At 39.9% G+C, this 61649-nt stretch overlaps 5 protein-coding genes across 18 annotated transcripts in view; 3 read left to right on the forward strand and 2 right to left on the reverse strand.

Moving 5' to 3' along the window:
• The window catches only part of bag5 (BCL2 associated athanogene 5), a 12278-nt gene extending 6528 nt beyond the window's left edge, over positions 1 to 5750 (reverse strand). Inside the window, exons 1-4 of one of the 2 annotated variants that reach the window (XM_026944048.3) lie at positions 5635 to 5750; positions 1427 to 1709; positions 308 to 736; positions 1 to 161 (exon numbers count right to left, since the gene is read on the reverse strand). The exon at positions 1 to 161 is cut by the window's left edge and continues 63 nt beyond it. In XM_026944048.3, coding sequence (XP_026799849.1) covers positions 1 to 161; positions 308 to 736; positions 1427 to 1709; positions 5635 to 5657 — 896 coding nt within the window. In that variant the 5' untranslated portion in view covers positions 5658 to 5750. The other variant, XM_026944039.3, reaches the window with a different exon arrangement.
• A 1213-nt stretch (positions 5751 to 6963) lies between these two features.
• Positions 6964 to 10975, forward strand: LOC113543388 (cytochrome c oxidase assembly factor 8). The gene is made up of 5 exons (XM_026941529.3): positions 6964 to 7197; positions 8913 to 9110; positions 9314 to 9377; positions 10422 to 10512; positions 10654 to 10975. Exons 1-5 carry the CDS (start codon positions 7084 to 7086, stop codon positions 10775 to 10777), a joined length of 591 nt encoding a protein of 196 aa, XP_026797330.3. The 5' UTR covers positions 6964 to 7083; the 3' UTR covers positions 10778 to 10975.
• A 4531-nt stretch (positions 10976 to 15506) lies between these two features.
• On the forward strand, positions 15507 to 44164 carry klc1a (kinesin light chain 1a). 13 transcript variants are annotated; one of them, XM_034302573.2, is made up of 18 exons: positions 15507 to 15747; positions 22100 to 22376; positions 22514 to 22579; positions 22731 to 22895; positions 22978 to 23056; positions 25225 to 25450; positions 25865 to 25952; positions 26530 to 26631; positions 29028 to 29201; positions 30732 to 30831; positions 31027 to 31079; positions 31168 to 31235; positions 31542 to 31650; positions 31889 to 32050; positions 35967 to 36014; positions 36609 to 36739; positions 39815 to 39911; positions 42571 to 44164. In XM_034302573.2, exons 2-18 carry the CDS (start codon positions 22101 to 22103, stop codon positions 42634 to 42636), a joined length of 2010 nt encoding a protein of 669 aa, XP_034158464.1. In that variant the 5' UTR covers positions 15507 to 15747; position 22100; the 3' UTR covers positions 42637 to 44164. The 13 variants fall into 13 exon arrangements, with proteins under 13 accessions (XP_034158464.1, XP_053088251.1, XP_053088255.1 ...); XM_053232276.1 differs by having other exon boundaries at positions 31889 to 32023; positions 35964 to 36014; XM_053232280.1 differs by having other exon boundaries at positions 31889 to 32023; positions 35964 to 36014; positions 39842 to 39911.
• Positions 44165 to 44678: 514 nt separating this feature from the next.
• ttl (tubulin tyrosine ligase) lies at positions 44679 to 52146 on the reverse strand. The gene is made up of 7 exons (XM_026944510.3): positions 51355 to 52146; positions 50256 to 50334; positions 49779 to 50011; positions 49247 to 49382; positions 48863 to 49132; positions 48238 to 48381; positions 44679 to 47319 (listed from the first exon to the last, which is right to left on the reverse strand). The coding sequence occupies exons 1-7, from the start codon at positions 51527 to 51529 to the stop codon at positions 47136 to 47138; spliced, it is 1221 nt and encodes a 406-aa protein (XP_026800311.3). The 5' UTR covers positions 51530 to 52146; the 3' UTR covers positions 44679 to 47135.
• Positions 52147 to 53372: 1226 nt separating this feature from the next.
• On the forward strand, positions 53373 to 56414 carry fignl1 (fidgetin-like 1). Its single transcript, XM_026934040.3, has 2 exons — positions 53373 to 53499; positions 54123 to 56414. Exon 2 carries the CDS (start codon positions 54140 to 54142, stop codon positions 56138 to 56140), a length of 2001 nt encoding a protein of 666 aa, XP_026789841.2. The 5' UTR covers positions 53373 to 53499; positions 54123 to 54139; the 3' UTR covers positions 56141 to 56414.
• The last annotated feature ends 5235 nt before the right edge of the window (positions 56415 to 61649 follow it).

Genomic DNA, 61649 nt, shown 5'->3' on the forward strand with positions numbered 1-61649 from the left:
ACCACCTGCTTCCTGTAGTTCCTGACGGCTGAGTTACTGGACACGTCCAGTGCATCCAGCTCCACTAACAGCTCAGTGAGGACACGTGCTAGGTGGGCACAGCTGTCCCGCCCACTCAACCCCATCAGCAGAGCAACCAGCTGGCAGCGGGCACCACTCACCTGCAAATACATTCATCAGTCAGTCCCTGCATCGGCTGTCTAGTGCCCCTAAACTAGTAAAAAAGCCTAATAAGTAAAGAAAGCACAAAAAATTTGTCGTGAACCAGATTTAATCAGTTAAACCTGGTGTTTTTCATATTGCTAACCTGCACCATCACATGATTGATGCGCTGCACGGCCTCATGGGTCTCATCAGACAGAGGCAACGCAAGTGTGTGCGTGCGAACGCGGCCCTCCAGCACATCCTGTACAGCGCAGACGCGGGTAAGAGCGCGGTAACGGGCCTTCCTGAGCGGCACACTTCCGCCTGTCTTGATCTGGGCCAGGCGCATTGCCACATCCTGCACAGCTTCCACAAGGTCCTCACCAGTCTCCGCTGCATCCTGAGCCTGTCCTTGCCGAAATGGAGCCACCACCCCTGCCAGCAGGAGCCTCTGTGCCTCCTGGCTCAGCTCTTCTATAGCTATTCGAGATGGGTGAGTAGCATTACCCTCCAGGTAGCGCAACAACCCCTCCACCTCCCCTGCTGCCCGCTTCCGAGCCTGCTGCAGCTCCATCCGTCCCTCTGTCTCCACCTTGGAGGTAAGACACACATATATAATCATCAACTGGGTGTAAAGTACAATAATATATAATACCTACAAGTCATCATACAGACTAGAAGTTTAGCTTCCATTATATCTGACAGTAAGTTAAATACGTTTTTACTATTCTCTACTATTTTAATAATAATGAAGACATTAACAGTATTCCTGATGAAGGTTTGCACATTCTTGGGATCTTCTCAACCAGCTTCATGCAAAAGGCTTTTCTTAAAGTTTACAAACAGGCCAAGCGTTTTTTCACTGCTTCTATAGGTTCTAAATGAAAACTATTTGTTGGGAAACAATTTCATTAATTTCACTATTGGCATTTCTCTTAGAATAAATTTCAAGAAATAAGCTTTATCAAAATGTTACTAAGACATCGAAAAATTAGTGTTAAATCTAGCATGTTCAGACATTTGACTCATTTACAATTTGTATATAATAACACCTAAAAACATTCCACATACATAGCCTGTTGCTGAATAAAGCCAAGTTCCTGACACATTTTAGAGAAGACAGAATCCCAGGATCATGTACCAAACTCATAACACGTTCCTGACACATGACATTATTCAAGTGGCGCAAGATTCTCTATGTAAAGTTTAGCATCCCTCATATTTCACCCATGTATTCACAAGACACGTGACCTATATGAACAAGACCACCCCAGCTCCTGACCTGATCCACCTCCAGCTGGAGTCGTGCCAGCTCCCTCTCGAGTCGTTTGTACTCTCTGTCACTCTGCAGGCCACTGAAGGAACACACTTGCTGTCCTAATGTCACCGCTTCCCTTTGCAGCTCATCCAGGCGCACCAGGGTGGGGTGGGGCCCAGGGTATGGACCCTGAGGGCCCATGTATGCCTGGAATGGCCCTGCCATGTACTGGGTCTGTGGTTGCTGTTGCTGTTGGTTGCCATGATCCATTGTCCTCTTCCCACCATCAAAGGGCTTCCCAAACAGGCTGAGAGAGAAAGCAAGAGAGAGGGCGAGAGAGTTAGAGACAGTGAGAGAGAGAGAGAGAGAGAGAGAGAGAGAGAGAGTGGGTGTGTGTAGGAGAAAAATGAAGAGAGAGATAACGAAGGAAGAAAACAACAGGGAATGAAACGGAGCAAGACATTTGTAGAGCAAGAGAAAACCATTATGTGGAAATTCTGGAGTAAAAAATCTGAAAATTCTGATGGTAATGATTCACGTTTGTTCAAAAAACATCTACTAGAGACAAACCATAAAAGCAAACATTAATTAACTCTTAGTCTCCAGCAACAAACACCCACAACATAGATGCCAGGTTCTGATGTTTCTGGATGAACAGTGTCAGCTCAGCCTCTTTTCTTACATCCAGGTCCTCCAACCATCGGGACCAGTCATGAAAGAATAAAGCAAACAAATTTACTGAAACATCTTGAATACTGACAAGGTCCCACAAGCCGTGGTAGTTTACCCACTCTTGTGTAATTAAAGGGCCTTTGGGAACGTAACATGTTGACAAGAGCTGCAACCAAACCGGGAGTAATAATTACAAAATGAAGAAGGCTCGATATCCATCTTACTTTCACGTGATGGCCCTCTGAGAACCTGACTTTGGCCATAAATTTAATTAATGGAGTTAATGTATTAATAGAGGTAATTTTGTGCGATATCTGACTACAACAGTCTGGTCGTAACAGAAAAAAAAGCAAATACTTGCTTACCTGAGCATAGCCATATCATTCAAAGAAACATTTCCCTTAGGAAGGCATGTTAGCTAGGTGAGGTTTAATTTATTGCCTGAAATTAGTCCACAGTGTGATACTGACAGCATTAGAGCAGTACTACTTACAAGCTCTGCTCCAGAGGGGATATCCAATGAGAAGTAAATGCTCTTAAGAACCAGCAAAGAAAACACACAAGCAAGCCTCAGTCCCTGCACTCTCCACAGATTTAAAGAGTGTGGAATGCATTTTATTGGCAGGCGAGAGCCGCTGCTGTTATTCCACAGAGATGCCTGCGACGTCACTGTCGCAGGTCACAGTCTTGGCTGTTAAAGCAACAGAATCTGTTTTCACCACGACTTGAAGAAAGGTTGATATCATGTGTTTAAATTAAGACATTCATTTCACGTGGTTCTGAACTTCTTTCTGAACTTTAGTTCTCCCTTAAGCTTCCCCAACCAGCAATTCTAACAGATATGTTATTACTGTTATGGCCACTGCTATTAAAGTGTCTCTTGCCACTGGAAAGGAGGAATCCTTAACTCTGTTGGTATGAAGATGCTCAATGAAGCGATGAGCCAATCTTTTCTTCCCCAGTGTATAACTGATCACATCTCTTTCAGGAGGATACACTTTCAGTGGAATACAACATTTAAAAAGAATAAATAAGAAGCTGAAGCTCTTTAGGTGTGCCTGGAGCAATACAAAAAAAAATGCCATCAATGTAACTGAGACAGCACAGGTACATGGCCTCTAAAGAACCTATTTTTGGGCCTATGCTTGCGCCTCTTATCTGAGAGTAACAATTAAACTAAAAAATAAAGCCGGTTAATGTTAACACACATTCTGACAATCTTACAAGATTATCAGTGGGTGGCTTTTTCCAGTTATGCATCAAGGATATGTTTTAAACACTATTAAAAAAAACAAGCAGAAAGAAGTGTGTGTTAAAGATAAATGAATGTATATAGAAAAGTCAAGAGCTGTCATATTGTTCTTTGACAAGTTCAAAGAGTTGTAGAAAATGGGAAGAGACTTTTAGAACTATAGGTACTAAACAATAGCTTGAAAATGTTATCTAGAAACTTGGATATTATTTGCATAGGACAAAAGGAATCAGATGCAATAGAGTAGCATGTAAGGATTATTTGCACTTAGGTTCTGTGCAAAATCAGGAATATGTCCTGCTGAAATTAACTTGTTAATAGGAAGGACTGACTGATGAGTGAGGTCACCATCTATCTGCTTATAACTGCTGGTACTGGTAAGTGAAACAGTATGTCTCTGCTTCTTTCACAGGCACTAAATCCAGCGCTTTCAATTCCCCATGTTGTAGCTGTCCAGGATTATTTGGTAAATCTGTATTTAGAAAAATCAATAAGGTTCGCACTGACACCAGGAAGTGTGGATAGTGCATCTTAGACATTTGTTTTTGTGTGACAGCCGTCTTAGAAAAGGACCGTAGGGAAAGTAGTCTACTTGTCTTATGTGATTATATAAGCAGATAAAGACAAATCAATTCATGTGGAACAATGTAGCTTATCCCACTGTCATTCACTGCATAACTGACATTGTCCATGATCCAGGATAATTCACACTGACTTAATAACACAGTCTATGTGGGTCATAACCAATTTCACCTCTAAGATCTGTTAAATGGTCTATTAGACATGTTTAGCTCCACAATGTACTTTCATGTAGCCTTTTTTTAAATCTGTACATGTCGGACATGGCCTCCTGCTATTTTGCTTCCGTTTCAACATGAACATGACATCATGCATTTAAAAAAAAGGGTGGCATTCGATAATAAAACTCTGCAGGCTTTTTTCTGAAGGTCTGAACAAAAAAAATATATGAAATGACAGCATGTGCTGAACACTGTGTGTATGCGTGGGGTCAGGAAGGTTGATCCACCTGCTCTACGGCTATGCTTGCACGCTTCTCTAGCAGAAGATGCTCTGATTATACCCTGGCATGGGTCTGCTACAGGTTTCTGATTCCCTAGTGAGGATGGGCACAGCATGACAGCTTTGGATGATGTGCTAGCTAGGGTGGGGTGAGGCAATCCAAATTCCCCAACCTATTATTATCAGGAGAACACGTATATGTAGGATGATGCACATAAGGTCAACACCCAGGATATTAGTACAGCTCCTTGCTTGATGCATGATCCAGTAGCTGACCAGAATATTGGCACCACGTAAAGCGACCATTATTTATAACAGAAATTCTCACTCACATGTGGACTACGATGCCAAAGGCAGTGCCTATTCCTACACACATGCCTCAGTGGTATTACACCGCCCTGCATTCAGCATGCACGTCTGGGCAGAAAAGACCATTTGCCAGCTCACCGTCAGACAATTAACCGAGAAAGGCAAATGTCACACCACCTTCAGAGACACGCAGGCTATTTCTCACCTTTTCAACATGCCGAAGACGTTCGCACACATTTCTGCGGAGGTCCGTTTCCATAAGCTAGACTGACCAAATATTTAGCGTTGTACTACTTCATTAGCGCGCCGCGGACGCTGCGGCTGGTGCGACTACAAGCGATTTTGGGCAGCTGATTCAGGCTGAGCTGCATCAGTGCCCCGCCTATCACCCGGACGAAACCAACTCACTGAGCAGGAGGGGGGGCGAAGCCAGGTTTTGGTCACTCCAGTAAAACACAATGCCACTAATGAGGGAACATAACCACATAATCTCCACAACTTAGCATTTCATACCAAAATGCTACATACAGCAATAACACACACCCTGTCCTTAAATTTTAAAACAAATTCAGCGAGTGAGTAATGCTGCCATTCCTGAAAAGAGAGTGGGATAACCTCTTCTGTACAGCAGCTAGCTTATCCTGCTGTCAGGCACTTAGCTGTAGAGCTAGTCAGGAAGCTATCTTCTTAACGGGTTGAATAGTCACGGTCGAGCATTTATTTTAAATAAACAAGCCATCAATATTGCCGCTTAGGTGTGGGATTTCTTATGATTTTGCCAGCTAGTGTGTTTCCACTTCAAAAACACAGTAATCAGCAGGATGTATATAAGTTACCTTTGACAGCGCAGAACAAAAACTAAAACCAAGCCAAACCAGACCGTGTAGCAATTCAGCAGTTAGTCATTTAATAAATCCTTCATTCAGACTAATATCTAACACTCTACACTTCACCTAGAGCTTTTCTATCAGCTACCCACCTGCATAACCAGCGCACAGCCATCAGCACCTGTGTTGTGTAGTGGACAGCAGCACAGCCTAACTACAGCCCATTACCACCTGTGACCGCTGGGGACACACACTCACACACACTCACTCACACATACATAAACACACACACACACACACATACACACTCTCTCACACACATTTTCACATACACTCACACACAGGGCTGGTAAACACAGCACACTGTAGGGTTTAACCTCATGAAGAGTTTCCAAAAGGAATAGAGCGGGCTGTTAATCTGCTTCATAAACGCAATAACACTAATGTGTTATTATTATTACTATTATTATTATTATTATTATTATTATTATTATTATTATTATCATCATTATTATTATTATTATTATTATGTCTGCTTAACTTTTTGAGACTTGGCCACTCAGTGGAAGCCTGGTCAGGAAACACCTCTCAACTCTTTTCTCCTCAGTACTCACCCTGTACCCTGATTTGATTGTTTAATAATGATCTTCACATCATGGCTTAATGCAGTGCTTTAGTGTAAAACCATGAAATGTTTTGGTCAACCTTTTCAAACACAACAGGAAGTGGAATAAACCGTTCTCCATAGAAACGGGAGAAACCGGAAGTGCGAAGCTGAGATTTACAGTTTTAAGAAAAGGCATGTAAACAGTTTTCAAATTAAATGACATTTTGTTAAGCATTATCATAATACTATAATAGCACAGTAAGGCCTGATTGTGCACACTCTGTTTCATATTTGCACATCTTTCTGTAACCTTATACAATGAAAACCAAAGCGGGATGAAGATTAATATTACAATACACTCCACATACAATTTCCCACCAAAAAGTTTAACATCACTCTCTTAATATTTGAAGATTGCTGCATGTTTATGTGCCCAGTAGGAGATTACTGCTCTGCCCTGTAGTTGGACTTTAATGTAACAAACCTGTTTCAGCTATGTACATTCTTCTGAGGATATACTGTATATGTATATAGAGAGACAAAGTCCAAAATGTTTTCCTCTGAACAGCCTGCATGCAAATGTACAAATTTATTGCAGTTCTGAATTAAAAAATAATTGAGCCCACCCTGCTCCAACCCTACACTCCTAAACCCCACAATCAGATCCTTCAGAAGCCTAAACAGGGATTAGAACAGTGCAGTGTTCATGAATAATTTCACAAGAAAGCCTTTCTGTAAATTGCATAATGAACAAATGTAGATATAGTAGTCTCTGTGTATTAATTTTATGTCTGCTCCAAAAGCTTTCAGCTTAATAATTAGCATACAAATTACAAATCGCAAATGACTTTTATTTTAAAAGCAACCCAAAAAGTAACCACGTGACACGAAGGCGACAAAAGCCAGCTTCGTGGTACATGAGGTGATATATAAGCGCTAGCTTGGTAGCTAGAAGTTTGTGAAGGATGTTAGTTTGGTGGTAATGTGATTTGAAATGAATGTCAGAAGAGTAGGGTGCTTATTCTTTCGGTCTCAGTGTTTAATACCTCGTGGTGTCCTGACGAGTGTTCGACACAGCACTGAGCAAACACCGCCGGACATAACAGAGGTGTGTAGCTCCCGGGCTAATCACTAATCACTTATCACCTTGCAGCTGGCAAAGACCGCGGGGTTGAATCCCATAATATCACTAGTCACTATTTCACATCGTGTGTACTGAACGTATTGCATGTTTTTTGGGGACTAAGATGCTATTAGCAAGTTGAATATATCTAAAATCACTTTCATTGTCATAAACAACACATTTAGAACTATTTAGAGCAACACATTAAACGGTTTCTGTTTATATATTTGCCCCAAGGGCTGTTAATTTACAGTTTAAACTATGACATTTCTTCCTAACAGGATATATTCCCAGATTTATAATGTGCCTTTAGTGTCAGAGTTGGATGACAATTACTATTTATAACGAACTGATTTCCTTTCAGAACATAAACTGAATAATAGTTTATTTTCCACTTTCCTGTTTTTGTGTGTGATTTATCCATATTTGCCATATTTCTAACCAGGGAGGTTACCTGCTTTTCTATGTGTATATACCCTCACTGAGCACTTTATTAGGAACACTGTGCTAATACTGCGTAGGGCCTCCTTTTCCTCTCAGAATAGCCTCAAGTCTTCTTGGCATGGATTCCACAAGATGTTAGAAACACTCCTTTGAGATTCTGGTCTGTGTTGACATGATTGCATCTCGTAATTCCTGCAGATTTTTCAGGTGCACTTTCATGCTGCTTATCTCTCGTTCTACCACATCCCAAATATTTTCCGTTTGATTCAGATCCGGTGACTGGAAAGGCCACTGAAGAACACTGAACTCGTTGTTATGTTCATGAAACCAGTTTGAGGTGACTTGCTTTGTGACATGGTACATTGTTATGCTGGAAGTAGCCATTAGAAGATGGGTCAACTGTGGCCATGAAGGGATGCACATGATCAGCAACAATACTCAAATAGGCATTCAAGAAATGATTGATTGGTATTAACGGGCTCAAATTGTGGCAAGAAAACATTCCCCACACCATCACACCACCTCCAGCACCACAAGACTGGCTGATTAGATATTTGCATGAATGAGTAGTTGTACAGTATATGGATATATATATACGTATGTACGTATATGTAGTCGAAAAGTCTGAGCCCGCTTCTATTTTGCATTCTTTTCTAATTTAATATTACAATTTTCATTACAAATTATATTATTGACAACTTGAGTGAAAAGTTTGAAATCTTTGAAATATTTACATGAATTTCAGAAATTCTTTGGTATTTGCTATGTCCTTTTTTTACTTTAATGACAGTGTGCACTCAAGCTGGCATGGACTCCACAAGTTTGTGCAAAACCTAATGATCCATTTTAGATCAAATCCAATCAAATGTCATCTGAACACATGCTTCACTGTAGGAGATTAGGCATGAGGAAAATCTGACTTTCTGTACAAAGCAGTAAAAAGTTAATATCACAAATCTGCTTAGATTTAAATAGGGACCTAGAAATAGTGCAGAATCTTATATGTTCAATATATTGAATATTCATTTTACTTTCTTTGTTTTAAATATTTCAGAATTCTATTTCTAGTTTTAAATGTAAAAAATAATTCCTGTGTGTGCATGATCATTCATTGATCACAATATTGTTTAATTTGTTTGGTCATGGAGCACCCAAATAATACACACCTTCCAGTGTTCTATAGTTATTCGCTCTGAGTCTCAATATTATGTCCACTATCCTGGCTTACTGTTGTTTTGTTATTTTATTTGCTTAAGAAAACCAGATTTAGCCCAGCACCAGCATCTAAATATGATTGGATTGGGCCACCAGACAGACTGTCAAACCTGCGGCCGATCATATACCACATCCCTGAGAAGGAGACCCAGCTGGAGAGGAAACTGAGACATCTGAGGCAGGAAACAGAGGACTGGAACCATGAGTTCTGGACAGGACAGAATGTCACCTTTAGCAAGGTGAAGAAAGACAGCAGTTCTGTTGAATTTCAGTAACCTTTATTTCTAACCACTAGAGAGCAATGTTTCATTATGAATTGTGTGCATGTGTGGGTACATTTTTTAAACTCATCATTAATTTAAGTGATGTTTGTTGACTTGGTGGACTCTGAAATTATTCTGAGGGTAACTTAATTTATAATAGCTAACTAATATATTTATAGGAAAAAGAGGAATACATACAGTCACAGCTGAAGGCAAAAGGACTGACAGAAAGAGATGAGAATGGTAAGTGGTTCAACAGTCATGCATTTCATTTTAGGTGTTTATGTATTTGCATTAGGGGTGGGCAATATGGCAGAAATATATCACAAGTCATCCACAAATACACAAAATATATAATTTTGTTGACTTTTTGGCAAAAAAGGCTACTATGGTTTCAGTGAAAAATGAGATGTCACAAAGAAAACTAGAGAAAATGTGGATTTCTCTAGAGAAAATTTGGTGCAAAAATATTTTTTGATTCAGTTAGTTACTTCTTACACTGAGTATTAAAGATAAGCACACTGACAATTGATTATAATGACCATACTTAGAAAAGTGTATCATGATGTTATGTCACACTACCCCCTGTATACAACTTGTATACAATTTTACAGTACAATAATCAGTTTCTTGCATGAAGTGAGTTATTAGGAGTGAAAATTTGTGACTATTCAACTACTGCACGTAGTATCTATGGCAACAGAAAACTGGCACTGGAAAACTTGGCCACCGGTTGCTGATTGGTTATGCTTGTCTCAGAAGACTGCACATTTTTGTGGTTGAAAATGGAGGTGTGGAACAACTAGGACAGGGATTTCCAATCTTGTACATAAAAGCACATGTGTGGCTGCAGATGTTAATTACAGCAAAATAGGAGCCACTTTAATCAGTTGAAGTTTGTCTTCAAGCGATGATTAGATATGTCACCTATCTAGCTGGAATGAAAGCTTGCAGCTCTCCAGGCCTTTGCAGATAAGATTGGTGATTCCTGAGTTAGGAGAAGTCCATTTTATCTCAGTCAACACAGGCTTGTTTAGTGAACAGCCAGTACAGTTTAGTGTTAATCTGAGCATTTCTTCCATGTTGTGCGTAACAGTAACAACTGCACAGTATGATGATATGCACCTAAATGATGATGCAGTCTCTCTTAGTGTTGTGACTATGACTTGCTTTTATTTAGTAAATGAACTGGCTAAGCTTTTCCATATTTAAAGTGAAAGATAAAGAGAGAGATTTATTCTGTTTAAGGCATGTTTTGCTACTGTGATTTCTTGTTCTACATTGCAGGAAGAAAAAGGAATTTAACTAGTGAGGAAATGGCAGCCTTCTACAAACACTTCTTAGACAAAAACTGTATGAAACATGCAGCCTATAACAAGTAAGTATACACATCTTATTACATCTGTTTAAATCATGAGCAACTAGCTCAAATAGACTCACAAATTGTGATTAAGATGAACAGTTATATCAACAGTGTGCCACTACTGCTTATCATAACCCTAAACACTTTATTTTATAGAGAATGGTACAGACGGAACTTCACCATTACAGCACTGATGGCCAGAGTAACTCTGTGTAATTTCTGGAGGACAGTAACTGGTCAAGCGAGGAGTAAAGGCAAACCCACAACAATGTCCAAATAAAGACTCTGTCAATCATTTTCTAGTGTCCATGCTGTTCAGCTGAACATCATGACATTCCACAAAGATTTCAGTAATGATGATCACAGTGGCAATCTGTCAAAATGTAAATCTAAAAATGCATTATAGTACTCCTATGGTATATTCATTTAACTATGTAACAAGTTCAGATGTATAAAGAGTTGTATTCTGAATGTGTAACAGGTTTTGTGTTTGTTTCATCACGACTAGATGTTATTGAATTTTACATGACCCGGGTTACTTCCGTGTTAACAAATATATAACATATATTCCGATACTAACCAAAACATGGAAATGAAGAATGCCGGCACAAGTTAAAAACATGATGTAATCTAGTTACAAAATATGATCACAAGTGGTCATGGGAGATGCAATAGAGACATGAAAATGCCGCACATAAACCACTACCTGTCTGTCCACCTGTTATTGGCTCAGTCGTTGATGGTTAGGAACATGACACTGATCCCTTTCCTATACAGCATTTTGAGGCAAACAAATGTTTACTCAGTTCATATTAATACTATTCAGCTATTTTTTTATTTGAAATGTCAGCTCAACAATCCACATGTGTCCCAAAATGTTGCACTCTTGTTAGTTACACTTGATTAAGGTACAGTGATTATTCACCTGTCTTGCCTTAATAGGGACTTATATATATATATATTATATATATATACACACACACACACAAGTAATAGCTATCACAGCCTTTGCTTTGGTAAGATGATCACTTTACTGATGTTCCAAGTATTTTTATTTTTTATATTTTTTTTTTTTGGAACCTTTTCGAAAATGTACATTTGTTCGTAAATGCAAGTGAGACTTCATTTAATTAACTACACCTAGATTTGCATAATTAATAAAACCAAAAGGCTGGTCTTTTTTATTCATTTTACTATGAACACACTCTTAAGAGATAGAATACATGTTTTAAATATTATTTCTTTCTTGTTTAATCAAATAATGTACTGCCACAAAAAATTATGACTTTTTCAGCATAAAATTTAAATCCAGCAGTAATCGGCATTTCTGGAACTTCCGTTGTTATATTCTTGTAATTAGGGGTAGGAGTGAACAGGTAAAATTTCATTAAGGCAGGCTTCATCTAGAAACAGAAGTTTTTGGTTCTGACTAAACAAACAAAAAAAAAACTGATTTTCAGACTAGATGTAAAATATAATGTGGTAATGTGTTTCCAGTTTAGTTAGTGGGGTTTATAAGGTTTATAAAGGAAACAAGCTTTCCAGGGATATATGACATTATGTAGTTACGACAAGTGGGCAGAGCTTAAAGCCTTCTCCTTTGAGCTTTCAAATTAAGATATTATTATTTTGGGGAAGGGGACAAATTCATGTTTAGCTCAGACATGTGGTTACTGGTTCTAGTTTTCTACTAAGTCTGAACAGGAATAGAAGGGAGTGAGGGATAGTGACAGGGGGTAAGAGAGGGAGGGAATGAGTGAGTGTTGGAGTAAGGGAGTCAGGGAGGGAGTGAGGGAGGTAGTGTCTGAGTGAGGGAAGGAATGAGGGAGGGAGTGAGTGAGTGGAGGAGGGAGTGGAGGAGGGAGTGAGTGAGTGGAGGAGGCAGTGAGTGAGTGAAGGAGGGAGTGAGTGAATGAGTAAGTGATTGAGTGAGTGAAGGAGGGAGGGAGTGATTGAGTGAAGGAGAGAGTGGAGGAGGCAGTGATTGAGTGAAGGAGGGAGTGGAGGAGGTAGTGAGTGAGTGAAGGAGGGAGGGAGTGATTGAGTGAAGGAGAGAGTGGAGGAGGCAGTGATTGAGTGAAGGAGGGAGTGAGTGAGTGAAGGAGGGAGTGGAGGAGGTAGTGAGTGAGTGAAGGAGTGAGTGGAGGAGGGAGTGAGTGAGTAAGTGAGTGAGTGAAGGAGGGAGTGGAGGAGGGAGTGGAGGAGGCAGTGATTGAGTGAAGGAGGGAGGGAGTGAATGAGTGAAGGAGGGAGTGCAGGAGGCAGTGATTGAGTGGAGGAGGGAGGGAGTGAAGGAGGGAGTGGAGGAGGGAGTGACTGAGTGAAGGAGTGAGTGGAGGAGGCAGTGATTGAGTGAAGGAGGGAGGGAGTGAGTGAAGGAGTGAGTGATTGAGTGGAGGAGGGAGTGGAGGAGGCAGTAATTGAGTGAAGGAGTGAGTGAGTGAAGGAGGGAGTGGAGGAGGCAGTGATTGAGTAAAGGAGGGAGTGAGTGAGTGAAGGAGGGAGTGGAGGAGGGAGTGGAGGAGGCAGTAATTGAGTGAAGGAGTGAGTGAGTGAAGGAGGGAGTGGAGGAGGCAGTGATTGAGTAAAGGAGGGAGTGAGTGAGTGAAGGAGGGAGTGGAGGAGGGAGTGAGTGAGTGAGTGAAGGCGTGAGTGGAGGAGGGAGTGGAGGAGGCAGTGATTGAGTGAAGGAGGGAGTGAGGGAGTGGAGGAGGGAGTGGAGGAGGGAGTGATTGAGTGAAGGAGTGAGGGAGTGAGTGAGTGAGTGAAGGAGTGAGTGGAGGAGGGAGTGGAGGAGGCAGTGATTGAGTGAAGGAGGGAGGGAGTGAGGGAGTGAGTGAGTGAGTGAAGGAGTGAGTGGAGGAGGGAGTGGAGGAGGGAGTGAGTGAGTGGAGGAGGGAGTGACTGAGTGAAGGAGTGAGTGAAGGAGGCAGTGATTGAGTGAAGGAGGGAGGGAGTGAGTGAAGGAGTGAGTGAGTGATTGAGTGGAGGAGGGAGTGGAGGAGGCAGTAATTGAGTGAAGGAGGGAGTGGAGGAGGCAGTAATTGAGTGAAGGAGTGAGTGAGTGAAGGAGGGAGTGGAGGAGGCAGTGATTGAGTAAAGGAGGGAGTGAGTGAGTGAAGGAGGGAGTGGAGGAGGGAGTGAGTGAGTGAAGGAGTGAGTGAAGGAGGCAGTGATTGAGTGAAGGAGGGAGGGAGTGAGTGAAGGAGTGAGTGATTGAGTGGAGGAGGGAGTGGAGGAGGCAGTAATTGAGTGAAGGAGTGAGTGAGTGAAGGAGGGAGTGGAGGAGGCAGTGATTGAGTAAAGGAGGGAGTGAGTGAGTGAAGGAGGGAGTGGAGGAGGGAGTGAGTGAGTGAAGGAGTGAGTGAAGGAGGCAGTGATTGAGTGAAGGAGGGAGGGAGTGAGTGAAGGAGTGAGTGATTGAGTGGAGGAGGGAGTGGAGGAGGCAGTAATTGAGTGAAGGAGTGAGTGAGTGAAGGAGGGAGTGGAGGAGGGAGTGACTGAATGAAGGAGTGAGTGGAGGAGGCAGTGATTGAGTGAAGGAGGGAGGGAGTGAGTGAAGGAGTGAGTGATTGAGTGGAGGAGGGAGTGGAGGAGGCAGTGATTGAGTGAAGGAGTGAGTGAGTGAAGGAGGGAGTGGAGGAGGCAGTGATTGAGTAAAGGAGGGAGTGAGTGAGTGAAGGAGGGAGTGGAGGAGGGAGTGAGTGAGTGAGTGGAGGAGGGAGTGGAGGAGGCAGTGATTGAGTGGAGGAGGCAGTGATTGAGTGAGGGAGTGGAGGAGGGAGTGGAGGAGGCAGTGATTGAGTGAAGGAGGGAGTGAGGGAGTGGAGGAGGGAGTGGAGGAGGCAGTGATTGAGTGAAGGAGGGAGTGAAGGAGGGAGTGGAGGAGGCAGTGATTGAGTGAAGGAGGGAGTGAAGGAGGGAGTGAGTGAGTGAGTGAAGGAGGGAGGGAGTGAGTGAGTGAGTGAAGGAGTGAGTGAGTGAGTGAGTGAAGGAGTGAGTGAAGGAGGGAGTGTAGGAGGTAGTGATTGAGTGAAGGAGGGAGTGAATGAGTGAAGGAGGGAGTGGAGGAGGCAGTGATTGAGTGAAGGAGGGAGGGAGTGAGTGAGTGAGTGAAGGAGGGAGTGGAGGAGGCAGTGATTGAGTGAAGGAGGGAGTGAGTGAAGGAGTGAGGGAGTGAGTGAGTGAGTGAAGGAGGGAGTGGAGGAGGCAGTGATTGAGTGAAGGAGGGAGGGAGTGAGTGAGTGAGTGAGTGAAGGAGGGAGTGGAGGAGGCAGTGATTGAGTGAAGGAGGGAGGGAGTGAGTGAGTGAGTGAGTGAAGGAGGGAGTGGAGGAGGCAGTGATTGAGTGAAGGAGGGAGTGAGTGAGTGAGTGAGTGAAGGAGGGAGTGGAGGAGGCAGTGATTGAGTGAAGGAGGGAGTGAGTGAGTGAGTGAGTGAAGGAGGGAGTGGAGGAGGCAGTGATTGAGTGAAGGAGGGAGGGAGTGAGTGAGTGAGTGAAGGAGGGAGTGAGTGAGTGAGTGAAGGAGGGAGTGGAGGAGGCAGTGATTGAGTGAAGGAGTGAGTGAGTGAGTGAAGGAGGGAGTGGAGGAGGCAGTGATTGAGTGAAGGAGGGAGTGAGTGAGTGAGTGAGTGAGTGAAGGAGGGAGTGGAGGAGGCAGTGATTGAGTGAAGGAGGGAGTGAGTGAGTGAAGGAGGGAGTGGAGGAGGCAGTGATTGAGTGAAGGAGGGAGGGAGTGAGTGAAGGAGGGAGTGAGGGAGTGAAGGAGGGAGTGAATGAGTGAAGGAGGGAGTGGAGGAGGCAGTGATTGAGTGAAGGAGGGAGTGAGTGAGTGAGTGAGTGAAGGAGGGAGTGGAGGAGGCAGTGGAGGAGGCAGTGATTGAGTGAAGGAGGGAGTGGAGGAGGCAGTGATTGAGTGAAGGAGGGAGGGAGTGAGTGAAGGAGGGAGTGGAGGAGGCAGTGATTGAGTGAAGGAGGGAGGGAGTGAGTGAAGGAGGGAGTGGAGGAGGCAGTGATTGAGTGAAGGAGGGAGTGGAGGAGGCAGTGATTGATCGCAGCGCCTGCAGCAGGAGCTCAGAGGAGCTGAGTTTTCCTCGGCGCTGCTCTGGAGAGAAAAGCTCAGCACACAGTGCACCTTCACCGCCTCACCGGATGGGCTGCTCATTCAGAGCCCCGACAGCCAGCTCTCTTTAAACCCCTGAGACATTACTGAATAAACACTTCGACGCGACTGGATGTTCTACAGAACCGTAAGTGCAGTTCATCCTTTTGGCTCACTAGTTTAGCTAGATTAGTGTTTAGACTAGTTTATAACAGCAGCCTAGCCCACTGAATAATCTGACTGGGAGTGCCAGCCTCATGTCAAACACGACTGTTAGCTAGCAGGCTAAAGCGTACGTTAGTCCCCGAGCTGGATTTATCCACTCCGAGTGCTGTGGTCTTTGGACCTGATTAATCAGACTAGTAAGTAAGGCTCATGAGCTTGAGTTAGAAAGGAAGTGAACAGAGCTGCTAGCGGCTCTAACTGGCTAAGCCAGGAAGCTGCGAGGTTTAGCTAGCTAGCTTGTTAGCCGCAAACCAATTTTGTGGGTGTCACGGAGAGCAGTTACTTATTCATCAATATGTTTGGACAGAAATGGTCTCACATGAAATTTAGAAAACATTTTTGTATTACTGATGTTTCGGGAAGTTGTTATGTAGCCACTGAACTGGCTGAACTCGTTCTTAAGCTAAGGTTAGCTAGACATCAGGAAATATTGTGAAACCTGCCTCCTTATTGAAAGTTAGGACGTTGCCTTGATGTAACTGTAGCTACAATTTATATAAATATCCAAGATTAATTTAATGCATTTTTATTTGTCCCAGGCTGTTTTACATATCTGTACTATATTTTTGTTTATTATTTAGGTTTGCTAGTGCAGTGTCACATTGATATTCTAATGCAGTAGTCTTGAATTAATTTAATTGTGTTTGTCCTCTGGTTATTAGTAAAATATGCTTCATCAGTGTGGGACATAGCTAAGCCTTGTTAGTTTTTCATTAGTATTCAAGCAATGGCGTTAGTGGTAGACATAGCTTGGTCTGCTGTCCCTGAAAGCATGTTTTGTGTGTTTTGGTCAGGAAGATGCAGCCTAGTGTTTCACATCAACCTTTACTGCACTGGCCTTTAAATGAGAGAAGTAGTTCGAGGGGATCTATTATATGACCTTGCACAAGATATTGTGTCTATATATCTAAAACACATATTTGACACAGTAGAATTTATGGCATGAGATATACTTTAGGCTGAAATTTGGCTTGCCAGTATGGTGTAACACCTGGTTAGTGTTTATGCCAAATGGACAAAATTGTTCGATATGTTTTTGTTACAGGTCTAAAGGAAGCCCAAATTCAGAAGAGATTTTTACTTCTACTTGCATGCTGTACGTTTCGCTTCCTCTTTTATCAGAATTAGGAGAAATCTGTACCTTTCAAGAGCTTCTGCTTTTCCTACCTAAGAAGGGCTCGATGAGTGCTGATAATGGAAACAAGAAACATGTTTTTGTTGGTCTTTAAACTGATTAACCACAACTATTAGTTAGCTGAATCTAAATCAGACTGAAATTGATACTTTTGCTGTTTGGTTTGGTTTAGATTCACACTGCACATTTATTAAACAGAACAAAATGCAAAGAAACCTTGAGAAGCTTATAGGGCTGAAAACATACTTTGGAAAACTCTTTTGTTCAGAAATATAGAGATGGAATGAAGTGAGTGAAGTAATCACTCGAGCACGACGAACACCAAGATGGTGCTCCGTAACTGGCTAGATAATTATATAAATAACTAGATTAAACCATTTCGTGTATGTATCCACCATTCATTTTAATTTTATTTTTTTGTTTGTTGGTCCAAATATCCAGAGCAGCACCTAAGCTCTGTCCTTTGGCTCAGTTTGCACTTCATGACTTAGTTCAACAGCTTGCATCTACAGAAAAGCTGCACACATCCATATACATAGCATGTTTGGCTCACTTCCTGTTGATTGAAACCAGACTGAGACCACCTCACTCGGATAGTGTAGGACCAGGTGTTTCAGTCCACGCCGGAGTGTGATTGCTGTGTTCACACCTCCACACCGAGCAGGAAAACGCACCAGGGTTTGATTCAGCACCCTAAATATAGCATTGTCAGAATAGCATCTCATTGCAGACTTAATCAGGACTGAACTAGGTGGTCTACAGAACGAGTGCAGCAATCCCAATTTCTCTAAATATAAAGCCACACGGACAGCCATGGCAGTCACAAATGCTGAGGAAGTGAGGGTGAAAAAGATTTGTTTATATTGGACATATTGGAGACTGAGAACATAGTCAAAGATGGCTAAATGCTGTTCTGAACATATTCTCCTTTGAGTTGGCACATGGTCTTCCTCTTTGTTGCGACATGTTGCTTACTTCACTGCGTCCCCTACAGAGAAAATTTGTGCTGTGGTGTTGACACTGTTATCATTAGTGAGCTGTACCCTCCTCCTGATGAGTTCATAAGTTTCCTGGTGAACTGAATAGTGAGTCATACTGCAGTTCGATCAGATTAGCACAACAGCTCTGACTAACCAGCCCTCTACAAGCGTCATTCCTATTTCCTGTCTACTTTCTCTATCTCTCTCCAGTTATAATAATCCTATAAGTTGTAGCTGCATTATGGCAATATTGTGTATAGCTCTTGTAAGAAAAAATCGTATAGATGGTGAATACGGAACGAAAAGTTCTCTGTGAGTACAGAAATCTGAGTTAGGGCATACAGGAAATGATTGATGATCACGTCAAAGGCCTGGAGCAAAAGCACTGTGCAGTGAATATCTGTGCTGCAGACTGTCAGCTCTCGCTCCTCTTCTTTTCTCTGGCTCCGTGTTGGGTCTGTAAGGCAGTTCGGATTTAGATCTGTTATTAGGATATGCTAGGGAAATTCAGAGAGACTAATATGGAGTGATTGCTATGCCAAGCAGTAGTATTTAACTGAGTCTTTCTTTACTTCAGTCAAAGCAGTATGTTTTTTCATTTAGCCCTCACTTTAATATGTGAGAGAAGGTGGAGGCTGAAAACACCAAACTAAACACAAAATTTCTCTCATGACTAAAAGCAAATGTTCCAGCGTGATTTTTTTATGGCTTTACTATATTTGGATGAAGGGAATAGACCTGCTTCTTATTAACACATTTATGTATGTTCTGTAATGTAGTGCAATATTTAAGCTCTAAAGCAAAGGGAAGGTCGTCTTGAGCAAAGGTAGAAAATGTGAATTTACACTTCAAACATTTTTAACGAAACTGCTGTCGTTAGCTTGTGGTCACACCTCTTCACACCTCCCTTTGGTATAGTTTGCTATTCTGATCAAAAAAGGGAATTATTGATGTTTTTGTCAGCCATAATATTGGGTAACATGGGTGTTTGTGATATTTACTGCATATCAAAGGTGTTATTACCAAAAATAAATCCATTACTGTCTATCCTGTAATTTTGTTGAATGCTCCCTGACGAGCACACAGTCATTCATGGTTGTTTTTGTTTGGTTTGTCCTCTGTTGTTTTATGCTTGCATCATTCCCTCAGGATGTGTGCAAGAGAGAGTGAAGCACAAGAGAGTTCATTAGTGCACTGTCTCCCAGCATGCTCTGGTGCTTCCTTTCTGGTGGTTGTCACATGTCGGGCTTCCAGCCTTTCTCTGGGTCACATGAAACTCGGAGTGAGTTGTTAGCCTCCACTTCCTATTTCTCCTTGTGCTGGCTGATGCTGGAGTAATCATGCCTCTTTTCTTGAATACTTAGACAATATTCAGGCAGCTCTATTTTTTGAAGAGTATAAGGAACAGTGAGGCTTCAATAAACTGAGATTTAGTGTAGATTTTTCTTTTTTTTTTTTTTCCCCCCTGTTTTTTTTTTTTTTTTTTTTTAAATACTATAGGTAGTTGTTTTATGTCTCTGATTTATTCTGCTGGCATGCTTCAACTTCAACATTCCTGTGTTTGCTTTCGATTTTCTAAATCCTTTGCCAGATCAAACTTGCCTCTCTTTGTGTCTCAGCAGCCTTGCTCTATCTTGCCAGGAGATCTTGGCAACTGCAAGGACAACACGTTTATGTGGTCTAAAGAACCCCGGTCAAGTAGCCTAATACTCAAGATATTCTAAGAAAAGTGAATGCTTCTTTGCTTATTTTGGAAAGTTTGCTGTAGAGAACCTTGTCATTGCCCATTTCATGCAAAAGCCACTTTGGTTTTGTGAATGTTGTTGCTACAAATGTGATTATTGTTCAGGATGAGGTGGGTAGGCTAATGAGATTTCCAACATAAAGGAGGAGGTTTTGCTTCTCGTAACCTTCTCCCATTTACCAATCAGTGACTGGATTTATAGCATCTTTTGTTCAGCCTTGAGTGTGTTGCCTCTGTTAGACCAGCTAGAGATCTTCTGATGGAAACAAGCTCTGTTTCTGAGGGTTTTGTTTTAAACATATGGTTGGTATGATAAATAGTCCACAATCTAAGGAGTTGCGGCACCTTTCAGGGTTGGGTCTGAGGCTTGGTGATGAATGGACTTATATTGAGGAAAAGAAATTTTATAGTTTTATAATTCTGTGATTATAGTTGATTGTTACTAGTGCAGTAGGTTATAGGGTCATTTGATTTGATCTAAGCAATGATGCAGCCGGCTTTTGCCAGATGACTGAGCAAGGAATTACAATAAAGCATGAATAGGGCATGCTGCTTGTTGTTTGTGAGAAGTGCCTGGGGGTTTTTATATTCTTGCAGTGCTAGTCAGAGATCTTAAGAAATGAGTTGGCATGGTGGTCAAACTTAAATTCCAGAACCATAATAACCATGATGACTAGGTAACTCATTTTTGCAGGAAGTTTTTTCTGTGGTGTTTAAGTGAGAGTGTTGGCTTGGGTCCAAAAACCCAAGCTAATTTTGTCAGAACAGGATGGTGTGCTGAAGTAGTAATGTATTGTTTGACAACAAGGAAAACATGAAGAGAATGAAAGAATTACAGGAGCGAGGGGCAGTTTGTGGAGAAAGTGAGATTCATTGAAAGTAACATTAAATTGAAAATATTACAGTCTTGCAGGGGTTCTCATACTGGAGGTTATGAGAGAAACTCACTCCTCTTTTGTTTCATTCATTAATTTTAGAAATTAATATTAGAAATATCAGAGACTGATTTTGCTCAATGACTGAGGAAGGGATATGCAACCAAATATTAACTTTAACTTACTGTAAGATTATCTGTACAAATATTTTTGCTCACCAAAAAATTGGGTGGTCTGCCACCAAAGGTGCCATATTCTAAGATGTTTAACACATCTAAATGTAAATGTCAGGAAATGAAAGCTAAAATTCTGATCTGTCATATTCATCTTTTGAGCTCAAATCCAAATATCTTCAGTGTATAGCAAAAACAAAAGAATTGGCCTTGCTGTTCCAATACTTTTGGAGGGTACTATGTGTGCTATTCTAGATCATTATTGAGTACTAACACTAACCAGTTTTCCTATTACAGTATGTGTTTGAGTCTTAAACTAAACCTCTCATGTAGCCTTCAAATCCTCCTGAAAATTCTGTTCTGCATCCCAGTCTTCTGGATTTTCTATATTAGTAAATTCTTTTGAATGTATGATCAGAGGTTTCGATTTGAGACACAGCACATGACATGGAGAAAAGCACAATCAATCCAATGGAAGAAACATATAAGAGAGATAGAGCTTGTCAGTGTGTTTAACATCGATGTGCATTAAATTGCTAAATATTTTGTTTGACTTGGAAACCTGACAGACAGGGATGTTTTGGCTCTGATATGTTATCTAGTGAATGTCGCTTTTAATTCTTCCGGATGTCGACAAGATACACGGTGATTGTGTGAACAATGCCACTTGCGTTGCAGCTGCTTCTGCATGTGCACATGAAGTTATGCATCAAATATAAACCAGGCTCCACTGCTTCGCACTGGGCCATATCACACCACTCCATTGTGGATTATTTTCCTCTAACAACGCAACACTTCCCACTAGACTGGTCAGTTAATACAAGGAATATTCCTTGGGTTTTAGTCATTTGCATTGCACATACATATGTTACTGACAATAAAATGTTCAAATGTTACAGTAGTGCTATATTATAAATCTGGAATTTAAAAAAAAAAAAAAAAGGGGAGGGGGTGGCAGGCTTTAGGGTAGTCAAGGCTTGGGTTCACAGAAAATTCATAATGTCAGTTTAGGGTCATTTGCCCAAAAAGTTTGGAAACCCTTGCACGACTGTCTTGCTTCTCATGGTGTTTGATGGAAATTGCAAGTGGAAGTGTAATTGTTTGGCTGAGGGAAAAAAAAGGAGTGTTTTGTGAATGCTTTCTTCTCCTCTCACATTTTATTGAAACCTGTACAACCGGTGTATGAGTTGCACACAAAGTCTGGGTGTTTTTTTCACTCTCAGTTTTTCCCCATGCAAGACTGAAAGGAGAGCCTACACTGAGCACACTCAATTCACAAAGCAGAGGAACAAGTGTTCTTATGAAATTATACTTATTGAGTCAAACATATAGACAAGTTTTGGTAAATATTTCATTGTGTGTGTGTAGGATGCGTGAGGAAATGTCGAGTGTGGTGTGTGTGAAGGAGGTGGAGGGGCAGGGTGACCCTGCAGAGAAGCTGTCCCAGGATGAGCTGCTATGTCGGACACGGGAGGTGATGCAGGGGTTGGACGCTCTGCGTGCTGAACACCAGGCCATCCTGGAGGGTCTGATGGGAACGCTGCGTTGCCTCAAACAAACCCAGGAAGGCCGCGCTGTCGAAGAGAAGACTGTCATGATTCAGCGCTCGCTGGAAATGATAGAGCTCGGTCTTAGTGAAGCACAGGTTGGAGGAACAAATCTTCTGAAAAAGACTGTTTGTTGAAAATCAGCCCTTTCTTTAGCTTTTAAATCTTCTTATTAAGATAAAGCATTAGGACAAAGAGGAATTAAGAACAACTATACTTTTCCATGTCTCCACAGGTAATGATGGCTCTTTCAGGGCACCTGAGTGCAGTAGAGGCTGAGAAACAGAAGCTTCGAGCACAGGTATGCACAGACCCAAACACACAGTCACAATGTCTCCATGACAGCCATGTTCTCAGTTTCTTGGTATCTAGCCCACGAAGATGCAAATGCACACACGCCATGTCTCTCCCATCTCTTGTGGTGTCTGTGTAACAGTGTCTGTGTGTTTCAGGTCCGGCGGCTGTGCCAAGAGAATCAGTGGCTGCGTGATGAGCTGGCAGGCACACAGCAGCGGCTGCAGAAGAGTGAACAGAGTGTGGCCCAGCTGGAGGAGGAAAAGAAGCACCTGGAGTTCATGAATCAGCTAAAAAAATATGACCAGGACCTCAGCCCAACAGTAAGCCTAACTCTTTCCTTGCTCATTTATCCCCATTATATTTTCTGTCTTTACCTCTTTCATGTCCTGCTCTTTCTTTCAGGATGACAAAGACTCTGACTCGAGTAGGGAGACTCTGGATGATCTTTTCCCTGATGATCAGGACGAGCCAGCCTCTGGCAGTAAGTGCCCATGTCCTCTTATCCAATTCTTCTCACCACTTAGAGATCTTGTGCTAATTAAAACTGTAACAGAACATGTATCTCCAATTTAGTAATTAAATGTGACTATCCCTTGAGTCAACAAATAGTATTAGTTTCGAATAATTGATAGACATGAGTAGATGCTGTATATGAAAGCACAGGGGAGAAAGAAATATAAATTTGTCAACTATAAGACAGAGGAAGACAAGAAGGTTCACATTGTTTTTTTTGTTACAGGCTCTCTGTCCCTGTTTTTGTGTTTTCCCTTTTGTTTTCTGGTTGATTAATGGCTTCAGACTGTGGAGTGCAGATGAAAGGCTTGTGTGGGCTGTGTCATGGAGATAGTCCTTTATTCAGATGGACATTATGGTTTATCAGATGCAGTCTGAACACACTCAGATTAGCTCCCTCTTGCAACATGAAAACCATAACACATCTTGCATATGTGGGAATATAATATGGAGTAAAGTTATATAATTATTGGTACCTCGCTTGAAATATGTTTTAGTGCAAATATATGGGGAAGAACAAAACATATTATGTAAAAATATGCTTAAGTAGTGCATTTTTGTCAGCAAGGTATTGGTTTCAAAGTAATTAAGATGCTCACAATTAAGTTTTATGAAGTCTCCCCTGGAAATCATAACAGCACTGAGCCTTTTCCTGAGGGATCTCTCCTCCATGCAGTACATTTTAAACATTTATATTCTGTTTGGACTCTTCAGTTCAGGCCATAAGTTTTCAATAAGCTACAAATGAAGAGATTGCAGTAGCAATTTCAAAATATTCTAGCAGACATTTCTATTTTATTTGTATGTTTAGGGTCATTATCTTGTTGAAAAATCTGTGACCAAGCTTTAATCTCCTGGCAGAAGCAACAAGGTTTTTGGATTAAAATATCCTGGTACTTAGCAGAATTCATGATCTTCACAACGTCTAGCTACAGAAAGGCCCCAAAGCATTAATGATCCTCCTGCATATTTTATACTGGGTATCAGGTGCCTTTCTTTGTGTGCAATACCAATTTTTGGATGGTGTGCTTGCCAAAAGATTTGGTCTTTCTGCTCAGGAGAAATGTATTTAATTTTTTTTTTTTTGTATTTACCATTTATAATTACCATTAACATTATTTGTAAAGTGTTAGATTTGACACTTTAGTGCAGGACTGTTTTTAATCTTTTTAGGTTAAAATCTTCATACTTTTTCTCTTTTGGCTGAAAACTGAAAGTGCCTTATATTATTTATATATATATAAAATATATATATATATATATATATATATATATATATATATATATATATATATATATATATATATATATATATATATATATAGAGAGAGAGAGAGAGAGAGAGAGAGAGAGAGAGAGAGAGAGAGAGAGAGAGAGATGCCACCAAAAATTATATATGTGTGTGTATGTGTATATATATATATATATATATATATATATATATATATATATATATATATATATATATATATATATATATATATATATATATATATATAATTTTAATATATATATATATAATTTTTGGTGGCATCTCTAATCAATATAATTAACTGATGTAAAGCAAACTACTAGTATAATCTTAGCTACCTTGAACACACATTGAAAGATTTTATTTCACATTAACAATCTCAACACATTCTTCATTTATCATGACAGAAAGCGAGGTTGCTCCATCAGTCTGGGTGAGAGCATGTAAGATTGGGGGAAAGGGCCAGGGTTTCCGTGGGGTGTCAGTTAATATCAGAGAGTTCAATACAATTGCACAAATCATTGCAGATTTATATGTGGCTCATCTCCCATTTTAAAAAATGGGGGAAAAATTGCTCTTTTGGGTTTTTTTTTTAGTGATAATTCATATCTGCATACCCTAACATTAAATTGCTGAGCTCCTTTGCAAAATGCTTAAACACTGGATATTGTGGCACTGTAATATTGTATAAAGATGATGAAATCGTTATTGACAAGCCTAACCTATTTACGTTCCAATGTGAAATATGTACCCTGTTTACATTTAGAGAGGTTGTGTGATTTTATTTTATTTTATTTTATTTTATTTTATTTTATTTTTTTTTGGGTAAGGCACCAAGATTTCTGTTTCACTATCTCTGTCTCTGTTCATCTTTGTCTCTGTAGTCCAGCCCCCACACAGCAGTGCTGTAGCAGCAGCTCAGCAGGGAGGCTATGAGATTCCAGCCCGGCTCCGAACCCTGCACAACCTGGTGATCCAGTATGCCTCTCAGGGCCGCTATGAAGTGGCCGTGCCGCTGTGTAAACAGGCGCTGGAGGACTTGGAGAAGACCTCGGGCCACAACCACCCTGATGTCGCCACAATGCTTAACATTCTTGCCCTCGTCTACAGGTCTGACCTCTAGAGATATATGGCTCTGAGTCTTTTGCCAGCTCCTGTTCAGAATAACAAAAATGAATTCAATTTGATAAAATTGAGCTGGTCAAAATGCAAATGAATTAAAGAAAAAAAAGATAAGACAGCCTTTTGATTGGACAAATTCAAGGATGACTTGATTAAAACAGTACAGAATTGGTCAAATAAAATAAAAGAAGGGGGATACATGTAGATTAAAAACTCTGTCTTTGTAAATGTAATTTGCCTTATACCTACCAGTCCATTGTTCACAAGCTAAGAAAGTAATCTACTGTAGTCGCATCACTGTCTGCATAGTATGAAGGTTCTCTTACACAGGTCATAGCATTGATTTTTAGCAGCCTGTTGTCACACTGTCTTTGTATTGGCCTCTCTTTCTTCTCTTCTCAGGGACCAGAATAAGTACAAAGAGGCTGCAAACCTTCTGAATGACGCACTCGATATTAGAGAGAAAACACTGGGCAAAGACCATCCTGCGGTATGTGTGGGTGTGTGTTTGGGGAGTATGTAACACCTGTTATTTTACACAAAAGGTTATTGACTGACTGTCAGTGTTTGTAAGTAAATTATCCCCTCTTTCAGGGAAAACCTTAGGCAAAGTAAGGAGAGAGTTAGAGAGAATGAGTTATTGGCAGCAGAATTTGTTTGTATGTGTGTGTTCAAGCTGGTAGTGCATACCAGTTTATCAGTTTGTGTGGCTCTTCACCAGGACCTGCATCCTCACTGTGTATAAAAGAGGTTAGAGAATCATTCTGAGCTTTCTGTTTCACTCACTTTGTTTTGCAACCCACTTACTTTGTCCCACACATGCATGGGGCTCAAGAGCACCTCCCAATCAGAGGATGATTTATCAAAGACACTGTGGGCTGTTAATGTGTTTAGATTTTATCACTGGGGCTGAACTGATGTTGGTGATCTTGGGTCAGATCTGACTCACTTCCTGTGAGCTCTGATGACTTCAAGTATTTGGCCCAAATCAAGACGGTTGTTTGATTTTGTTTTGTTTTGAGAGCTGCTGTTGGTTTTATCTGACTGTGTGTGTCTGTGTGTCCTAGGTGGCCGCTACACTGAATAATTTGGCTGTCCTTTACGGTAAGCGTGGGAAATACAAAGAAGCAGAACCACTATGCAAAAGGGCACTGGAGATAAGAGAAAAGGTAGGAGTGATTTTTGTGCAATGTGTGCAAATTTCCATAAAGCCCATTTTCTACATTTGGATTTCTTTTTATTGTATAAGATGTAGTCTGGTGTTATTGATTGTGTAGAAAGTGTTTTTTGAAGATCTATATCCAGAGGTACAGGGTGTAATGGATGGCTTTTCACATTTTCTTCATAGTACAGGTATCATAGACTCAATCTATAAATAATTAATCTATAAAATTTTGGGCTGGAGCATATTTGAAGAGGAAAGATGAGATGTTAATACCTATTGATTGGGTAAGGTTAAATATATTTTCTTTTAAAATGATGAACATTGAACCATGATTGGTCTGAGAAATTGTGTGTTCCTAATGCCATAATTAGATATGGATTAAGTATGGATGAGAATTATATAAAGGTATTATTCTAAAAGATCAATTTAAGATGAATAATGCCATTTTCAACCCATGTGGAGAAGTATTAAGTAATTTTTGTAATGTTGTTATGTTGATGTTAGGTAATGTGCCTGTGAGAGAGAGAGGAATGGTTCAAGGTTCATGCTGAAAGTCATAGTTTACAGTTTTAAACACTGGACTGAAATTGAATTTGGAAAACTGACAGCTAGGAAGATGTTTTAACCCCTGAATATATAGTGTGGATAGTGCTTAAAGGGACAGATAGGGTCTTGGCTGCTGCGTCTGATAAGTTGTTGAGTGGGAGTGTAGTGGATTTGGTCCAGTTATTAGAGTAATTGGATATATTAGAATATTTGTTGATGGTCTCAGTCATCTCTTGTATGGGAATGAATGATTTTATAAGAAGTGAAGAGTAAAGAAGAGTAAATAATCATTTGCATATAGGCTGGTTTTATGCTGTATGCCAACTTTCTGGGTACATTTGATGTTTATAGTTTAGCATATAGCCGCAGCTAACGTTTCAGTAAAAATTGAAAATTGGAACAGGGGAGAGCAGGTGTCTGCCTGGTGCCTCTAAGCGGTGTTGAACCTTGGGATATGATTCCATTAGTATTAAATGGCAATCGGTGAAGTGTATAGAACCTAATCCATTTTATAAATGATTCTCCAAAGCCTAATATATTTAATATGGCAAATAAAAACATCTGATTGCCTTCTCCAAGGCCTTCTCTGCATGAAGTGTGACTATTGCTGTTTCTACTTTATGGAGGGATGTATAATGCATTAACTTGAGTAGTCTCCTCATGTTAGTAGATGATTCTTTGATGAAGCCTGTTTCGTTGGCATGAATTACTGATGGGATGACAGCTTCCACTCTGGTAGCCAAGGTTTTGCTTATGATTTTAGTGTCCACGGTAATGAGTGATAATGGTCTGTGACTAGAGGATAAAGTGAGGTTTTTATTGTTTTTTTGTTTTGTTTTGTTTTGTTTTTGGTGAGCTGAGATTGTGGCAGTATTCATCTCTGCAGGTTGTCTCATATTCTGTATTATTTCAATCCGTGTAGAACTCTGGAGAAAGTCGCAAGTCGTGGTGCTTTAATATTGTCCTATGCTTAAGGACATTATAGAACTCATCTGGTTAGCCTATTGGGTTATCTAGTATATTTCTTTGTTTTTCAGTTAACGGTGGCAGTTTAATATTGTTGAGATATTGTTTGTTAAAATTGATCAGCTCCACATTTACGGGTTAGGGAGTTGGCCGAGTTCATTTATGTAATAAAATTATTAGAGGAGTCAGTTCTGTTAATGATGTGCCTTGAGACTGTTACAGAGAGAAAAAATCTTATTGATGTGTCAGTGCATGCACTTCTTTTTTTTCTTTTGCTCTTAAAAAAAGGGTGAAGACAAAAAAACATAACAAAATGATTTAATGATTTCTCATTCAACCTCTAACGTATGTTCTTTTTGTGTTTATAAAGGCAGGAGAATAATAAGCTGTAATATTAATAAAGCATTTCTTTTCTTGGAATGGGCATAAACATCATGTTTTGATGTGTTAATACTGTGTATTTAATTACTCACTGTTTTAAATGATGAAATAACATTGTGCAAAATGCACTGCCCAATTGACAAATAACAAACTACATCTTTAATGCATGTTATCCTCAATAAAGCTCTGTTAGGATTTAGGAGTTAGGATAGCTAGGCTAAACTTTCAGCTGTGTAGGCTTGTACACTATGCAATAAAGGGTGGACCTGACCAATAAAGGGTGGCTACTGGGAAAAGGATATATAATACATTTACTTTACTTGGTGATTATCTTGGAGACCTTCACCTTTTCCAAGTACTGTGTGCATGTACACACATTGTCATTCTCTCTTATCTTGGCAGTTGTGTTTTTGCACTGTAGAGTCTATTTATGCACATTTGTTTAGTCATTTTTAAGCAGCTGAATGGTTGTGTGTATGTGTGTGTATGTTTGTGTTTGTCTGACAGGTGCTAGGGAAGGACCACCCAGATGTGGCAAAGCAGCTGAATAACCTGGCTTTGCTATGTCAGAACCAGGGCAAGTATGAGGAAGTGGAATATTACTACCAGAGAGCCCTTAACATCTATCAGACCAAGCTGGGCCCTGATGACCCCAATGTAGCCAAGACCAAAAACAATCTGGTAAATCCATTAGGAGCGTTCAGTTCCCTGTATTTACACTGTAATAGTTAACCATCACGGCTAATACAAAAACCACAGTGAATCTGCTGCAGTTCACTCACCTATATCCTCCACACAGCCTTTATTTAATTAATTTATTTTTTTATTTACTTTAATAGTGCTTGAGACCATATATTGAAAAGATAACATGTTTTCATCTGCATCACAGCGTGCCTTTCCTTGTAGTGAAATTTTGTAGTGAAATCGCTTTCACACATGATGCATATGGATTTACTTACTGTGACTCCCATACCACCGCTTTTAAGTTCTCTACACCAGATGTCTCATTTATCAGCCATGCGTGTGCAGAGTTTTGAGTGTAACCTATGCATACGCACCTTTCTACAAACACTCCTAATGCATGTTTCTATGCATAGAATGAGACTTATCAAATTCTTATTCTTGTGCTTGAGGATGTGTAGATTTAGAACAACTCCTCAACATGCGTATGAAGAAAAACCTAGTGGTAGAAAAGTGTAATTGCATATAAACCGATCACAAGGAGCTCCTATCTCACTTATTGTCAATCATGTCAGCATAATTGACCTGGTGCTCACATGAAGCTTCAGACAGGTGACACAGATGTAAAGTAAAAAACAATCTAATGATAGTTGATAGCTGATCTTTCCCTGCTTGCAGATTTGGGACACACAGCTGTGTACACGGAACATGTCTTTAAGAGCTACAGTGGCTTCATCTTCAGTGGCTCATCAGTCAGTTTTGTTTGTCCAGTACAATATTACTTGATCTTTAGCAACAACTCACTCCGCAATTGGAGAGACCAGCAATAGCATCCTCATATACATTCAATTTGTAATCTAGAGTTTTGGCCATGGGCATATTTCATTCAAGGAACTAGAGACAGTTTCCACGCAACTGTGAGCCGAATAATGACACGTCTTACATGCATTCATATGGCTCATGCTGCAATACATTACATTGCCAACTAAGGCAGCAGAAAGACTGCAATAATGAGGGATTTTCACACAATTGCAGGCTTTCCAAACGTAACAGTGGCAATAGATTGCATGCATGTAGTGTTAAAATCACCCTTTTAAAGGGAGGTTATTGACTATTTATGGTGATTTGGGGGCATTTCCGTATGTAAACAAGTGTGGCAGTGGACAAGCACAGCAATTTAGAATGTGTAGGACTTACTGTTCATTCTGTACAGCTGTGTAAATGCACTTGTGATAAACTTTCTAGTCCATACTGGTGGTTCTTGCACACAAAAATAGAACTTGTATGCACGCTTTGATAAATGAGACAACTGGTGTTCACACTCAACCATACATATTGAACTCTCACTGCAAATAAACATGTGTCGAGCAGATGGAGTGTCTTTCAGAGTGCAGTAACTTTTCTCAACGTTAATGATGGTCGTGTTTTGTTCATCTATTTGTAGACATTATAAGTTGCTCCCTGTATTTTTGCTGTCATCACTGACAAGAAAGCCTTTACTCTCTCTGTCTCTCTCTATCTCTTTCTTAGGCCTCGTGTTATCTGAAGCAAGGGAAGTTTAAGCAAGCAGAGACTCTCTATAAAGAGATCCTCACACGAGCTCATGAGAGGGAGTTTGGCTCTGTAGATGGTAAGATGTAATCTGTTACTAGTGAGTTCTGCTAATTGTGCAGTTGCCTGAACTTGGATTATGTCACTGCCTGTCATATGCTATGAGCAGAGTTTAAAAGCACAAGTTTTTGTGTCTAAACTAAAAGATTAACCTATTTATTTCCATGGGTTTTTGATCTGGTATGTGTGTTTTTCATTTTCTGTGTTTGTGCAGGTGAGAACAAGCCTATCTGGATGCATGCAGAGGAGAGAGAGGAACAGAGTAAAGTGAGGAGAAGTGAAAATTTACCACTTGTGACTATAAAGAATATCATGGAATATAAGAATGGTTGTAAATAATTGTTTAATATTTCAGGGGAAGCAGAAAGATGGCTCCCCATTTGTAGAGTACGGTGGCTGGTACAAAGCCTGCAAAGTGGACAGGTCAGAATTTTTTTTGTTGTACATGAAGGTTTTTGTTTTTTTTTTTTTTTTGGTGACTGACCATCTGGTACATTTCCCATGGTAGAGTACTGTGTTTGTCAGTCTGTGGTATCAGTCATGTCTGAATCCATATCCACATTAGACAGACTATGTGATTAAGTTTGCTGTGAGTTGCTGAAATTCTTAATGAAAGCTCAACCAATCACGATTTCCTAATATCTAACAAATTGCCAGTATTTTCTATAAAATGTTGCAGCCCTATCTCTGATCAGGATTTATATACCCTCTTCCATGTACTCCCTGTAGCCCCACCGTAACGACCACACTGAAGAACTTGGGTGCTCTGTACAGGCGGCAGGGCAAGTTTGAGGCGGCTGAGACTCTGGAGGAAGCTGCTATGCGCTCCCGAAAAAAGGTTTACTTGATAATTTGTGTACTAATGCAAGAGTGATAAAAATGTTTATAGGGAGTTGAAAGGCATGTCTGTAAGGTCTGGCTTGCTAGGGGCAATATCACAAAAGTATTTTACAAGCTAAAGAGCTGTTCCCAAAGAATTGCTCCTTTTCCTAATGTACAGTCATGATAAGTTTTACCTAGGGTTGGGTGATATCTTGAAACAATATACAAGATACATATATACCCACCTCTTGCAGGGTCTGGACTCAGCCCATAAACAGCGTGTGGCGGAGGTTCTGGGGGATCCAGAGGCTCGGGAGAAGCAGCGCAGCAGAGAGAGTCTGATCTCTGACACGGTGAAGTACGAGAGTGGCCCAGATGGTGGAGAGGAAGTGAGTATGAGCGTCGAATGGAATGGGGTAAGTGCAGCACACACTGCCCAGCCACACACACTTACTCACACAAACACACATTGTGCAGAACATATTGAAGTGTCTGGTTTGATATAAAAAATCAGTAGAAGTACTGGGGGTGAGGGCTACAGTGCATCAAAGTTCTTTACTGTTGTTGGAGGAAAATGAAATTTAATGACACTTGCATATCAGCTTGGCAGCCTCTTTGGTTTAATCACACAGATCAGATTAATTAATGTTTAGATAAAATCACTATCCATTAAAACCAGAATGGCTTTAGGGACACAATAAATAAATTCAGCTGAATAAAGAGCATTTATTTTTTATTTTGGGCTTAGTTAGGCTCGGTCTCTTATTGATATTTTTTTATGGGGGGTGGGGCAGTGAGGAAGAATTATTTCTCATATTTCACATCATTACTGTTGCATTAAGAGTTAGGAGTACATAAGACACATCAGAAGTCTACACTGTGTGCCAGATTTACTAAAACTGGGAACCCAATAGACACATTAAATATATAGTATGCTGTAATGGTGGACCAAAACATTTTCTCATGAACGTGTAACTGTGTTAGACAAGCTGAATGTGATTTGTGTACTATTGGCTCCTTCATGTTGTTGTTATTATTATTTAGGCTTTACTGACTAAACTAGGTCCTTTAGGTAATATGATACAAATGACACTTGTATACCTGATTTGTAGAGCTTTACTAATGATACTTCACTCAGTGCATAGAGCTTTTTAACCCATTTTTATACTCAGTCTGGCATATTGAAATATTAATTATTACATAAGGTTCATTTCCTTAATGTACTTTAAGTACTTAATGTACATAAATGTACTTTTAAATCTTATAGTTTGAAATGAGAAAGCCTTATTAAGCCTTCAGTCTTTATGTGTATCATTCTTTTACTTAAAGGGTTACACTGTTGCTGTTAAAGACTTTTTTTCAGTGTGTCTTCTGGACCAAACTGTGTTACATAATGCAAAGTTTGTTAGACAATGACAAATTCATATGACATTACAATCCGTAAGAAACGAGTATATAAAATGCCACACTGTTAACTAACACTCTTTCGTAGAAGGCCCTTAGAAGAAGCTGAATGAGCTTCTGTCGGGCTGCAGATTTTTAGTTGCTATTTTGACCCTCATACCTCTGCTGTAGTCTCTGTGCAATCTTGGATCTGAACTGTCCTGCTCCTGTAGCAACAGCAGCAAATCAACCACTCAGCATTCCTCTCCATAAACGTCCTGCCCTCAGGACTGGTGTAGACTGTAGTTGCATCCATCTGGCTGGTTAAAGTTTGTTCTCACACACTTATTCTCTCTCTTTTAACTTTTTTCTTGTAGCAATATCTGTCCTTCCCTGTTTGTAATATAATATCTAACAGACTAACAAACTAAATTCAGTTGTATGTTTGTCAGACAGAAATTAATCAGCATGTATGTTTGCCTTTGTCGCCTACTAAACTTACACACATTCAGCAGGGTCTTCGTGTTCATGTTAAGGTTACACACAATACGCTGGCATGGGCTGTGTGTTCTGTACTTCTCTGTGTGTATGTATGTGTGCTGGATGGGTGAACACTGTGCTCATTGAACTATAATATTTCTATTAATGTCTTCTGATTCACATGTTTTTCCTGCCACTACTACATTCTCATTTCTCTGCTTTCTTTGTGCTTCTCCTTTTCATGTCCCCTCACCATTATTTGTTAGTGTGTGTTTTTTTTTTTGTCTGGCTGGTGTAATTGTATGTCCTTGTGTCTGCTCAGGCCAGAAGACAAGACACTATGTAGTCAAGCTGTGAATGGAGCCCCAGTGGGTCTTGTCTTAGGTTATTGCCTTATCATAATTGGTACATAAATTTAAAAGTTAGCTAGGTGTCATTCTGGCCATAAGATGAGGCTATACACTTTTTTTTATTATGTTGCAATATGTTATTATTATTATTATTATTATTTTATTTTTTTATTTATTTATTTATTTATTTTTTAAAGCCACTTGTATCTGTAGCTGTTTTTCCCTGCTGTTGCACAGCTTATTATTTACACATCTGACTAAACTATTGGAACTGCTGTCTGATTTTAGTCTACCCTCCTTCCTTGTGTCTTGTGTTTGGTCCACACATTTACCATCTCACTATTCTCTCCTGCTTTTAATCTCTACTAATGTAACATGCTGTTATATCTCCTGTTGTGCAGTCTCTTAATCTCTTTCTTTTTCCACTTCCATGCTCACACTACTTCCTCTTTTATTCTCTTTCTCTCCCTGCCTGTCTCTTGTGCAATTGTACAGGTGTAACTCCAGGTGCCTTGTTGTGGTTGTAGAACTTACCTTCTGCATGATGGACACTCGCCTCACCTCCCTCTGCACCTTTGCCCTTTTCCGTCTGCTCTCTCCGAATGGCTCCTTTCTTCGTCCTCCTGCTCAACCTCATCTGGGCTCTAGCTGGCCAAAGCAGCTCAGATAGGCTTAAACAAGTCTTGTGTGGGGCCAGTCCTGGCTTTTTCTCTTTGTCAGAGCTGACTCAGTTGTGGCACTATATATAATTATATTATATAATTATTTCCTTGATCCTAATGCCACAGGAAGCTCTCTTGACCTATTTATCTGTCTTTACTATCTGTGTATCTGTCTGTCAATCTAAAATTCAGTCTGTCAAATATACCACACTCTTACTAACTGACTTGTACAGATTTGTGATTGTGCAGTGTTAACACTACAGTGGCGACACTTACATTATTCTCATATGTAGTCAATGCCCAGTTGGTCAGAATTCAAACTTCTGGAGGTGCTCTGTGCCACACAGCACCAGAGTGAAAATCCTGTTGGGCTAATCTTCTTTATACAGTGATAATGCATGTTAATAATAATAGCATATATATATATATATATATATATATATATATTATAATAGATATAAATACAGATAATATATAATAATAATCTGATGAACAATGCAGAGATCCACACAAATACACACATATATATAATATGATAACCCAAGGCAAGAAATGACGGAAATGTGAATTTGCCACACAGCACATGGGCATGGCTTCTGTTGTAATATGGACTTAAGCCACCTCCAGTGTATTTCACTGGACTCACAAATCTCTTTCATATACCCTTGTACAAGTCTTATGTCTCTGTCTCTCATTCACTCTCTCTGCTTCTGCCAGCCACCTCAGTGGGCTTTAACTTTAGTTCTGAGGGCTTAATCTGGGACCCTTTGAACCAGTGGCAGTAGGCATAGTTTTTCTCTCATTTGAGCATCTTCATGAAATCTGTGATGTGTGATGTACAAATCTATGTCTTTATCAAATTACCCTTACAGTGATGCTCACTTTCTGTCCCTTTCTGATTCACACTTCCGTCTATCGCTAAAGAAACTAGAAAACATTTTTTTTCAGGAACTCCCTGTACAGTAGCATGATTAAGTCTTTGAGCTGCTGTCTAAACTTGGTGTATAGTACTGCCTATTGTTCTCATCCCTTTTTTATGTTTATTACTTAATGATCATTAATATGAGGTCCTGTAGATGGTGTCTGATACCTAGGAAGAGAAAATGTAAAGAGAGAATGAGTAGAAAAAGAATAATGAAATGAATAGGGACATGTTTTGGGAGATGTATGCACCTCTTTTCCTACTAGTCTGCTATCTGATGATGCTGCATCTTGTCTTTCTTAGCTCTAATAAACTGACTGTGTGCTTACCACAGCTTGACCTGTCTCGTGTGTGTGTGTGTGTGTGTGTGTGTGTGTGTGTGTGTGTGTGTGATTAATTGTCATTAGTTTGGAGGTGATGGTCAATTTTTTTCTGTTTTGTGTCAGTGCTCTGACTTTCTTGACTTGTCCTTTTTGTATATCTTTGGCCATTTCCTTTGCATCTCTACACCTTACTTGGCTGTTTGGATAAGAAGCAGTGCTCAGGGCACACAACAGAGGAGACTGCAACAGAGCGAAGAGGGGTAAACCAAACAGGATTAGTGCCAAATATTCAACCAATCACGTAAATGTGGCATCAGAAAATAAAAGAGACAAATTTGCTGGAAATTCATAGGTTGTGCAATCAGCAGTCAATTCTTTTGTCTAAAATGATAAATTCAGCTAAGCTTAAAATAAGTCAGTGCTGCTATCAAATGCAATTTCTGTGGTCTAGTTTAAGCTATCAGTCTACAGACTGAAATACTAATAAATCTGCCTGTCTGCCCACAATGCATTTATATATTAATTATATTCAAAATTGCAGATGTGCTTACTGCTTTGGTGTGATGAGAAACTAGAATGATATGATCAAGAGTCATAGTCAACTGTATAAATGAAAAGTAATAGCATTGTTACTCTGGTCATCAGAGTATTGCTGAAACTCCAGAATGAAGATCTAAACCCTTACACACAGCATGATAATAAGAAATTCAACATAGTTTGAGAAATGATTAAGCTGCATAGTAATTCTTGAAAAGAACTGTTTCTCCATGTATGTGTTCAACAGACATGTGCACTGCTTTTTGGTAAATGAGTGTGTTTGTGTGTGTGTAACACTGAAGCCTCTCTGTCTGCAGGATGGCTCGGGCTCATTAAAGCGCAGCGGCTCCTTCAGTAAACTCCGAGCCTCAATTCGCCGTAGCAGTGAGAAACTCGTCCGCAAGCTCAAAGGAGGCAGCTCACGAGAAAATGAACCCAAGAATCCTGGGTAACTATTACTACTACCCCACTTCCCTCTCAGACTATTCCCCTCCCAACACCCCAATCTACCCAGCTACGGACCTAACCCTGGGTAGGACCAAACACTGACATTGACTGGTGCATTGTTGTGATATGAACCTCTTGTGAGGAGTGTGTAATAGGTTGAGATTTGAAGGTTTTTACTAAACTCTGGTGGGGGCTAGTTTGTGGATGCAGCAATCCCCCGCTTGACTTTAAGATGGAAGGGAATACAATTATGTTGGGGAATATTGAATGACCAAGGAAGTGAACCAAAAGAGTGAAGTGATGTAAGATGCCAATAGAACAAAATGTAGTGGAAATGACTAAAATGAAGCAGAGGATTTCAGGGAATTAAATGAAGTTTATTACAAAGGTGTCATGGGACTAGAGTTTCATGAGGAGGGTGGTAGGAAGCTTATTGAGTCAAGAAAAAAATAGGGAAAAAAAAAAATCCTAGAGAGAATTACACCGATCAGCCATAACATTATGACCACTGACAGGTGAAGTGAATAATATTGATTAACTCGTTACAATAGCACCTGTCAAGGGTTGAGATATATTAGGAAGCAAGTGACCAGTCGGTTCTCGAAGTTGATGTTTTGGAAACAGGAAAAATGGGCAAGTGTAAGGATTAGAGAGACTTTGACAACGGCCAAATTGTGATGGCTAGATGACTGGGTCAGAGCATCTTTAAAACGGCAGGCCTTATGGGGTGTTCCCGGTATGCAGTGGTTAGTACCTACCAAAAGTGGTCCAAGGAAGGACAACCGGTGTACTAGTGACAGGATCATGGGCGCCCAAGGCTCACTGATGCGCGTGGGGAGTGAAGGCTAGTCCGTCTGGTCTGATCCCACAGAAGAGCTATTGTAGCACAAATTGCTGAAAAGTTAATGCTGGCTATGATAGAAAGGAGTCAGAACACACAGTGCATCGCAGCTTGCTGCATATGGGGCTGTGTAGCAACAGACCTGTCAGAGCGCCCATGCTGACCCCTGTCCACTGCCAAAAGCGCCTACAATGGACAGGTGAGCATCAGAACTGGATCACGGAGCAATGAAAGAAGGTGGCCTGGTCCTATAAATCACATTTTCTTTTACATCATGTGGAAGGCCGGGTGCGTGTGCATCGTTTACCTGGGGAAGAGATGGCACCAGCATGCACTATGGGAAGAACGCAAGCTGGCAGAGGCAGTGTGTTGCTCTGGGCAATGTTCTGCTGGGAAGCTTTGGGTCCTGGCATTCATGTGGATGCTATTTTGACACATACCACCTACCTAAACATTGTTGCAGACCAGGTACACCCCTTCATGGCAACAGTATTCCCTAATGGCAGTGGCCTCTTTCGGCAGGATAATGCGCCCTGCCACACTGTAAAAATTGTTCAGGAATGGTTCGAGGAACATGACAAAGAGTTCAAGGTGTTGATTTGGCCTCCAAATTCCTCAGATCTCAATCCAGTCGAACATCTGTGGGGCGTGCTGGCCATCAAGTCCGATCCGTGGAGGCCGTTTTGGCAGCAAAAGGCGGACCAACACAAAATTAGGCAGGTGGTCCTAATGTTATGGCTGATCGGTGTATACAGACTTGTACAGACGAGTAGAAACAATAGGGTATGAGTAAACAGCACAGTGTTTATACTGTAATTTAGGTAAGAGCTGTGTGTTTCATAGGCCACAAAGAACAAATTACAGCTTGATGGAACTGTGACAGAGCAAAACTGGGGGCATGTAGAAATGAACACAGCTTTACATTTTACTTTAAAACGTAAATGTATACATTATCATCTCTCACTCTGTCTCCTGCTCTACTAAACACTCTTAATGGATGAAAGGGTTGAATTGCTTGACTTGCATTACTTGGGTATACAGAAAATGGAAAAATGTTTCCAGTGCGTTACACTGAAAGACTAGCTCGCTGGCTGACTCTCTCATGTGTCCTCTTACATCTGTCACTCATTCAAGTGGTAACATGATATGCCAAAATGTCACTAACTTAATTCTAATGTCAGCCTTTCACTCTGTAACATTCTGGTGTTTATTTATTAAACTCAAAAAGGAAGCAGCATCTCATTATAATGCCTGAGGTTTTTTTTTCAGGAGGACCATAATTCCACTTACGGAATAATAAATCTAAGTGTTTATTTGTGCATAATATGTGTGCGCTACAGTATGGTCACCTAGGAAAAAAACTGTTTCCTTTTTCAGTTAATTGTTGCACTCTGCTTATGTTTTAATTTATTTTTAAATAATTGTGTTTTGACATTTTTATTTGTCTTACTGTTTTAGTGTTTTCGTTTTGTCTGCATGGTTTTCTTTTGGTATGTAAAGTGCTTTCTGTTATTCTGTTTATTTGAATAAACATTTCCATGCAAATCCAGTGTCTACAGCATGCCTGCTTACTCCATTTTATCTCACTTTCTCACTCACTCTTTAGTTTCATGTTTTCTGCTTGCCCTGGCTTTTTATTCTCTTCTTCATTCTCTCTCCTTGCTATGCTGTAAATTTCAGTTTGTTTCTCCTTTTGTCTTTCTTGAATTCTCCCATACATTCTTCTTCTGCTGTCATTTCAGCTCCAGTTCAGAGCTGTTTTGTGGTTCTGATTGTGTCTGCCTCTCATTAGGAATGTTCTTTCGGTGCCACTGTACCCTTGGCTACATTATTATAGAAGTTAGGGAGTTGCCCAGTGGCTTTGCAGCATTGTTAGGCTAAAAGACACAGCAGTGGTGTGAACGTAAATATATTTAGAGGAGGTGGCTGTAATTAATAAAGACGAACAGTATAATAGATAAGTGTTGCGAAAAAGTCATTGGTGTCTAATGTGTCCTCTAACCCTAAGCGAGTAAACACTCATCCTTCAGCAGTGTGTGTCTATAACACCCCGCACACAGTACTGCATGCTTCATTGTGTTCGTTTTAGGTAGACATTATCACCACCTTTTGTAGAGTGACCCTAACCTGTGTGAGACTTGCATTAATATGGTTAACAAACGCACAGCCGTGCTTCACAGCCATCCATACCCTCCACACCCACCCCTCTCCCCTGCCCTTTGACCTGACTGACAGTGTGCTTGCATGTGGCTCTCTTGGAAGCAGCATGAAGAGGGCCAGCTCTCTGGGGGTTCTCAACGTACCGGACAAACCTGTGGGCGAACTCTTCAAAGTAAGAATCTCTCTCTCTCTCTCTCTTTCTCTCTCTCTCTCTCTAACTTCACTTCTGTATTTCTTTCACTTTTTCACTGATATCAAGTGAATCCATCCTGGCAAACTGCAGCATAACTTTGTTTATTAATTGGTCATGTGTTTAAGAACACCAACACAGACAGACACTAACAGCTCATATCATGTCTACTAATCTCCACAGTAACCCTAAATAACCTATAGCTGTGACACTGATGACTGAATTCACCACTGGTAACTTATTATAGTACCTTGTTAATCAACCGTCTGGATAAATTAAACTTTAAAAATATGAGTGCCATGTAGGGATAAAGATTAATAATCATTCAGAAAATTTTACTCTAAAACATTTACATAGAACTTATTTTTGTCTAATTCAAAATATGGAAATGTTTTAAGTTATTTGTTTGTTTATATTTGCATGGTAATTAAATTTGTGAGCAGTAATACCACAAATACATCAAATATTGCATTAAATAAGCAAAGGACACGACTTTAACATTAGATGGCCCTATATAAATACCCATAGAAACAATTTCTTGAGTATCTTGCAAGGACATTTACAGCATTTAGCAGACACTCTTATTCAGAGTGACTTGCAGAAGTCCATAGAAGTCTCTATGGAAATATATATATCCTTATGCTAGTCCACACAGGCCTATAAATACTACCAAGGTCTAATGATACTAAAATCCTGTTACACAGGAATTAGTACAGCAAAGTAATCAGTACATGGTCATTATTTTTTCAGTGTTTGATGAAGTGGTGGGTCTTAATTTGAAAACAGTCAAATGTAATACATGTCTGAAATTTTTAAGAGATCTGAACTATTCTAGCACAAGGTCCACTTTGTGCAACATCTGAATCTCTGTATGCAGCAGAAGTTTGACACTTGGAAAGAGCTTTGGCTAAGACTAGTCTAGTCAGACTTCCTGTGTGGGTGTGAGATGCTGCTGAAAACACATGTCAGTGTCTCGTTTCTGAAATAACTAAACCGTTCTCATACAGATTTGTGATGAGCCTGAGAACTTGGGTATGTATTCTCATTTTAGAAACCTTCTGTCCATGCCAGCCGGACTGTAAGCATAGCTTTATGGTGTAATTTGGTGACTCTGTTGTAAAGTAGTCTTGATGCATTGAACTCTCATGTTCAATGATATGCATTGAACATGTTTTGAAACAGAAAATTTAAGGTACAGTTGAGGCCAATGGTGTACATACACCTAGACTAAAGATATTCAAACTCAATTTTTCACACCTCCACACAATTCATGTTACCATACGTGTCCTCAGTTAGGGAGTTTACTTTATTTCCATTTCTAATAATAGCTAAAAGACAGATTTATTTCAGCTTTTATTTACTACATGGTGTCCCAAAGGTCTCCATACATAGGGGAAATTAACACTTTTTTAGCTAAATGTCTTCCAAAATTTTCCATACTTAGTTTATTTTATATATTTTCTTTCAGATAGCATTTAAGAATGCCTTTGACAAAAGAAAAACATATTGAAATCATTTTCATGGCGGGATCGTGAAGCTGTCACATGGTTGCGATGGACATGCAATTACATGCATAACCCCAGATGTGTTAACACGAGTTCATCATGAGTGTGAGAGAGACGACTCCGTGTGTGTTTACAAAGAAATGGCAATCATGTAGAGGATGTTTTGTAAATAAAGTTACATTTTGCTAAAAGTGTTCATTTCTCCTATGTACGGAGACTTTTGGGACACCCTGTGTGTCAGATTTTCAGTGGGTCAGCAGTTTACATACACTTTGTTAGTATTTTGTGGCAAACACTTAGGGTAGCCTTCCACAAGCTTCTCACAATATTTTGCCAGAATTTTTGCCCATTCCTCCTGACAGAACTGGTGTAAGTCAGTCTGGTGCTCACCTGCAAACTTCAGTCTGAATTATTTAATGCTGGTCTTAGAGTAGGGGCTTCTGCCTTACACAACAGTCTTTCAGGCCATGGCGATGTACACACTTTGGTACCTGATGCCAGCTCCAACTCCGCCAGTGCCTTTGTTGATGCCTTGGGGTTCAGTTGAACCAAAGTTCATTCATCCCTGAGAGTTCATCCCTCTTTCCTGAATGATGCAGAGTCTGTGTGGGCCCAAGATTTGTATATTTGTATGCAATTGTTTGTACAGATGCTTGTGGTACCGTCTGTTGTTTGTAACTTGCTCCTTTGGAGGAATCAGACTTGTGGAGGTCCACTTTCTTCTGAGGTCTTGGCTGAGTTGCTTGGATTTTCCTATGCTATCAAGGGCAAAAATGCTCCGTCTCTAAAGGTAGGCCCTTTTACAGTAACAAGTATGCTCCCAGTTAACTCCTAATTATGCTATTGGGCAATCAGAAGATTTACATCAATTTCTGGAATCTTCCAGACTGTTTAATGATGTAGTCAACTTGGTGTATGTAAAATTGACCAAATGCAATTCTGATGTAGTGAATTAAGCTGAAATGTGAGGAGGAGGTGTGATGGAGATGTGAGATGTCTTTAGCCTATGTAAACCTTTGGCCTCAACTGTAAATATGTAGGAGATTCTTAATGATTTTATACATAGAAAATTTGAGTATTTCAGGATTTACCTGTTTGAACTCTCCATTTTCTCTTCACTTCTTTATCATGGACAGGAGCGAAATAATCGTCTGAGGAAGAGTCGAGATCTGAGTGCCAGTCACACTGACCTAGCGCACTGAAGCTCTGCATAGCATGTGCTGATGAAGTTGAGAGGGTTCAGTGAGGGCACGGACTGAGGCAACTTCTACACCCTTCTCCCAGCCTAAACTCTTTTTTTTATTTACACAGGAAACCCTTTACCTTTACTTGCCATTACTTTCCAGACCTAAGTAAACAAATTTATCTCGTGTTGTGTCTTTGGACAACACTAGAAATTATATGATCAACTGCTGAATAAGTGCAACTAACAATCATGCATTCTCAACCCACTCCCAGACCCAAAAGTGTGTGTACTGAAATGCATTTTGACCTGTGAACCTGCAGGTGAAACTTGGCACATTATTCAGGCTCAGGTTAGGGATTTACATATTCATTGCACTTTTGACCCAATGATTAATATTCTGTATGTCATTTTATTTTCAATTAGATTTTGTCATCTCTTTGTCTAATGTGTGTGAAGGATATGGTAACATGTAACTGTGTGATTTGGATGTGTTCTTATAGTTGTGGGATATATGCTTTATTCCTGTTTGTTAATTTTCTACCCAGTTCATTTTCAGTAACATTAGACGTTCAGCTTCATAAGTTTGTCCTGCTTTTCCTGGACTAATTTATTATTTTTTTGTGGTAAATTATGAACCCCACCTGTTTTAAGGTCTCTGTTTACATTCTGTAATGTTCATTACGGCATTAGTTTTTTTTGTTTGTTTTTTTTGTATTTTTGTTGAGGTCCTCTAACCAGATATTCTTCTTTCAAATGTCAGTTATTAAGAATGTGGATCAAAGGTTTCTTAAGTACCAAGGAAAACTGCACTTCACTGGTCTCATGGAGAAGAAGTTACCAGCCTTTTCTTACAGTTGTCAGCTGAGTTTTTACTTCTTTATCTGTTACATTTTTAAATAAAAATGTTACACAGATTGATGTAGGTGAGTTGATGGACTGGTTCTATTTAAATATTAAATTAAATGATCTCATATTATTCATATATCTGAAAAAGACAAAATATTTTGAAAAGGATTATTGAAGAAATGTATATTGCCTCTTTTCATCAACTCAGATTGGTTAAGGGAGAGCTAAAATCAGTTACAGTAGACAGATGAATGTGCACTGTAAAATTCTTTAAACAGTCATGAAGTACGTTACATGACCAGAGAGTGACCAGATCAGGTCTCTAATTAGTGATGGAGATGGTTCACTAATTGGTAAGCCACTTACTCTTTATGATTTAATGATATAAATACATTTCAGTGATACCAGTCCTTTTATCCAAAGAGTGAACCATTTTGTAAGAATAAAAATGGACCACTAAAGGCAAGGTTCAACTCCACAAACATCTGTGAGGAAAATGAATAAAGTTCATGCAGGTTTGTTATACACTGCATGTACATTCTCTGCATTTGGCTGCTTCTCTGCATTCTGACAAAGTGCAATATTGTAGCTGCTTTGTGTGTTTGTTCTGTTTGACCTTATATATGACATTCTACTGACAAAAGCTGCTTGGCTTGGTGTCTTTGTTAAATTTGTGATTAAAAATGAATCTATCTTCATTATTGTATGTCTGATATCCTTCCTCTATTTCGAGTTATGAGTGCAATTACATGTAAGAATCTTTTATTTGTGCTTTTCTAATGCAATCACAGGATGAACATCATTCATTTTGAAGACAGAAATGACTTTGGTTGTTAGCAAAGAAAAAGTTAAGGGCCTTTTGATCTTTAAAGTTCATACCAGAGCTACTAATCGACCTATGATGTAATCAGGGAGTGTTTTGGGGGTTTAACTCCCTCGCTTCCTTCTTCTGCCTGCTGTGTTGGCTAGACATCTCCAACAGCCACCACGTCTGTCACGATGGACTGAAGTTTGATTCTGCCTTCATATTTACAGCAATAAGGCTTTTAAATTTTTTAAATTTTTTAAATGTTTTAAATTTGTGTTAAAACAGTTTCTCAAGGAAAAGCTTTGTGAAGGTGTGCCCAGTTAAATAGAAATATGATTAAATTATTTATTATCTTCTCTCTTGTATTTGTTTAAAATTTACACTTTATTTTTAGCTGTAACAAATTAAAAATAAAAAACAAAAACTAATTTTATTTGACATGACCAACAACGACATGACACACATACCATGCACAAAACATTACAAAAATAGAAAACAGCCACAAAAATCATAAACACAGTATGGTGTTGCTTTTTACTCAAATACACATAATAGGTTTCCTTTAATGCTAACTGTAGGAAACATTCAGGAGTGAAAGTAAGAAGACCAGAAGACCTTTTCTGGTGAAAGGTGAGTTTACATGCTGAGCACAAATCAGTTTACAGCTTTAATTCTGATCTCAGAGGCACAATATCAGAACACAACCTTTTCATTACTAAGGGGAACAAGATACAAAGCAGGTGGATAAACACAGTTCAGACCAATGTAAAATTTCTTAAATGACTAATAAAATAATGGAAATGTGTGACTTTTCACATTTCAGGCTTAAAAATGCCTGAACATTCCACAAATACCAGAGACCTTTACAGAACAGAAAATATTCAAAATAACATAACAGAAAGCATTTCAATTGTCTTTGGTTAGAATTGATGAAATGTTGAAAGACTTTAGCTCAGCTTGGGGTGGGCTGCAAGTTTATTTCTTGCTTTATATATTTATGTATTAACAATCAAGTCAAAGAACTATTGCAAAGTGTCTAGTCCACAAGTGTACATTACAAAAAATAACAGGACAGAATAAAAGTGACCATTTAAAAAAAAAAAAAAATCAACAATCTCAGTGTATTGTCTTTTCAGAACATTTCAAAATTACGTCTAATAAGGCACCCTTTCTCTTTCAGCTAAATCAGGACTAAAAAAAACTGATGACTGAAAATAATACTGTTATAAAGTATTTACACATTTACACACATGTAGTGATAGAACACTAATATGATGACTGTAGCAACTAAATGTTTACATACATAAGGCTTGCTTTTCTTCATGAAATGTTTATTACATATATTTCACACAATTTTTTTTTCCCCTTCATAAATGCTTTTCTGGATCTCTCACTACGTTAGTATTCCTACTGCAGCATGCCCGGGGTCACATCACAGGGTTCCTTCAAGCCCTTCTCATGAAATAAAAGACTCTCATACGACATACTGCTGCAGCTGAACCATGTTTTAAAGTTCACTGAGGCTTGTGTCTGATCACCTGAACACATCTGAATCAGGAACAGCCATTCACTGTAAACAAAAACCCAAGATGCATCCAACATACACACACAGTGGCTGTCAAAGTGCAATACACTAGTATGAGGGCCAATACAAGTGACTGGAAAGAAGTAAAAAGACTCAAAAAGCTTAAAAAAAAAGAAAAAGAAAAATGAAGATCTAATCAAAGGCAAGGGGATTATATATTGCAGTCAAGATATTTAATTCATATAAAACATAGCATTTTGCATGCATTTAATAGAACATGCACAGTATTCGCAAATAAAATATTTTTATTCAGCTTTAGTGAGCTAGGAAATGATATGAATGTGTGGGAAAAAACTTAATTACTATGGAGGCAGAATAAAAAAAAAATTGACTGATAACCATTTTAAAATACAAAAACAGTAGTAATTAGTCTCCTGCTGTGCTGGACTTTGTGCTACAAAGTCCATTGTACTGAAAAATCAGATTTGGGTGGTGAAACAGATAACAGTATGTATGTGAGTGGTTGTAGTGGAGTTATTAATGCAGTCTCTGATCATGCTTGAAGATAGATAAAGTATATCTAAGATGTACAGCTATACACACACACACAACAGCAAAACCAAACTTACAAAACATCAATGCTTTGCTGACATGTCTTGTCTCACCATAAATAACACTTTCTGAACCTACAGAGAGATTAATGTACAGTGCCAAACCTATAGCACATACTATAGGAGCAATAAGATGCTTTTGATTTCTAATAGGATGTACAGTGACTTAAAAAAATTACTGAATAACTGCAACTGAGGCTAAATTTACCTCTCTTTAAAGCCCATAGCAGAAACTGCAACTGATTTAGGACTGAACTTTCAGTACGTATACATTGCATGGTGTTTCAAAACATCCTGCTTGGGGTTTTATGGGTAATGTGTCTATGGAAATGTAAGGCACTAAAGTCACAGGAATTAAATTCCATAAACTTCCTACTTTATATCAAGGTGCCCAGAGGAATCTTACAGAAACTGCTGAGACTACCCTTGTAGTATCTAGTATATTCTTGTGATGAAACAGCTGAAACAGCCCACCTCTAGCGCAAAAAAAGCTGAAATCATGCTAGAGATGTGAGGAGAAACACATGTTGAGCATGTGTCTATGCCACAGACTTCTTTATGATTTCAATCTCATTAACTGCTCCAGTCCTAAACTTCCCTGGTTTACTCCTTACTTTTTTCAAAGATAACAGACAGAAAGAAAAGTATATAGGTGGATTTTTAAGAGAACTAGTTGCATGAAGAGTTTTAGCTGGGAGGGGTTCCTCAGGAACACAGTATCGTGCTTACAGTTTGATGAATGGGCCAAAGTGTTGTGGTGCTCTGAGTTTGGGTGAAGAGCAGGAGCTGGTGGAGAGAGAAGGAGAGGTGGAGAATGGTGGGGAGGAGGACATAGCGTCTGCATTTAGTGAGAAGACAGTGGAAATGGCTACGTCCACGATGCCTTGGCACAGCTCCGGGTAGAGCTTCCTAAAGGGGGAGGAGAAGAACTTTTCACAATGCTGACAACAGAACTGAATAATGCTTCTCATGATTCACACACTCACTTCAACAGATTGAACAGGATGAACACTTTAGAAAGGGAGCTCTAAAGATCACTTTCACACAGCAACCTTAGAAAATGCAAAGGAGTAATTTGAATTTCTATAATCAAAATTATAAAATATGGTTTCTACAATGGCACAGAAGATCTCTGCTGTTCAAACTTAAAGGAGATAAAGAAACTTTTGGACATACACTATATAGCCAAAAATACATGGACACCTGACCAACATACGAATATGTACTTGTTGAACATCTAAATTTAGCCCCCCCCTTTGCTGCTGTAACAGCATCCACTCTTCTGGGAAGGCTTTCCACTAGATTTTGGAGAGTGGGTGTGGGGATTTCTGCCCATTCAGCCACAAGAGCATTAGTGAGGTCAGGCACTGATGTCAGGTCAGGAGGCCTGGGGTGCAGTCTGCGTTCCAGTTCATCCCAGTGGTGTTCAGTGGGGTTGAGGTCAGGGCTCTGTTTTTCCACTCCACTCCAGAGTTTTTCCACTCCAACCTTGGAAAACCATGTCTTAATGGACCTCCATTTGTGCACAGCGTCATTGTCATGCTGGAACAGGTTTGAGCCTTTTAGTTCCAGTGAAGGGAAATCTTAATGCTACAGCATACAAAGACATCCTATACAATTGTGTGCTTCCAACTTTGTGGCAACAGTTTGGGGAAGAACCACATATGAGTGTGATGATCAGGTGTCCACATACTTTCGGCCATACAGTGTATAACCATATCAGTATGACACTGTAAGGGAGTCAGGTAGGCTCAAAGGTAACCAGACAAATAATTCTTAGTTGATGAAAAGAGAGCAGATACTCTAAAATGTCTGTAAAGTACTGACTGTGCACATGCAGGTGCTCCGTTGATCTCAATCAGCCACACTTTAAAGCTCTCATCCAGCATAAAGTCAAAACCGAAAAGCTGGAAGCTCTGGTAGGACAGGTGCTTAGTGCTGATCGCTGGCTCAATACACATGAGGCAGCTCCTGTGAAATAAGGAGAGATATGTACCATGATAACTAAATATTGTAGCATAATGGATCAGAAATTTCAAACAGCATTAACAATTGTACAATTGTTATTCACATACAAAAACCTACAGATATTATGGCTGCATAGTATGTACTGAAGACTTTATTGTGATTATACAGCCACTGCAACTGTGGTGCGGTTATTAAAATAATAAAAACAAACTGATAATCAAGATGGCATGGTTTAAGACATGGTTATTTGATCATCTAGAACATCTCAGATCAGGATGTTCACAGCACACGATAAAAAAATTTAATTTGTTATGGTGCTCATGTGGCAGCCTTTTTTTGTATCCATATTGTGAATATAGTACAATAACAATTAAAAATGTGTACTGTGCAGCTGTAAAGAATTATTTCATCACTCTCACAGAAGATGAAGCTTCCTTAGTCAAAGAGATGACGGTAATGAGTGTCTGCATGCTACTCATCATACCTTATTATCTGCTTAATCTGAGGTAAGATGGATGTCTCCATGGAAACGTTGTGAACATTCAGCAGGTAGTGTCTGAACTCGTCGAAGAACATCTCATTGCCCTCTTCGTAGCGGCCGTAGTTCTGCGAGTGTTCCTTCTGGATGCAGTGATTGGTCAGGTGGCTGGTCATGTCCTGCAGGTCTGAGCTGTTGTATGGCTCTGAGGACGTCCTCAGCACTCCCTCGCGGTACAGGTAGATGTTGTACTGATGGTCCACAAGCACCCAGCTCCTTAACACAGAGGATTAACACATTGCATGTTATAAACCATTACGCTCTTTCCTGCTTTGTGCTTCAAGTCCACAATTACTATACAGACAAAATCCAAGAGGTTGTATTTCTTACCTTATATCAAATTTGCGATGACCTGGTTCCAACAGCAGTGGTCGCTCCAGATACTTCTGAATGACATGAACTTGTCCCTGATTATCAATGAACTCGAGCAACTTGTTTGCATCCTGAGATATCAAGATTCCAGCCCCTAATAAAAAAACAAAGATCTTAGTAAATAATGATTTACATTGCCACTCCATTATGCGTATTTACACAGAAAAAAAAAACAAAGTGAAAGAATGAACTTTGACACATAATTTGTAAAACATTCACAGATACATTTTCAAAAGAAAATATTTAAAAATCACAGAGCCACAGCTCTCAGTTTAATTTCCTCCCTGGTCTAACATATCTGATTCAACGCCTAATTTGACAAGTATTTGGAAAGTATTGTGTTAAAGCAGGCAAACATTCACCTCTGCAGTACTGTGGCCCACCAAGAAACCCATGATGCTTAAAATATACCATGAATAAGGTTCAAGATACTCCAACTGCATTTGTTTTTATAAGAGAGCTGTGAACGGGCTTTTTAATATGTTCTCACCTTTTGCTCCAGCAGATGATTTAGCAATCCAAACTGTTCCCTCCCCGTTTTCCTTTTTGGTGTTATAGGAGGCAAGAAAGACCTCACGCTCATCTGTCTTTGGGTTGTTCTTCAGATGGCTGATGCCATTGGTAGCCGGAGCCACAGGAGTGTTGAGGTTGGTTGGATAAATGATGTATGACTCAGGGAACCAGTTACAGGAGTCTTTCAGCTCTGGGCTAGTCTTTATTAACCTGCAAGTAACAGGAAAAACAAACAAACAAATAAATAAAAGATGGTGAAGATGGTCCAGTGAAGTGTATTTGAGATGTACTTTTTTTAAATCATTACAGAGTTTGAATAAAAATTAAAAACCGAGAGCAGCAGATACATTTTCAGATATTTTATCATGTTTATAGTGAAAATGAATTGGGTGCAGATACTTATACAAAATGAATCAAAGAACTCTAAAATGAAAGCTGAAGAATGAATTCATACTTGACCAGAGATGCTTTGCGACACAGCTTGTCTGCTCCTCTATAATAGTTGACTAACTGCATCAGTCCTGGTTCATGGCCTGTGAAAGGCACACAGTGGTAATTATTTTGGGAGAGCCAAACAAACAAACTTCTGAATGCCACTTTGCTGAATAATTACTGTATTCATGTCTGTCATTAACCTCTGCTGCTATGGAGTAGGACAAGATAATAACACGTAGGCCATGATGTTAAGGCAGATTAATGCAAATGGAGTTGAAAGGAGCTCAAGATGCTGGATTTTTACTGACCATCAAAGACAAGTCAGAGAGCACCATGATAATACATGATGAAATGGATATGGCCTTTTTGGCAGTGAACATAATCTGATGCACCAGTCTCTTTGTGAGTATCAGGGCTGATATTAAATCAGGGCTAGCATTAAATACTGGATTGTTATCGAAGCAGGTCTGACAGTTTTCCGATGCAATCCGCTGATGTAATTTATCCCCTGAATGTCTGTAATGTTGACTGACACAACACGGATCACAGGTGTAAATACATGACACAGTTTGCCTTAAATCACACTACCATCTTGATTACTAGGCAACAGAAGTTTGCAAATGGGCATCTCGGATACAAACGAGGACGCGTTATTGATCAGTATCAGATGATAGTCAGAGATCTGACATTGGCACCGTATCAGCAATGGACAAAGATGGATTGGAGCATCTGCAGAAATTAGGTTACAAACTTTTTTCACCGTTGCCACCTCACGGCTCCACTGTGTCTCTGTGTGGGTTTCCTCCTGGTTCTCCAGCTCCCTAAAACATGCCAGTAGGTGGACTGGAGGCTCTAATGTGCCCTTAGGTGTGAGTGAATGTGTGCACGGTGCCCTGCGATGAACTGGCGGCCCACTCAGGGTGTATTCCTGCCTCATGCCCAGCGTTCCTGGGATGGGCTCCAGATCCTCTGTGACCCTGACCAGGATAATGTTCTTACTTTTCAACTGATTCTCAAGGAAAGCATATCACTGTTCACATAAAAGGATAAACTAAAGTGAGTAAAGTGGGTTGACAAATAATCCATGCAATAGCTTTCAAAACACACACACACTTTACCTAGGCGTCCAAAGGGAAGGCGGTTTCGCTCTCCAAGCATCAAGTTAAATCGCGGATTGTCCTTTTTCAGTCGCTTCCATTTTCCAGTAGAGATGAGGATTTTGGAGACTTCAGCATACACGCTGCTGTTGTCATCTCTTAAAACAAACGTGTACATGAGTGTAGGGTTGCTCATAACCGCCTGCTATAACACACACACACACACACACACAGTAGACTAAGAGTAACGGTGTTCTGTCCGGCTTTACACTGTTACACACACACACCGAACACTTAGCGCGCTAGCTAAAACACCAGCTAATGTTATCTGTCTCCCCGCAAACTATCCTGACCCTGGTGTTTCATGGCTTCTTTAGAGAAACAAGAAAGTTTTTTTGCACTCGTAGCAAACTAACTGTACGTGTGTCTGGAGTAACCGGGTTTTTTATGAAGAATAAAGGCGCTGGCTCTGGGTGACGGTGTTAGCAGCAGCAGCAGCAGCGGCGGTGGTGGTGGTGGTGGTGGTTCATCCTGACTGTCTGGGTGTGACTCCTCTCCTCTGCTCTGCCCTAGCCGTGCTTTTAAAGCTAATGTGGCGGATAGCTAGCACGCTAGCTCTCATGTAGGGTTCCTCTGATTGTTCACGAATTTGAGCTACAATACGAAGTGAAGTAAATGCAATTTCTGAAGGCAGATAAAAGCCCAGATTTGAAATTTCCAGGCATTAGTCAAGCTAATTTGCAGTTCCCGTTTAACAGTCCAGACATCACCGGCACTTCTTTATCCCATCTCTACTGTCAGGAGGTGTCGAGGGGGGTTGCCAGGTCTGAGCCACAGAAACCTGCAAATAAATGGTCTTTAGCTCTGAACCCAGTCATCTGCCCTTTCACACGACACATGAACTGCTGTAAGGCAGGAGGACAATACACACCTCACACACACCACCAGATTTTATAAAACTGTATCTGTAACACGTCTTCTCCCTGAACATGCAGTAATAAAATATTTAAAATATACATAACTCAACAGAAACACTGTTTATGTGACTGTTTTTGTCCCCGTCACATGTAGAGAGACAGATCCACCTGTGTAGAGTGGAAAAGTCAAACCATATTGTATTTTTAAAACATATTCAGACCTAAAAATCCAGATGATATGCATTCATGAAATTTCATATGTTCTTTCTCATCCCTAATTAGAAGGATCTTACAAAAGACTAGATTTCTTTTTGTTTTATTATGTATGCATATGTGTACATATTTAATTAGATAAAACATCATTTATTTATTTTTTCTACATTTTTTCCAATTCAGAAATATTTGTCTATTAACTGGCTTATTGTGATATCTATTGTTGAAAAGAATTACGATGAAGTCTTAAAATCTAAAATAGTTACATAATTTATTACATCATAATTACATTAAGTTTCTATATATTATTACATGTATGTATATATATATATATATATATATATAATCATATATAAAATAGCTATAATTAGTACACCAATTCACTGAGAAGTTTAAGGGTGTATTGGGATTATTCATGGACCTGTGTGTTAGAGATAAGTTAATGTGGATGTTTTCATATATACCAAGTTTAATATATATCAAATGTTTGCAAAGCCTCAAACGCTCCAGCAGTATTTGTAAGTCCGAAAACGATATAACGAGGGATTTGGCAACACTGATGTGACGTTGCAGCCACAGGCACGGGCAAAAAAGCCCAACACGCACCGCAGGGGTTTATGGTTATTGTAGTTAAATTGTATTTTCCTGCCTACATATACAATGAGCACTTTCCACCACACGGTGGCATCAGGAACCTAATAAAGACCGCATTAGCAGGAAGTGCTATCTCAGCAGCAGCAGCGCATGGCGTAGTTTTCATCCCCCAACCATTTTCTGACATATTTCCCTTTCGCCCCCGTGATTGGCCAGTGGTACAGACTCTCAGTTCGTGGATTGGTCAGTGCTTACACGTCAATCCTGACGCAGCCGACGGGTCTTTTCTGAATACAGGTGGGATTTTTAAAAAATGTTTTGAAGGCGGCGGGAAAGTTGAGAGTGGTGTAAGTGGTTTATACTTGGATGTATGAGGCTAAAAGTTATTACACCCTGGTAAATTATTTGAATGAATAACACAAAAACGTTCATAACGCCAGAGGTAAGTTGTTTTGCCCGGCACAAAAACAGAAGTCATGTATCGCTGTGGAAATAGAGTCAAGTGTTTTTATTCACTCAAACCAGCCGGGCTGTTTATAGCTCCTGAGCTAGCTCCCTATTAGCCACTACTGTATTAGCAGTTTTACAGTTACAGGTACAGTTACAATCTGTGGGAGTTTTCAGCTAAAACCTTCACGTGAAAAAGAATGTTTATGTCAACTTTTCCAATCAATCAATTCATATTTTTAATTCATACTTGGGTTATCAACACGTTGAGTATTTAATGTTCAGTCTTGCTGTATTTAAATCAGAAGAAGTCAGCACTGAGGGATTTACAGCCTGATGGAAAACAGAACTGTTTTCTTTAAGCAGTGACCCGTGGGAAATGTTTATGGGAAGTGATGTCCTTTTGGATAGCTCAGCTCAAAGTCAGTTAGTGATGATTTAATGCAAAACCGAAACTGAATGTGTGATTTAGTAACACTTCAAACTTATTTTTGTGAATATGTTGTGTCATCATAATTTGCTGTCCCTGGTTGCTAAACACTCCTAGATTCATACATAGCAAGGCACTTAATTAAATGCATTCTATTTTAACTGAAACTGTGGCCACTCTTCACACAGACTGAAGCAGACCAGGCATGAGCAGTGCACACCTGGACGAGTGGCAGAAGAGGTCCTTTGACATTTCGTCTGGCACATATACACCTGAACAGACGGCTGACGCTTATCGGGCGCACATTCTGTCCATTCAGTATGCATGGGCGAATGCCGAGCTCTCTCCAGCCGGAGCTGCCAGCCTGTTCAGGACCTACACTGAGCGCTACGCAGCAGTCCTGGACTCAGACGACCAGCGCACAGGGCTGAATAACTACGCCGACAGTGCCCTGCACCTGGCCCGCAATCAGAGAAACCACAGTGACAAATGGGAATCGTCATTAACAGTAGAAAATGTGTTCACCCTGCCGTTCGTGCAGAGAATGATGAAGAGTAGGGTGGATGACAACAGTCTGCTTGTGGATCCCGCAGTTGCTGACATTATTGTTGGTGGGGAAGTCAGCCAGAGTTGTGGTAAAGGTATGATTGAGTCTAGTGCTGCTGGTGGATGTAAACCTGAGCATCCTTCACCCTCATCTATGAGTCATATCAGTGCTGGGGTAGAGAGTACAGCAGGTAACTTGGTCAGTGGTGCTGCAGAGAGGACCAGAAGCAAAGAAAATGGTCTTACTTCAGCCCATAATGCCCCTAGAGCACCAGCAGGGGTAACTCCACTCTTGGTTCATAACACTCGTAATTCCCCTACCAACCCTGGCTCTTTTCCTCCTTCAAGTTTTGCTAGCACAAGCATGTCCAGTGCGAACAATTACCATTCTGTGTTCTACTCCTCCACAAATCCCTCTAAGAGGAAGAACTTCTACAGTTCAGGAACTGAAAGCAACAGAAGCTCATTCCTGCCACAGGGAGGTCATGAAGTTGGAGATAGTAGTCGGAGAAGAGAGGAGTTTCCTGGCACTAACTTTAAAACGGCACGAGAGCAGCTTATTGTTGACCAGCAGAAAAAATATTCCCATCAGGGCCAGCGGGGTCCATCAGCTCCTGTTGGTACAGTAACCAAAAAATCTCTGGGGGCAAACAGGTCACGGGGGGCCTTCTCCAAATTTGTCTCACCAATGCCAAGGCAGGAGGAGGGAAGCAACACCAGGGATGACCCAACACAAGACGTTCAGCCTGTTGATGAACGACTAAAGAACTTTGAACCTAAAATAATTGAACTGATTATGAGCGAAATTATGGACCACGGCCCACCTGTGGCTTGGGAGGATATTGCTGGCCTTGAGTTTGCCAAAGCTACCATTAAGGAAATTGTAGTGTGGCCCATGCTCAGGCCTGACATTTTTACAGGTCTCAGAGGTCCGCCTAAGGGAATTCTCTTGTTTGGTCCTCCAGGTACTGGGAAAACACTCATAGGGAAGTGCATAGCCTGTCAGTCTGGTGCCACGTTTTTCAGCATTAGTGCATCATCACTCACCTCTAAGTGGGTGGGAGAAGGAGAGAAGATGGTTAGAGCTCTGTTTGCCATCGCCCGGTGCCATCAGCCAGCGGTCATTTTTATCGATGAGATTGACTCCCTTCTTTCTCAGCGCACGGATGGAGAACATGACTCATCTCGCCGGATTAAGACTGAGTTTCTTGTCCAGCTTGATGGTGCTGCAACCTCCTCTGAGGATCGAATATTGGTGGTGGGGGCCACCAACCGGCCGCAGGAGATTGATGAAGCAGCCCGGCGTCGCCTGGCCAAGCGACTCTACATCCCCCTTCCAGAGGCTGCCGCTCGTCAGCAGATAGTGACCAACCTAATGTCACGGGAGAAGAGCCAGTTGAGAACTGATGAGCTTGAGAAAGTGGTGTCAAGCACAGAGGGTTTCTCAGGGGCTGATATGACACAACTGTGCCGTGAAGCAGCACTTGGCCCGATCCGCAGCATCCAGCTGAGTGACATTGCCACCATCACACCTGAGCAGGTGCGACCTATACTTTACTGTGACTTCCAGGAGGCTCTTAAGACTGTACGGCCCAGTGTGTCTACCAAAGATCTGGAGCTCTATGAAGACTGGAACAAGACTTTTGGCTGTGGTAGATAATCACTAAGATTTAATTTGTGGTGTGTGTTGTCAGTGTTAGGTATTTTTTGTGTAGAATTGAATGGTAACGAACTTGAAAGATCTGTGCTATTTAATGTTGTAAAATTAACAGGTGACTGAAAGCAGTGTTGACTTTCTGTGTTTTTTTTATTTTGAAAGCCTCTTGGTACATTTATACAAGTTCATTGTTACCCAGTATCATTTTCATTAGGGCCTGGATGTTGGAAAATGTTGGAAAAATAAATAAATTGACTCTTTTCTGTGTTTATTCCAATATTAATATTAACTCCCTCATAATTTGTGCTACATTTATTCCTTTGCATCTTAAAGCCTCTTATCTCACTGCAAGTAATTTCTTTAATTCCCTGGATTTATAGTCAGATATTTTAGTAATTATAACAGCTTACAGTAAGTTAAAAAATTGTTTGTTGCCTAAATATTAGATCTGTTTCTCAGTGGTATACTGTTCAAAAAAAAAAAAAAAAAAAGACATACAGTGAACGCCAGTTCTGTGGGCAGAAATGCCTTTTTGATTAGAGAGTTCAGAGGAAAATGGCCAGATTGGTTTGAGCTGACAGGAAGGGTACAGTAACTCAACTAACCACTCCTTACATCCGTGGTGAAAATCATCTCAGAGCACAGCACATTGAACCCCACATCAGATTCTGCTCTTGTCAGCTAAGAACAGGACTGTAAGGCAAAAGTGGGCACAGGCTCACCAAAACTATCACCTGATCTGAACCCATTAGAGCACCTTTGGGTGTGGTAGAACAGGAGAACAGCATGAACATGCAGCTGACATCTGCAGCAGTTAATTGATGCACTCATGACAACATGGACCAGAATCTCAAAGGAGTGTTCCAACACCTTGTGGAATCCATGAAATGAAGAACTGACTGGCTGTTCTGAGAGCAAAGGAATCAATACCTAGTATTAGTATGATGTTCCTAATAAAGTGGCCAGTGACAGTAAGGTGTTATAATCCAGTTTCTAAGAGGCTTCATCTTATTTGATTACAGAAATTTCAATGTGAAAGGACCACAAGTTGCTCCAATGGATTACTCCCAGTAGGCCTTTCTAGTAGCCATTGATTAGTCCATGCATTAGCACACGTTACATAGTACAGGATGTGGAAGTTAACAGTTCTGCAACTTGATGTCTGATCCTGAAGCCATCCTAAGTCACACTTCCTGAGGCTTAACCATTCCTAGTAATGACATAATGGACTGTTTTAATCATTTGTGGGTTTGGTGAAAACTTTGAAAACATCAAAAAAATTTTGGTGCTGCTCTATTAAGAGATACATTGAGAATGTCTTTATACAAGTTGTGTTTTCAACAGTTTTATGCTTATTAAAGATGTAATGGTTAGAAATGTTCCCCGTCTGTTACCTACATTGTAGCAGTCAGTTCTGGTAAGGTAGGACGTATGTTCATCTGTAAGGCTCTAAAATGAAACTGTCACAGCACTTACACTTAGTGGCCACTTTACAGAGGTTCACCTCCCTTACAGTTACACACACTGACTGTTTTATCAGGTTCACCTGTTATATAGGTGAACAGTTACTGACACTGACATGATAGTGGCATGATACGGTGTGTGTTTCTGAGAAGTAATCTTCATACTGCCATACTGTGCTTCACATACCCATGGGGGTCTCTGGACTCCATTTTGAGAACCGCAGATATAAAGTGTCAAGTCTAGCAGCAACATTTTCTTGGTAAGACAGAGGAAATGTGCCAAGTTCCTGCTAAAAGGGAACAAGGAGCTCTGTGTCTGTTCTTTCCTTTAGTGTGCATTATCCAAAGGAGAACCATCAGTAAATATAGTGCTGACCTCTTCACCTTTCCTTTTTACTGAATTACTTTACTCACTGGCACCAATTTTCATTTCTCGTTGCTGCTCAGCTCAGGGCTAAATCTCCTTTTTCTCTGCTTGTATGTGGATCTGGTGAGGGAAGTTAGGCAATGTTGCAGGCATTCTGGTCTCATGATAAGACTAACCCACAAACTAACTCTTGCACTGCTCTTCCTGTTCTGGATTTGGCCATGCAGTCTGATGCTGCATTTGGGGAATCAGAGAAAAATGATTTGTACAGTGGATGGAGATATGAGGGTGAGGTAATCACTATTGTTTGCCCTCTATGGTTACAGCTTCCCTATCCTAGTCTTGGGGACCAAATTCTTTGTTTTCCCTAGGCTAACACACCTGATACAGTTTATTAGCTAGCACTTCATGAATAGAATCAAATTTATTAGATCAGGGAGAAAACAAATATGGTATTGGGATGTTAATGTTTTGTGAAGGAGTCTGTTTAAGACGAAGTGATATGTACTAGTAATTGTTTGTGAATGTTGTTTCTGCTTCCTTTCTTGGTTTAAGGTATGGTGGGAATTTGAGCTGTTACAGATGTCTGAGGATGTTGCATTGCTTATTAGCTCATTGGTGTTTGCACAAGCACTTCTAAAGACATTCTAGACCATTTTAATTAAGACCAGCAGAGTTCTTTAATTTCTGCAATGGACTGTGTACAAGTTAATTTACTGACTGATCAGGCTTTTTTGGTGGTAAGGGTTCCACGTGGTGGGAAAAGTAGGCCCTGTTATTTGTCTTAGCTAACGATTCAGAGTTTTGCTTTTTATATTCGACTATGTGTCACTTTATAAATATATATATATATATATATATATATATATATATATATATATATATATATATATATAAAACCCTATTTACTTTAGGTTTATTTCCTGGTTTTCTGTACACTAGACCATAAATGTCCTGTCTGTGTAAGGCATATTCTGTTTTTTTTTTTTTGGAAAACCAGCTACTTATAATAGTATGGGTAGTTCCTGAAATCATGAGACTTGCAAGAAGTCCAGACTTGTCCTGTCTCCTCCTACACTCTAATGTCAGTGATATTCTGTAAACAAAATGTAAATTTATACATAAAACCAGATTTGAATGTAAATTTTAATTTACATAAATTAAAATTAATACATATAAATTGCCTCAGCTCATTTAAATATACTCAGCCATTCTGTTTTACTTTGAAACCTATCAGGAATGAGTTTTTATTTGTGAACATTTGGTCTTTTATTTTTGGAATGTCTATTTCTATCTCTTTTATTTTGGAATATCTATGTGTGTCTGACCTTCTGCCACAGGAGTTTACCAAAGGAAATGCCCACACATGTGATGTAATTTAAAGTTAACTAGAATTTCTGGAAATATTCATTAAGTGATTACTCATTATGAGATGATGAGTGGCTGTAGGTTTCAACTTGAGACATATAGTCAAGGTTGGCTGTTTAAATTAGCAAATCAAGATTTGATTAAATGGAACTTGACTAAATGATAGTGTTTCATAAGAGTTTTGATGTTATATTGTCTTTGAATAGGTAAGAAATTTTTCTCCAAAACAACAAAGATAAATGTATTACAAGTAAAATGCCATTCCTCCATTTAGCTAATGTGTAAAAATAAAAGGCTCAATAATTCCGAACATACTCATTTTTTTTTTATTATTATTTTTAATTTAAGGTTCATATGACAAGAGCAAGTCTGTGTGTTGCATGCACCCAAGGTAATGATAGGGCTATAGGTATTCGTTTTTTTTTTAAACCTTTGTTCACTAAAAGTCAGCTGAAGTTTCTAAAACATCGTGAAGGGTGAGATGGAAAAAGTGTAGCTGATCTCCTTGCCTTCAGCAGAGTGACACTGATTATAGACTGTACTCACATGAAATGAACCAGTCATGTAAATTTTATGAAACAATCTTAGAAAAACTGGAAGACCATGAAAAAAGTGCTTCATTTATTTTTCATCTTTTTTGTCAAGTCGGTTAATGAATATTTCAGGGTCATGTGGTTGGCTACAGTATTGGAACTTTGTAAAACTAGCCAGCAGTGCAAGTAGTGAGCGTATCCCAGAGGACTGATGGAAAGCTGTCAGCGCAGCAGGGGCAGACCACAGCTGGACTGTGAGGACAAGATACCCAGAATTCCTCTGTAGCTGGGCAAACCTTATCACTTGAGTTATTCCTTAACAGACAAAAGGAGATCACTTGAATACTTGAAATATATAGAGGCACCACATACTTTAATTATGGGTTTATTACTGTGTGACACCAACAAAACACTTTGGCCAGTTGCTCACCATTTTTCAGGTTTTGTTGGCAGTGAAGTAGATGTGTGGTCTAGCATTAGTTTGGGTCGAAAGGAGAAGTGAGATCTTGGATTGAGACAGTCAGGGGTGGGTGCTGGCCAGATTATCCCTCTCATGCAAATGCGCTGTCTCCACCGTTAGGTCCCACTGAAGCGTGGGGACACTGTGTTGGCAGCAGCTGCTTCCCGTTTCCACCCAATCACACTAGCGCCATCTGGATGTGTATGTGTGTGAAGGTGTGTGTGTTGCTGCACAAAGCTGATGCCCTAACGCATTTTTGAACAGCAAGTGTATATACACTCAGACATGGTCTAGCTGATGTTCATTAGCAGGTGTGGCAAGTTGATGGAACACATACAGTACATTGATAAATTCCCTCTTTGTCCTTTTTGCTAAAATGGTCAAGTACTGTTTTCTCCTCAAAAAGTATAGATAATGTTTATGGCTATGCCCTTAGTGCCCTATTCCCCAACCCCAGACTCTACAGTGACTAGCAGAAAATGAGCTATGATGCCCAGATATGTGGAATTACATCCATAATGTCATCCATGGAAATACATCCAGCTCTAAAATTGTTTGGATTAAAAAATTTTTACTTACATTCACAGTCAAATGTCTCATGCAGGTTTAATTTTTTTTTTAAATTTATGAATCAGTTCTTTTAAATTTAAGCTTGACTTTATTGCAAAGCGTTATCAAATATTGATTGTCAAAAACACAAATACAGAAACACTGGCTGAAGGTAATTTTTTTATTGATATTTTGCAAGCATGTTTTAGCATTGCTGATGCTAATATATGTATGTGCCCAATCCTGTGGATATCTAAGGTTAAATAATACTAAAAACAAAATATGAAGATAAAAAAAAAAGAAATACAACGGACCAAAAAACTTGCTCATAATACATACAGGGAGGGGAGTATAGTTCTCTGTTTGAGCAGTGTCAAGTTCTCAATACTGCTGATATAAGAAGTACACTCCCAGTCAAACGTTTGGACACACAAGCTCGTAGAATGGTTTTCTTCTTTTTACTGTTTTCTGCTATTTTAGAATAATAATGAAAACATTAACACTGGGATATTACACATATGGAATTATTCAATGACCAAGAAAAGTGCTAAACAAATAAAAAAATCAAAACTCTTTTAGATTTCAGCTTCTTAATAGTGCTCCTGATGAAGCTTTGCACATTCTTGAAATCTTCACAGCCAGCTTCATGACACCAGGAGGCTTCTCTTACAGGTCTCACATAGGCCGAGGTTGTGTCGAATGCTTCTCCTAAGTTCTAAATGAAAAATATTTGTTGGTGGACACAATTAAAATTTAAGTAACAGCTACTTGT

Source organism: Pangasianodon hypophthalmus, chromosome 3, assembly GCF_027358585.1.
Source record: "Pangasianodon hypophthalmus isolate fPanHyp1 chromosome 3, fPanHyp1.pri, whole genome shotgun sequence".
Taxonomy (NCBI): Eukaryota; Metazoa; Chordata; class Actinopteri; order Siluriformes; family Pangasiidae; genus Pangasianodon; species Pangasianodon hypophthalmus.

Coding starts and splice junctions, on each gene's coding strand:
- klc1a (XM_034302573.2), top strand. CDS start 22,101: ATGCGTGAGGAAATGTCGAGTGTGGTGTGTGTGAAGGAGGTGGAGGGG. Junction 26,632..29,027: donor CACTGGAGATAAGAGAAAAG/GTAGGAGTGATT, acceptor TTTGTCTGACAG/GTGCTAGGGAAGGACCACCC. Junction 36,740..39,814: donor AATGAACCCAAGAATCCTGG/GTAACTATTACT, acceptor CCTGACTGACAG/TGTGCTTGCATGTGGCTCTC.
- fignl1 (XM_026934040.3), top strand. CDS start 54,140: ATGAGCAGTGCACACCTGGACGAGTGGCAGAAGAGGTCCTTTGACATT.
- ttl (XM_026944510.3), bottom strand. CDS start 51,529: ATGAGCAACCCTACACTCATGTACACGTTTGTTTTAAGAGATGACAAC. Junction 50,335..51,354: donor CCTTCCCTTTGGACGCCTAG/GTAAAGTGTGTG, acceptor TGCCTTTCACAG/GCCATGAACCAGGACTGATG. Junction 49,383..49,778: donor ATCATCTGCTGGAGCAAAAG/GTGAGAACATAT, acceptor TTTTTTTATTAG/GGGCTGGAATCTTGATATCT.
- LOC113543388 (XM_026941529.3), top strand. CDS start 7,084: ATGAATGTCAGAAGAGTAGGGTGCTTATTCTTTCGGTCTCAGTGTTTA. Junction 9,111..9,313: donor AGAATGTCACCTTTAGCAAG/GTGAAGAAAGAC, acceptor ATATATTTATAG/GAAAAAGAGGAATACATACA. Junction 9,378..10,421: donor GACAGAAAGAGATGAGAATG/GTAAGTGGTTCA, acceptor TCTACATTGCAG/GAAGAAAAAGGAATTTAACT.